The sequence below is a fragment of the Chlorocebus sabaeus genome, chromosome 15, assembly GCF_047675955.1.
Source record: "Chlorocebus sabaeus isolate Y175 chromosome 15, mChlSab1.0.hap1, whole genome shotgun sequence".
Taxonomy (NCBI): Eukaryota; Metazoa; Chordata; class Mammalia; order Primates; family Cercopithecidae; genus Chlorocebus; species Chlorocebus sabaeus.
The window spans coordinates 19834367-19899495 of NC_132918.1; the positions used below are offsets into that span (position 1 = coordinate 19834367).

Consider the following 65129-nt stretch of genomic DNA (forward strand, 5'->3'; position numbering starts at 1 on the left):
GATTTTCTCCCTGTCCACGTCTCTCTCTCAGCAAAGGGACCAAGAGAGTAAAGTAACAATTCACAAATATATGTGATGGTTTGATACAGTTTTTAATGTCAGAAGAAAAACCTGTTGTCTTAGTAATAATGAAAGAAATGGAAGCCTAACTAAATTAGGCTTGTAGGAGAACAATATTTCAAAAGTCCACCTTCCAAACCAAAAAGTGAAGGTGGGTAGCGTGCAATTTGTGTTTACTAAATGCAACTTAATTTGTTTGTTTTAGTACTCCATTATTGTGAAATAAATTACTTCAAAATGTACTGGCTGAAAACAACACATGCCCACCCTCAAATGGAGTAGATCACACAAGGGCTTGAAGACCAGGATGCAGGGATCCTTGTAGGCTACTTACCAGAATTTTTTCATTTTAAACGTAAATATTTTAAATAGAAAATACATTCTCATGGTTTAAAATTCAAAATGTACAAGAATGTATATAGTAAGAAGACTTCTTCATATCCCTGTCAGTCAGTCCCCTCCTTGAGCAAATTGTCAACATTTTCTTGTTTATCCTTTCAGAGACATTCTGTTAAACATCAAGTTGAATACATGGGATTCCACAGGGTGTGAGCAGAGAGCACTCCACCTTGCCAGCTCAAACCTGCTTTGCAGAGATAACTCTTCCCCACCCCTTGGATGAAATCTCAAGTGGGTACTATGACTTTTCACCGCCCTCTCAGATAATAAGCAGTCCTCCAGTCACTTTCAGTCATAACATAGTTTTATTTCATAAATAAAATACCTAGTCCTGAGTAATAGTCAGACTCGATTTTTTATTTTTTATTTTTTTGAGATGGAGTCCTGCTCTGTCGCCCAGGCTGGAGTGCAGTGGCACAATCTCAGCTTACTGTAGCCTCCGCTTCCTGGGTTCAAGCAATTCGCCTGCCTCAGCCTCCCGAGTAGCTGGAACTACATTCACGCACCACCATGCCTGGCTAATTTTTTTTTGTATTTTTAGTAGAGACGGATGGGGTTTCACCATGTTGGCCAAGCTGGTCTTGATCTTCTGACCTCATCATCTGCCCGCCTTGGCCTCCCAAAGTGATGGGACTACAGGTGTGAGCCACTACACCTGGCCAAAACTCGAAAATCTGAGGTGAAATCTTCTCCCCTTCCCTAGCTTGTACCTGCTTCAGGCTAGAAATCTGGATTGAGAAAAGTTGGAGCCGTGGTCAGCTTCTCCATTTCTGTTCTGTACTTCTCCCTGTTCTCTTCTGCCTCTTTGTGGTTGCCTTTATCTCTCTCAGGGTTTGGGAATGGAAAATGAGTGAAGAAAGGGAGGGAGCACTTTTTTCAGTTTCAGCTCTTTTGGTTTCTTCAGAGATTTCTTCAGGGAAACATCCATCTGCAGCTTTCTTGATGTTTGCAGATCTCCCCTTCATTAGCATTTGCTCCTAAGGATGCATCTCCAGTCATTTGGTGCTGGAGTCTTTCAGCCCTGACAGGGAGGCCCCTTGGGCAAGTCTCCTCCATGACAGCTCCAGAAAGGCTGAGTTTCTCTCCTCATTCTCCATCCAGTCCTGGGAAATCCTCACACATCCCTTGTAATATCCTAGGCTCGTTGGAAAACTGGCTAAGACTATTCTTCTTCCTTGAGAGCTTTTAGTTTCTCATACTATCTCGCCCAATTCCTTTAGGAATTATTGTATCCTGGGGACAAAAAATGCTCATTGTATCACTCCAGGAATTAGAATCCAAAAGAGGGGATGTATCTGCTGGTTGATCAAATGCTTGTCTTACAGGAAATGAAAGAGTTTTCTTGTAGAACATACTTCCCACATGCTGAGATACCTTTTAAGACAAAATAATTATAGTAATTAATTCTATGAATTTTTTTCATTAACTCAGCATTAAACACACATGTCAGAGAGGCTGAGGTAATTTCAGGCATGGAGCATCTATTAATAAATAGTTTGGGGGGGGTCACAATTGTAGGATGTGGTGGGCTTTTTCTTTCTCTCAGAATCATAGTATTACAGATGTAAAACAGGGTATCAAGGTGGCTCTAACTGGGGCAGCTGAGCAATAGTGGAATTACTGAGGGGGAGAAAAGTGGATGGCGAGGTCAGGATGGTAATAGTGGTGGCATGTGAGGAGGAGCACAAATGACATAGGTCGTTGGCTTTGGCTCTGAAGGCAATGGGGAGCTATTTTAGAATCTTGAGAAGAGTGACACGATCCATCTTATATATTAAAAGGACCACTTTTTATTGTTTTGTGAATCAACTCTGGGTGGGCAAGGGGAGAAGCAAGGAGAGCAGTTAGAAGAGAATGCACAATTTCTAAAAGATTTAGAACCAGAAATACCATTTGATCCAGCAGTCCCATTACTGGGTATTTACCCAAAGGAATATAAATCATTCTATTACAAAGATACATGCACACATATGTTCATTGCAGCACTATTCACAATAGCAAAGACATGGAACCAACTCAAATGCCCATCAGTGATAGACTGGATAAAGAAAATGTGGTACATATACACCATGGAATACTATGCAGCCATAAAAGGGAACAAGATCATGTCTTTTGCAGGGACATGGATGGAGCTGGAAGCCATTATCCTCAGCAAACTAATGCAGGAACAGAAAACCAAACACCGCAAGTTCTCACTTATAAGTGGGAGCTGAACAATGAGAACACATGGACACAGGGAGGGGAACAACACACACTGGGGCCTGTCAAGGGATGGGATGTGGGGAGGGAGAGCATCAGGATAAATAGCTAATGCATGCTGGGCTTAACACCTAGGTGATGAGTTGATAGGTGCAGCAAACCACCATAGCACACTTTTACCTATGGAACAAACCTGCACATGTACCCCCTAACTTAAAATTAAAATGAAAAAAAAGAAGGCCAATACAGTCATCCAATGAGAGATGGTGGTGCCTGAGACCAGGATGGAGTGGTGGAGGTGGTGAGAAGTGGTGTGCTGGGGTTGGCTAGCTCACAAGAGCCAATTATTAAATGTTTAGGAAGTTTGCAAGCCAATTGTGAAATACATCATTATTAAAAATTAAGTCAAAGCATCACATTAAATAAATTATGCTCAACAAAAGTAATACATGCTTAAGACTCATCACTTTTTAATTGTTTTTACCTAATTTTTACAATTATTATTACTTCTACTCCTAACGCTATTTACACCTATTACATCTGAGACTGTATTTGGTAGAAATACTCTAAAGTGGGGCACTGCTGTGCGTCTCTGCCCATTTCAGGATAGTCACCCCCAAGTGTCATGGGCCCGGAGCGAGGAGGGCAGCACTCCCAAGTGAGATGATGGTTCCTTGGAGGATGACAGTATTCAGTGACATTAGGAGTTTGTCAGCCATGGTGGGAGTAATTTACACCACAGAAATTGCAGATACTACAAATTGGGGCTCATTTGGTTTTTTAAGAGAACTACTTGTTAAACACTTACCAGTGCATCCTTGCTTATCATCTTCCCAGTTATATCTAGGAATGTGTCCCACCATCCCATCCAATGTTTTCAGGGTCCCTCACTTCTATTATGTCCTCAACCACAGAGGGGAAACAACTTAATAAAGAAGTTAAGTATTATTTATATAACAACGTGATAAAAGTAACATATTTGTATTAAGCTTCATGCCATTAATACATAGTTACATAAAATCACCATACCTGTGATTGAATTTTTAGTGCTGGCCCTAGCTTTAATCCCATAGTTCCTCGAAGATGCTCTTCTGTGAGTAATGGCAAAGTTTCTCCATCAATTGCATGATCCTTAAATACCTTCATAAATACAAAAGGTGTTAACTTTTTCTGAATGTCATTTTTTTAAAAAAGTTCTTTTGCTACCTAGGTATTGTAGTTTTGGAGAAAACATTAAGACTGCTTGAGGATGACAGAAAAATTTGTAAAACCTTTTTTTAGTTGCTCTCTTTTCTGTGCTCAGTAGCACATTGCTTGTGCTCTTTAATAACCCTTGGAATCAACTGTAATTATCTGTTTACAGAATTCAGTTCCAACCAGGAATAGTGATTATTTGAGGGCCAGGTCCATGTCTCATTGACCAATGTAACCCTAATACAGAGGCTGGCATATGGTAAGAAGATGTACAATAAATATTGCTGGATAAATGAACGAATGAGTAAATGCTCTAAGTAAAGGAATGTGGGTAAAACCTGTCACAGATAAATTTCATCTCTCACATTTATAGCTGTGGTATCTGCTGGCCATGCCTTAGATGCATGGTAAAGGCAGGAGAGGGAAATGCTGCTGAGAGCTTTCCCTGGCAGACTTTTCCAGCAGGTCTGTTCATCCTGACATTGCAGTGGACTTCGCATGCCGTCCTTCCTCCGAAAGCCAGGAAGGCTGCTGGTGAACAAAGATTCCAGGCAGATAGAGGGATACAAAATCTAGGCAGATTGATAGGACCGTAATTTCATGATCTTCAACTTCAACTTGCCTGGAAATCCTTCTATATTCACTATTGAGCTTTCTCTCCCTTCTACTTCAAGCTAGCTCCACCCTCCTCAAACTTTAGACTTTGTAGGCAGAGCCCTCCCTCATTTTCAGTAGATCATAGCGCTTCCTAACTAAAAACAAAACAAAACAAAAACAAAAACAAAGCAAAAAAAAACAGTAGATAAGAACTCCCTCTAATTCTGATCAATGAACCAAAAACCTTTATTTTCTCCCACTGTCATGATACAATGGAAGAGAGGTCTCTCCACCATTCAAAGGCGATCTCTCCACATATACTGTGGGTCCTCACCCCTCCCACTTCCAGAGGGGATAGATAATCCCCTTTTCTCTTCAGTCTCTCCTCTTCTGCTGGCTCTTTCTCACCGGCATGTAAATAAGTCTCTACCATCATTAAACAAACAAAAATAATGAAAATACTCAAACTCCATTTCCAAATACTGTCTCATGTCTCTTACTCCCTTCACAGCCAGATTTCTCCAAAGGGTTTCGATGCTCCCTGCTTTCACGTTCTCATTTTCTAGTCATTCTGCAGTCTCAGGGAATCTGAGCTCTGCCCCAGCCATTCCATTAAGCCTGCTTTCCTCAGGCTTCCTGGTGCCTCTGTCGTACCAAACATGCAGTCATTTTGCAGTTGTTCTATTTCTGAAGTTCCTGGCTGCATCTGACATTGTTGACTGTGCCTTCATGAACAGTGCTCTTCCTTTCTGTCATTAGGCTGCTCCCTCCTGGGTACCCCTGTTCTCTCCTTCAAGGTCACCTTTGCCAGCTCCTTTTTCTTTGTCCATTTTCATAGGTTAGGGTTTCTTAGCCTTCTGACTCAGGTCCCCTTTGGTCTTCCTGATTCATTTCAGCTTCACTCGGCTTCAGTAACAGGCTGTATATGCTGAAGGCTCCCTAACTTGTATCTTTAACTCAGAAGCTAAGTCGTGCCAATTTGGCCTCTTACATAGTTTTCGTTGTGCTGTGACAGGGCAGCATTGAGTTCCAATGCAGACTCCCACAATTACTCTGTTCCCCCACCCACAAAAGCACATATTCTCTCTCCATACCACGTGGCCACTTCTGGGGGATGGCAGAGGGGTGGTGTGGGCAATTCAAGACTATCTTTCTTACCCCCTTCAGTGCCTCTCTCAGTGACATGAAGTTAAAACCAGGTACTGTGGGCTGGGTGCAGTGGCTCATGCCTGTAATCCTAGCACTTTGGGAGTCCGAGGTCGGTAGATCACTTGAAGTCAGGAGTTCGAGACCAGCCTGGCCAACATGGTGAAATCCAGTCTCTACTAAATGTACAAAAATTAGCCGGGTGTGGTGGCAGGCATTTGTAGTCCCAACTACTTGGGAGGCTGAGGCAGGAGAATGGTGTGAACCCAGGAGGCGGAGCTTGCAGTGAGCCAAGATCGCACCATTGCACTCCAGCCTGGGCGACAGAGCGAGACTCTGTCTCAAAACAACAACAACAACAACAACAACAACAAAAAAAAAAACAGGTACTGTGATCGCTCACCTGATTTTTCGTTCTTATGAAGGTGTTTTGTGTGTGTGGATTTGGCCATCTTGCCCTGCCTCCTCAGGTTGTGTTCTTATCCGCCTGCCCCCACTGCTCTCACCCTGGATACAGCTCCATTATTGCTCATCTGAAGAGGCTTCCCCTCTGTCTTGTCCTCTTCAACTTGTTTTCATAAAAGCAACCTGAATGACCTTTCTGCAATATAAAGCTAATCATGCTGCTACCTACTTAAAACCTGACTACCTCCGGGATAAAGTCACAATCCTTCACTGGGTCTTCAGGGCTCTGTGACCTGGCCCTGTCTACCTCTCCAGTCTTGTCTTGCTGTCCTCACCTCTCCCACCTTGGCCCTGGCCCTCTGTAGCACGGAGAACTACTCTCAGAGTCCCAACCATATTAAAGTTTTCTCTGGCTTCTGGCCCTCACCTGGAAATTCCTCCTTTACCTCCCTCCCGCCTCAACTCTCCTCTTGACTTTCAGGTCTCACTTTAGAGCCTCTTCCTTTAGGAGGCCATGAGTCCCTCGTATGTGATCCCCCCATGCTCTGTACCTGCTTTTGACAACGCACTCGTATGGATGTGAGATCACTCACTGGTGCCCTCTTCTGGACTATGAGTGCCACAAGAAGAGGAACCCCATCGGCCTTGTTTCCACTGTGCTCCAAGCCTCAGAGGGCATGACTCAGGACCAACTGAAAAGCAGAATCTTCTTGGAAGGCTCCTGTACTGGGAACCTTGTGTTCTAATAGATTTTAGTCATTTACAAACTATATGTATGTATATAATTTTTTTCCACAAAATGCACCAGTGTGGAGAAAGGACTGAAACGTCCAACTCAAAACATACTCTCCAGAGCCAATCCCAGTATTCATCTATGCAAATGTCACACCTCTGATTGTCCTTTGGCCTGGGAATTAAGACTGACCAACTATGATGCCTATTGCTAGAATGGGCAACTGCTGAGGAATTCAGAAGGTGATTCAGCAGGAACATCTCCATGCTCTGAAACTTGTGGTCTTTGCTTTAGTTTGTATTACAGAAAACACCAAAGACATCTAAGGCCACCCTGTCCCCTGTCACCAGAACTTACTGCTGGCCATTTCCAATCCATCTCACACCATTTGGAATTGATTGTGCTACTTCTCTATCTTTGTAAAAAGAAGTTTCACTTATTTTGTGTTGAGAATTACAAGTGGGAGAAAGGCATTGTGTCTTCCACCGTACAGCGTCCATCCCAAACTGGTCAGTGCACTGCTCCACAGTGGCCAGGACACTCAGGAGCCACTGGTCCATGGTGTCCAGACGAGGATCAGAGAGCACTGGGGAGAGAGGGTCATGGGCCATGGCAGATTTTAAAGCAGACTTCAGCACACCATTCTTTAGGTAGTTCCTTCTGTTCCAGGTAGAAACCTGAGTGATGCCACACTGAGAGAGAGAGGCAAGAATGCTGCTTTCATTCAGCAAGGGGTTCCCAAAGCTTTTGTTGTTATCAAGAAGGATGAGCATACTAGCACCCTCATTATCTTGAAAGTTCTTACAGTAATGGCAGTCAGCATTGTCAATCAGGTAATCAAAGACAGCTGTGTTAATGGTGCCCAAGAGGCACAGGCCAGAGTCTAAAGGGACGTTTTCTTCACAGCCTCACAGTAGCTCTCATCATACTCCCATCTGGCTTGCCTTTTCGGTAAGTCCTGGCCCACGGATGTCAGTGTTTCTAGAGAGGGCACACATCTGGAAGCCAAAGTGTGACAGATTTTTCCATTGTGCCTCCATCAGCACAAGCTGGTTCTGTTTCTCAGCAGTAATAACACTTCCCATAAAAACAAGTATTGTTTCCTACAGTTCGCAAGGGGATCAACAGCTGCTCCATAGGAACAGGCTTCATCTCTGTCTGAAGATGAACAAATCTGCCCACCATCAACAGGGCTCTGGGACAACCACAATCCTGTCCAAGTGAAAGGCCGCTGCCTTCGCACTGTGTCTATCATAACCGGCATATAGTTCCCTTCCACTACATAGGCTTGGCTATACTACTTAGGTTTGAAAACAACTTTCTGTTCCCTTTCAAGGATCAGTAAGCCTTTCAACTGTGTCCCTTTATACCCACATCAGCTTTCATAATTTGCTTGGTGGCCATGGCATGCATGATTGCCCCCAGCTCTGGTGTCTCTTCACAGTACACTTCCTGGGGATCCACCCACCGGGCTGCAATCTCCCAGGAAGACTGCAAGGTGTGGTCCAACTTGGGTGACAGCTCCATCTGCAAGCCAGCCCTCATTCGGTGAAAAGTCCTCAGGTGATCAAGTGGTGAAACGCCCCTTGGCAGCTGATGTATCTAAGTTGTCAATCAGGAAAACTTTGGTGAAGATAAAGGTGACAAGGAGAATTGCTAACAGTGTGATTCGCTGCTTTAGCTTCATGTTGACCTCTTTTATTCTCCCCGACCCACTCTCTGACTCACTTGTCAAGGAGAGCCGGTGGTAATGGTTAGTAAGGAGATTCCATCATTATACACATTGGTCCATTTGTGGATGCACCTTCCACAGTTCCTGTTGGGCCCTAGGCTCGCTCGTGGCTGTCCATGCAGTGCAAAGCAGCATGGCCCCCAAGGAGGGGCAGCCCCAGGCTGCGCTGATCACCCCAGCCACTGCTGCCATCTCTGCAGGCCCCACCATTCCCTGGCCCCCTCTCTCAGCACTGAACCAGCCATCTCCCACAAACTGCATTAAGTAAGTATTTCTTTTCCTATTTTAATTAAGCAAATTATAGAAAATGGCTAATGTAAATTAAAGAGCCAAGTGCAGTGGCTCACACCTGTAATCTCAGTTACTTGGGAGGCTAAGGCTGGAGGATCACTTGAGCCCAGGAGTTTGAGACAAGCCTGGGCAACATAGTAGACCCCCATCTCTTTAAAAAAACATTAGTTGGGTGTGGTGGTATGCACCTGACAATTTGTGAGCATCCAAAGGAGGAACCACATGGGTAAATTTTCAAGCAGAGGTAGGTTGGCAGCCAGGGACTGAAATATGTGAGGACCTAACCCTCAGCCATGGTGGATGTACTCAGGGCCTGGGGCGAGGACACAGACATGTCCCTGTCACTCAGATGTACCCCTTTCTTTCTCACCAGAGCAGTTTGGGCCATGTGTATGATATAAATGTGCATATATTTTCAGTAATTTCAATTCTTTTTAGAGAGAGGATATTTTATCTGCTGAGTCCTCTGAACTAGACATTTACTTGGAACGAAATATGTTGCAGGGTCTCCTAAATGTTCCTTAACAGCTGAGCCACCAATCCTCTCTCTACACCTATTTAAAAGAGTTCATTTGCACTCAGGGCTTTGGGTTTTAGTTGTTATTTTTTTTTTCTGCTGAATTTCTTTTTCTGCTTACAGGAGGTGAGTGGTGAGAGCTTGCTGAGTAGGCATCTAAGGCAGAGGTGGGGAGTAAGAGGATAGCTGGGGGACAGTGGGTTTAATGCCAGCGAATCCCAGCACCTTGGTCCAACTCATTTAAAGAAAGGGGCTATGGGACTGGGCGTGGTGGTTCATGCCTGTAATCCCAGCACTTTGGGAGGCCGAGGTGGGTGGATCATGAGGTCAGGAGTTTGAGACCAGCCTGGCCAACATGATGAAACCCTGTCTCTACTAAAAATACAAAAAATCAGCCGGGCGTGGTGGTGGTGTGTGTCTGTAGTCCCAGCTACTCGGGAGGCTGAGGCGGGAGAATCGCTTGAACCCAGGAGGCGGAGGTTGCGGTGAGTGGAGATCACACCATTGCACTCCAGTCTGGGCGACAGCAAGACTCCGTCTCAAAAAAAAAAAAGGGGGGGGGCGGGGGGCATGAGTAACACCTGATGGGACATTTTAGGCAAGGGTCCTTGTGAGAGTGGGGTACAAGCAGTGCTGCTTCAGGGCTGTTGCATCCAGAGGGCATCCCCCCATTTCTGCATAAAATAACGTCACAGAGCATAGCCGGTGGGGGGAGGGGGAGGGCAGGCACAGCAGAGCAGTAACGTCTTTCAGTTGATGCCACCTGCTGTCACTTGGAGGGAGTATACTTTAATGGTGAAACTAAAGCAGAACTTGATCCTAAACAAATTTGAGACATATCTAGGGATAATTGGTACCACTTCTTGGGGTGGGGAAGAGGGTGCTGACATCCTGTCAGTGAGAGATAATGAGTCAGCAGCGCGAGTTTGGAGTACTCATGTTTATGTGACTTCCGTGTACCCACAGGGGACATTTGGGATTTTAAACTATGAAAAGCATGTAATATTATTTATTGCAAGAGCTATTATTATAAATTGCACTTTTCTGACTATGGATCACTAAGAATAATCAGCGTTCAAATTCAATGTGCCAGATCTCAGCAATCACATGCTTATTAAATAAGGGGTTGCTCTTCTGGTTGTTATCAGAATTTAACAACTTAACTGAACCTGCGGTTGACATGGCACTTGAAGTGGTATAGATAAATTTTAAAAGTGGCTTACCCATGACTAATGACTAATTAAAAAAAATAAGGTTATAACCACTGAACAGGGGAGAGTAGGCCAAAAACTTTTTATCAGGTTACACAAAAAACAAAAATGGGTGACTTGAAGAAGACAATTTGCCTCATAAGTAACTTGAAGTTTGGCCCTCCCTTCGTGTAATGAAGAAATTCGTGTTTATTGAGTACTTACAAGGTGCCATGCACTCTGATGCTCGCAAAAATCCTCTGAAAATGTATTATTACGATTATCTTCATTTTACAGATAAAACAACTGAGGCACAGAGAAGAGAGGCAACTTGTCCTAGGCCACACAGCCAGAAAACAGAAAAGCCAGGATTTGAATTTATACTTTCTGGCTTCAGAAGCTATACTCTTAGTAACTACTTTATATAGCTTTTCCATAAGTCCCATAAACGGAATTAAAACAATAATAATAGAAAAAGAGTTAACAGCATCTCACTGTAGACAAACATTTCACAAAACAGACCTGGAAAACAATCAGCTCTAGTATGAGTTAATTATGATGTAGTTAAACCTTAACGTCCTTTTCTTGCTTGCTTTTCCTTTAACATGCAAACCAAAGATAATGATACTAGATTTAGTAGGCATTTTATTGCTTCAAATTGTATTATTAAATAACTCAAAGAAGTAAACTATACACATGAAAATGTAGCATTGACATAAACGTCAAAATTTTATCAACCTATGACTTTTGTCATAAATTTTTCAATACTAGTGAGGCTACTTTTTTGTTTCTAACTGCCCTGATACTTCGTTATAGTTTTTTAAAATGGTATTTTACACCAGATTGAATATGTTGTATACATTTTTATTTATTGTCCCAGAATAAATACAGAATTTAAAATAATGAATTTCCTACTTTTCAGATATTGCCTTCTTGTTCTTTTTAGAATGAAGTATATATTCCTGTTACTTACAGTGAGTAACCTAAACTTCTCACCCAAAAGTCTGTGCTCAAAAAATGTTTGCTGTATAGATAAGTGGGAAATGCAGTCGTTATTTCCCCTTCTTTTTGGATGTTCAGCTTCTGAACCTTCTTCTAATTTTGGGACAATTCCTACTTCTTAGGAGTCTTGATAGGAAAGAAGCTAAAGACAGACGATGGCTTTCCCAGCCTCCCCTGATGCTGGGGTGTGGGTGTATGACCCAAGTTCCACCAATCTGAGACCTGTCCCAGGGTAGACAACTGGCACACAAAAGAGAGATTAGCAGGAATCCTTTCTGGAGGCACAGTGCAAGTTTGACCTAATTCATTATGCAGGAAAGATATTTTCAAACTGCTTTGCTTGTATGGAAATACTTAAACATTAAGTCACCTGAGCGTAGTCTGAACAACCTGGAAGGCTGCTAATGAAGCTGTGCACATCATCCACGGTCCACTTCTGAATATCTTCATCCAAAGAAAGATTTCCCCCAATTGTAACCAGTGCATGTGTTCCTTTAAAATGGAAAGAAATTGTGGCATAAAATACATACAGGTTTATGTATAGTTACATTAATTTCCTTGTATTCTATCACCCCAGAGTGGTCTCAATTTGCAAACTCCTTACAAGATATTAAGAGTTACTAGGAGATGTTTTCTAAAAGTTTCAGCTGCCTCCTTTCTTTTCTTTCTCTGAAAAGATCTTTACTGATAGCATTTATTGTAAGTAATACTTCAAATAGTTCCGGGTTTGTACCAGCTTCTCTCAGATTCCAACAGAAATGCCCCATGGATTCTATTCTCCAGATTAATGTTACTATGTTTTTGTGATAGGTGATTATCATGGTCTCAAGATGAGACGAGAATTTAGCTACATTTTCATCAAAATGGAAAATTAACACTTTGTAGGGAAGCAGTTGGTATGGTGGCTGTATTACATACCCTTCACAATCCCTGTGTCTTCAAATATTTTTTATCTAAAAGAGTTCTAGAAAACTATTCAGTGCGTGTTTCTGGCATGAAGTGCATTAGTATTTTTAAATTTGAAAGTATCAACAGTATTGGACACTGAAATGTAATATTTCTGCCTAATTGCCTGTTTTTTTCCTATACTTAAATACCGGGGAGGTAGAATTCACATTTCGAAGCAAGAAGCCTCTCTGCTTTGTGTTGAAGAAATGAACACTAAATTACATTGAAATCTTAAATTAAAATTCTATTATGTTTCCCAAGATATTTACCTTCCCAGCCTTTGTTGAAAATTCTCTATATAGCGAAATATAAACAGAGGCTAGTTTCATTGATATGGCTTATTAGCACTGATGGAATAAAATGATGCTAAGAAAAGGTAATTCCAAGCAGGATTAAGAAAAAGAAAGATAAAAAGAGGCAGGATGGTTACAGTTTATTATGTAGTAACCTACAGACTTGGCAACCTGTAGTTAATGAGGATCTGCCATTGGCCCCTGGACACCCACCTGGCAGAGACGGTCGAGGAACTGGAGGGCAAACCCCATTCTTTTCATCACAGGTTGCAAAAATCTGCTCTGAAGCCTCCTCTTTCCCATCGTCCCAGGTCTTTGCTTTCAGGGTAATGGTGTGAGACCCCCAGGGTTTCCTATGGGTGGGCTCGGGCTCTCCACAGGCGTTGTCAAGAGCTGTCGGTGTTTCATTCGCTTCACTTGACTTCTGGTTGCTGGATGCCTCCATTTCTGGGTCTTTTGCATAATGATCCTCTTCATAGGGAACTGCATGAGTCTGACCTAGGATTTTTTCCTCTGTTTGACTTTTGGAACTCTCAGCATCACTGTCTGGAGCTTTTTGATTCCCTGTACTTTTCCTGAGTCGACGACATCTCTGCCCCCAGCTCTCCTCAAAGTGTGGTGCAGTTGCCACTAGCATGGGGTTTCCCTGAAGGTTCCTGAGGGTGCTTCTGTGAAAATGCAGGTCACCGGCAGGGAGCATGCTCCTGCCATGGTAGGGAGTTGGGGCAGCTGGGACACCGGAGCCATACAGGAAGGGTATCCCTAGGCCTGCTAGTCCCTTGGGATTAATTTTTTCCATTCTCCTTTGCTGGTAAATAGCATACATTTCCATTTCTGTCCTAAAAACAAAACAATATATTTATACAGCCCAAGAACACCATTATAAATGTAATTTTAATGACCTCTTGCCTTCCCTAAAACAGTCCTCACACTGTTCATCTGAAGTTTGTTTGGTGGAAATATGAATCCCCCACAAGACCACTGGGAAGGAGAGTTTTGGGTAAGATCGGAAGCTTTGTCTGAGTCTCACAATGGAAGTCCAAAGGCCAGTCTTTAGAGTGTTACCTCTAATCAGATAAGGCAAATTTAGCAGGGATGGAGCTTACGCAGCACAGCTAGTTCCTTGGCAGAGATTAATCCTCAAAAAACCTAATGTACCGGGAAGAGGTTTTCAACCCCTGCAAAATAATCTTAGTGAGACTCAAGAAAGACAATTAGGCAATGCAAGTCTCAATATTAATAAATAAATGCAAGTGGCTGGGGAAGAGGGGAGGGAAAGGCTCGGTGGTTTTGCTTACTTCACTTTGCTTTTTGGTCCTCAACTGGACCCCTTTGGGTTCAGCGATGAGAAAGTTGACTCTCTGCTTTCTCTTACCCTGGGGCCATACCCTATTCATTGTTATACTTTTCTTTCTCCTGGGCACTACAGCTGAAGGCCACTGTTGGACTGACTTGGGGTTGTCTGAGCTCTGATGGCATAATCTGAAGTCAGGTTGGCAAACTTGGCTCCTATTTTTGTGCAAGATTGAAGTCATTTAAGACAGTAATGCCAATATGAATTTCAGAGGAGTTGTAGGCATTTTAATTATGGGACACTGAGAGTCTATTGCAATCTGTGTACTAATACTACTGTTAGCTTCACTATGCGACTTCTTTTTTTTCTTTTTTTGAGACGGAGTCTTGCTCTGTTGCTCAGGCTGGAGCGCAGTGGCGCAATCTCGGCCTACTGCTACCTCCGCCTCCCAGGTTCAAGGAATTCTCTGCCTCAGCCTCCTGAGTAGCTGGGATTACAGGCACCTGCTACCATGCCCGGCTAATTTTTTTGTATTTTTAGTAGAGATGGTGTTTCACCGTCTTGGCCAGGCTGGTCTTGAACTCCTGACCTCATGATCCACCCACCTTGGCCTCCCAAAGTTCTGGGATTACAGACCTGAGTTACTGTGCCCGGCCGTGATTTCTAATCTTGCTTTTATCCTTAACCAACCTGCATGCATGTTTGTATTCGTTTCTTTCTCTTTTTTTTTTTTTTTTTTTTTAAGTGAAAGCAAGTTTATTAAGAAGGTAAAGGAATAGATAATGGCTACTCCTTAGGCAGAGCAGACTATGTTTCTTTTTGTAATCTGCCTGAAATACTTCATGTAATTTGTGTATGTGTATTTATTTGTTATATATATCATCTATTCATTTGTTATATGACTATAACAAGTGAATAAATGAGCAAATGAATGAATAGAGAATAAATAAAACAACATTGCCAAATTACCTGGCAGTATGATGCCTCTGAATCATTTCATTCCTTCTGGCCACTGCTTTTATGGATTCAGGTGGTAATATGCCCCAACCTTAAAAAAGAAAACCACCATCCCACCCCACAAATAAATTAAAAACATGCATTTGAAAATAATAAAATAAAATATAACAATGTAAAACAGTATCTGAAACAAACAAACAAACCCGCAATTGCACAGAGTTTTGGAAATGGTATCAGATCATTGCTGTTCGGTATCTTAGTGTCATGTCGGTGATAGCACGATAAATACCAGATAATTTTTTGTTCTTTAATTGTTGGTCTCATGACTAGTGGTATTTTCCTGCCATACTTTAATAGGAAAAAGATGAAGTGATTTGTGAATCTCGTGATCTGTGCCTCTTTTGGTCTTTTAAAAGTATGTGTATTTTTTGGGTACAACGTGATGTTTTGATGTATGTATACATTGTGGAATGATTAAATAAAGCTAATTACCATATGCCTCACCTCAAATATTTATCACCTTTTGTGGTCAGAAGATTTACAATCTTTTTTTTTCTTTTTTTTTTTAAGACAGAGTCTTGCTCTGTTATCCAGGCTGAAGTGCAGTAGTGCAATCTCAGCTCACTAAAACCTCCACCTCCTAGGTTCAAGTGATTCTCCTGCCTCAGCCTCCCGAGTAGCTGGGATTACAGGCATGTGCCACCACACCCAGCTAATTTTTGTATTTTTAGTAGAAACGGAGTTTCACCATGTTGGCCAGGCTGGTCTTGATCTCCTGACCTCATGATCCGCCCACCTCGGCCTCCCAAAGTGCTGGGATTACAGGTGTGAGCCATCGCACCCAGCCAGAAACAAGTTTTTATACTCACTTTCCACCAAGCCAGTAGAGCTCATTAAATTTCTACTAATAATCTATCTTGAAAGAAATCATACTAGATCTTTTTTAAAAATGAGGTTCTTTGTTATCTGTAAAATCTAGGAGTTAGATGAAGTGATCACCAGGAATCCTTCGAACCATAAAGCTCTAGTTTTTTTTGCAGTTCAATGGCTTCGAGATACTGTCTTTTAGACAGCTGGCATGCATGAAGCTAACAATTCGTGGCATACTGCCCATGGACACAGAGAAAGTCTGTGCAAGAAGTCCAGTCTAGACAGCACAATACTAACTGCCTGGATTTTAGAACCCTCTGAGATCTGGTCTCAAGAAACCTTCTCTCTTTCCCAAATAGGCAACATCAAACTTAATGTTAGTTCAGTTGCATAATTACTGCTACCTAACATCCCTGTTTTGTAAACAGATCCCTGTCTTAGTTTCTATTTTGCTAACTCACTTAGTAGCTCAGTTTTTGTAGGACTGAGGCCTTATCTTGCCCTTGCTCTCTCTTACACTTCAGCCTTGAGGTGGGAGACCTGACCTAAGTCCAGGCTAGAGTGCAATGGCATGGCCTTGGCTCACTGCAACCTCCCCCTCGCGGGTTCAAGTGATTCTCCTGCCTCAGTCTCCCAAGTAGCTGGGATTACAGGCATGTGACACCTCACCTGGCTCATTTTCGTATTTTTAGTGCAGACGGGGTTTCACCATGTTGACCAGGCTGGTCTCAAACTTCTGACCTCGTGATCTGCCCGCCTTGGCCTCCCAAAGTGCTAGGATTATAGGCATGAGCCACCACGCCTGGCCTGCAGTGCAGCTGTTTTACTAGCCTATTGGCCTGCTGTCTGTAATCATGGGCCACAGATTACTGGGTGATTGCTGCCAGGTGGCTTCCATCCAGGATCTGCTGTTGGACTATCTCCTTTGGTCCTTGAACCAATTCACTGGGTGGGCCCAGTTCCAGATCTGGCCCTTGCTTCCATGCTTGCTCTCATTGCAGTTAAATGGATTTGTGACCTGTGGTAGAAACAAGCTCAAATCCAGGCAGGCCAGTCTCTTCACTGACCCAGGCATGAATCCTATTTCTTTTTGTGTCAGGCTTTCCCTTCACATTGCTCCCATCTGTTAAGAGGTGTTGGAATTGTGGAGCAGGGATAAGCATAAGCTTATGAATATAGTTTTGCAGGGAGAGAAGATACACCAGTTTGAGCTTCAACATTGTGAGGAAATTCTCACCTCCTAGTCTCTCCTGAGCCCTCACAAGTCATGTTTTCACCAACACGACTCTACTGAAATTGCTCATATCAAAATCTCTGATGACCTCCACATAGCACTAAATCTAATGATATATTCTCAGTTTTCATCTTACTTGCTCTGCAAATGGCACACTTGACACAGTTGCTCACTCTCTCCTTAAAATAGTCCAATGTAAAATGATTGTAAATCTTCTGACCACAAAAAGTGTTAAATATGGCCGGGCTTCGTGGCTCACACCTGTAACCCCAGCGCTTTGGGAGGTCAAGGCAGGTGGCTCACTTGAGGTCAGGAGTTCCAGACCAGCATGGCCAACAGGGTGAAACCCTGTCTCTACTAATAATACAAAAATTAGCTGGGCGTGGTGGCACACGCCCGTAATCCCAGCTACTTGGGAGGCTGAGGCAGGAGAATCGCTTGAACCGGGGAGGCGGAGGTTGCAGTGAGCCAAGATTGTGCCATTGCACTCCAGCCTAGGCAACAAGAGCAAAACTCCATCTCAAACAAACAATAACAACAAAAAAGGTGATAAATATGTGAGATAAGGCATATAGTAATTAGCTTGATGTAATCATTCCACACTTCCTTCCCGTGGCCTCCAGGCCACCATGCTCTCCTGGGTTTCTTGCTATCTCACTGGTTCCCCTCGCTTGTTTTACTTCTCCCATGCTTGCTCTTCGTCATCTCTGGACTCTGTTAGTGGGTCCAGAGATGCTCCTTTTGACTCTTCTATCTACACTCTCTCTGTAGGTGATCTTATCTAGCCTCACATATGCTGATTACTTCCAAAATTATATCCCCAAGTTGTCCTCAGAAGTTCTCCCTGCACTTCAGCTGCCTTCCTGACCTCTCCGCTTGAGTGTCTATTAGGCATCTCAGATGTAATATGAGCAGGCTGAGCCTCTGATATCTCTCTCTCCGCAACAACTCTGTTCTTTCCACAATCTTCCTCAACTCAATGAGTAGCAACTCCATCTTTCCAACTACTCACACCAAAATTTTTGATGTCATTCTTAGTATCTCTTTCTTCCACCTTCCACATACACACTGTGAGAAAATCCTGTTGTTTCTACAATCAAAATAATTACAGAATTTAACCACTTCTTCTTATTCCTACTGCCACCATCCATGACCAAGCCGTCATAATCTTTTAGCTATTCTAATAGCCTGCTAATTCCCATCAGTTTATTCCCAGAACTCTGATCCCATCAGGTTTGTCCCCATCTCAGAAGCCAGAATTATTCTGGTAACATTTCAGACAGACCGTGTTGCTCTTTTGCTCAAACCCCTTGACGGCTTCCGTTTTCACTCAGAATAAAAGCCAAATTCTCACTATTACAGTCAGGCCCATGTAAACTGCCTTAAGCCCCATTAATTCTCAGATCTAATCTCCTCATAACTTTATCAGTTCCTCAAGTGTAAGATAAGACAAATAGTAATACTGCAGTTCTTCATGTTATTCATGAATAAATTGACACTTAGAGGAGTTAAGCAGCTTACACTTGGTCACACAGTGGTAGCACCATGATCTGAACCTAGGTGGTGACTACAGAGACTACAGACACAACCACCACACAGTCCTGCCTCCAAAATTTAGCAGTAAAATGATGGCAAACTTAATGCATCCATCCAGTTCAAAATGACTCCACAGATGAGAGCCAAACTTCTGTTGCTCATACCTGGGTAGATCCGACTGGACAACACATTTGGCATATTTGTGTTTGGTAGAACAGAGGATCCAAATTGGGAAGGAATGCAAAACTGTCTTGGGTCAGTTGGAGCTACAGTGGAAGGCAGTACATCTCTGAGAACAAAAAGATATAAAATAAAATAGGTAAAATGAGGTCGGAGTACACAATTTCCATGGCTGAGACAATGAGATTTTGCTATTGCCGTATGGGATTCTATCATCTCATCCCAAAATGAAACACAAAAGTCCTGGAGTCTTTATGAGTTTATGGAGAAATATGGTGGAAAGATCGGGAAGTACTCTACTAACGCAAGATTGACCCAGCTGACAACAAAACGAGAAAGCAGGAAAGGAAAGTTTTAGGGATGTCTGGAAAAAAAGATTTAAGTAAGTCAACACTGCTCTCTGATTTTTCATGACCAACGATCTACTCTGACCCCAAATTCTTTTCTCATTTAATGGACATACTTTTGGTTGGGTTTACCATCTGGGATCAATGTTTGAGTACCTGGGTGGACAATTTATTTTTCTAAACTTCAGTGGTCTCTAGAAGTTCCACTTTATTGTTCACACTCCATAAACAAGAATAAATAATGAGTTCTGCTTTCTCTCCTGAATGTCAAAATATTCTTAAAAAAAAAAGGTGGGGGGAAGTTAGGTTATTTCTAGAATGTACAACCCAAATACTTATAATTTACTTTTTATTGAAAAGAAAGAATTGTTTCTTCACAGGAAATCCAGGGTACCCAGTTGTTATGGACTTGTTTCCCCTCCCCTCCAAAAAATTAGCATGTTGAAGCCTTAACCACTAATGTGACCGTACTTGGAATAGGGCCTTCAAGGAGGTCATTTTGATTAAAGGATACTATAAAGGTGGGGCCCTAATCCAACAGTACTAGTGTCCTTTTAAGAACAAGAGATACCAGGGATCCCTTTCTGCAAATGCACACTAGGAAGGGCTATGTGAGGATACAGTGAGCAGGTGTCTGCCTGTAAGCCAGAAAGAGAGACCTCAACAGACACCAACCCTGCAGCACCTTGATCTTGGACTCCCAGTTCCAGAACCAAGAAATAAAGTTCGGTTGTTTAGACCATCCAGTCTGTAGTATTTTATTATTTTTATTTATGTATGTATTTATTTATTTATTTTGAGAAGGAGTTTTGCTTTTGTTGCCCAGGCTGGAGTGCAATGGCATGATATCAGCTCACCACAACCTCCACCTCTTGGGTTCAAGTGATTCTCCTGCCTCAGCCTCCCAAGTAGCTGGAATTACAGGCCTGCGTCACCATGTCCGGCTAATTTTTTGTATTTTTAGTAGAGATGGGGTTTCTCCATGTTGGTCAGGCTGGTCTCGAACTCCTGATACCTAATCTGCCCACCTCGACCTCCCAAAGTGCTGTGATTACAGGCGTGAGCCACTGTGCCCGGCCGTCTGCAGTATTTTATTATGGCAGCCCTAGAAGACTAATACTCCAGGGTTTGCACAATGCCTGTCACATAGTGAGTGCTCATTAGTTATTTGCTGAGTGAGTAGGTCAAGCGGGCCTCAGAGGAGAAATGACAGCAGATGTCCTGAAGGTGAGGCCAGCAGGGTGTCTTGACTTGAATTACTGCACCACAGTTCACTCAAATAACATCAGGCAATAAAACAACACCGGACTTAACATCATTCCAAAACTTAATGATTGTCCAGGTTGTTCTTTGATCAAACTATGACATTGAAGAGAAATACCTGTCCACAGTTGGAGGCCCAAATGGTGAGGGAATCAGTGGGATCGTCTGCTGCCCTGTTGGTGTCAATAAAGGGTTCACAGCCATCACTGAGTTTGTCATCAATATCGCTCGCCACTGGTGGAGTTCTAAAAAGAACCAGATAGACACTTCAACAAATAACTCTACTTTTTGTGAACTATTTGAATTCTTCTTGAACACAACAAAAGCCTTTTGTATTTTCACAACACTTGGGAAGACTAGCTACACCAAGCTTTTAGTTACACAAAAACCCCACATATACTTGTAAAACTCAGTGTTTTATCAGTATGCCCTTGGAATTTGTTGCAGGGTTCACAGGTAATACCATACCAAACTGCAAGCAATAATAAAATTAAACCAGCCTTGCAAGATTCCAGAAATACCAATGTCCTTTCTTTTTTTTTTTTTGAGATAGAGTTTCAATTTTTGCCCAGGCTGGAGTGCAATGGTGCAATCTTGTCTCACTGCAACCTCCGCCTCTGGGGTTCAAGCGATTCTTCTTCCTCGGCCTCTGGAGTAGCTGGGATTACAGGCGTGTGCCACCATGTCCAGATAATTTTGTATTTTTAGTAGAGATGGGGTTTCACTATGTTGGCCAGGCTGGTCTTGAACTCCTGACTGCAGGTGATCCACCCGCCTCAGCCTCCCAAAGTGCTGGGATTATAGGTGTGAGCCACCGTGACTGGCCCCAACTTCCTTTCTTACTTTGATTCTTACTTTTCCAGAGATACAAATTGACTTTGATTCTTACATTTCCAGAGGTACAAATGCATAAATTCTCCCAATGTTCAATCTTTGGAAAAATATTCCTATTTAGTTGATAAGATTTAACACTAGAAAAGGAGGGAGGAGAATATTTTTAATGTCTAAAAATATATCTAATTAGAATGGATACAGAGTGCATGGTACTGTATTTAATTAGAACGAGTGACCAAATTATAGCCAAATCTACATAAATACAAATATTCATATGCTTTACCTTCAGAAACTAGTGATCAGAAAAAAGGACTACTTTTAAAGGGATAACATTTTTCCTGACATTTCTTGTTCTTTATATCTTTGAATGATTTTAAATATAAAAACAAGTACTAGTTAAACAGATCATTTAAGCTTCTCCTTCATTCTCAACTCCCACTTTTTAAAAAATCTGAGAGCTCTGAGACAGACAGTAGAACAATGATTACCTGGGAAAGGTAGTGGGGTGGGAGGAGGAAGGGAGGATGGTTAATGGGTACAAAAATATAGTTAGATAGAATGAATAAGATCTAACATTTGATAGCACAACAGGATGATTACAGTAAACAATAATGTATTGTACATTCAAAAATATTATAGGGCTGGGTGCGGTGGCTCAAGCCTGTAATCCCGGCATTTTGGGAGGCTGAGGTGGGTGGATCATTTGAGGTCAGGAGTTCAAGACCAGCCTGGCCAACATGGTGAGACCCTGTCTCTACTAAAAATACAAAAATTAGCCGGGCATGGTGGCAGGCACCTGTAATCCCAGCTACTTGGGAGGCGGAGGCAGGAGAATTGCTTGAATCTGGGAAATGGAGGTTGCAGTGAGCTGAGATCACACCACTGCACTCCAGCCTGAGTGACAGAGCAAGACTCCATTTCAAAAATAAACAAAGAAAAAATAAAAATAACTAAGTATAATTGGACTGTTTGTAACACAAAGAAATGATAAATACTTGAGGTGATGGATACACCATTTACCTTGATGTGGTTATTATGTACTGTATTCCCATATTAAAATATCTCATGTGTCCCCATAAATATATACACCTATGTACCTACGAAAATGAAAAATGAAAAATAAATAAATGTTTGTTGTTGTTGTTTTTTGAGACGGAGTCTCGCTCTGTCGCCCAGGCTGGAGTGCAGTGGCGAGATCTCCGCTCACTGCAAGCTCCATCTCCCAGGTTCAGGCCATTCTCCTGCCTCAGTCTCCTGAGTAGCTGGGACTACAGGCGCCCACCACCATGCCCGGCTCATTTTTTTGTATTTTTAGTAGAGATGGGGTTTCACCGTGTTAGCCAGGATGGTCCATCTCCTGACCTCGTGATCTGTCTGCCTCGGCCTCCCAAAGTGCTGTGATTACAGGAGTGAGCCACTGCGCCCGGCCAATAATTGGGTTTTCTTATTGTTTTTTTAAAATCTGAGATACCTGCAACTATGTTTGAAGAAAAAGATATTAGGAAGAAAATGTTCTGCTTTTCAAAGTAGTGACCTTTCTTTCCTTGTGTGTATTTGATTTAATTGTGTGTTTGATTTAATTTTTAAAATAGAGGTTAATTCATTCACATGGTTCAAATACTAAAAATATAATGGTATTTAAATATACAATCACTTTATTAGCTTCTTATTCAGACCTAACCCCACTGATCAAATTGGAAATCCAAGTCCAGGGACCACCTAACATCGGCTTTTGCCATTCATATATACATATTAAAGTTCTTTATCTCCATTTATTTTCACTGTATTTCTATGAGGTCAGTATACTTTCCTCTCTGATAGTGGTCTCAGAGAGTTTAGTTACCATGGCACAATCAGGATTAAAATAAAAATCTCTGCTAGGTGCCTGTAAGCCATGGAGGATGTCCGCAGAGAACACAGGCTGGGTCAGAGGTGGGCCGGGCTCACAACTCTGGCAAGGACCCTGGCCCGCAACTTGAAATCTCAGGTACTCCCCATGGGATTCGGTGCACAGCCACCTTCTTCCCTCTAGACCATTTACAACAGAACAACGGGGGACATCTCTTGGTGTTGCATTTTGAAAAATTATTGAACTTTGATTTGTGTCATGAATTGATGGTCTCTAGCAGAAGTTTGAGATAGAATTTTTGATGTTACAGGCTGTATTTTGTGTTTTGTGTTGTTTTTTGAGACGAAGTCGCGCTCTTTCGCCCAGACTGGAGTGCAATCACATGATCCTGTCTCACTGCAACCTCTGCCTCCCGGGTTCAAGCAATTCTCCTGACTTAGCCTCCCCAGTAGCTGAGATTACAGGCACGTACCACCACACTCGGCTAAATTTTTGTATTTTTAGTAGAAACGGGGTTTCGCCATGTTGGCCAGGCTGGTCTCAAACTCCTGACCTCAAGTGATCCACCCACCTCAGCCTCCCATAGCACTGGGATTAGAGGTGTGAGCCACCACGCCTGGCCTATAGGCTCTATTTTGTACAGCAGTTATCTAGAACTTACTTGTCTAGCATAAAAGAAACTTTACCCATTGGACAACAATTCTTCATTTCCATCACCCCCTAGCCTCTGGCAACCACTATAATATTTTCTGCTTCTATGAGTTGTACTATTTTAGACACCTCAGAGAAGAAGAATCATGCAGTATTGTCCTGCTGTGACTGGCTTTTTCACTTAGCATAATGTCCTTCAGGTTCATCCATTGTGCATGTCAAAATTTGTTAAGAGGGTAAATTTCATGTTGAGTGTTCTTACCACAAAATCAAACAAACAAAAACAAAGAGACACAAGAAAACTTTAGGAAGTGTTGGCTATGTCTGTTACGCTGATTAAGTGATGGCTTCATGGATTATGCATATGACAAAACTCATCAAATTGTACACATTAAATATGTGCAGTTCTTTTATACCAAATTTTCCTCAATAAGGCTATTTAAAAAAATATAGGCTCAGGCTGGGCGCAGTGGCTCACGCCTGTAATCCTAGCACTTTGGGAGGCCGAGGTGGGTGGATCATCTGAGATCAGGAGTTCGAGACCAGCCTGGCCAACATGGTAAAACCCTATCTCTACTAAAAATACAAAAATTAGCCAGGGGTGGGCGCCTGCAGTCCCAGCTACTCGGGAGGGTGAGGCAGGGGAATTACTTGAACTCAGGAGGCAGAGGTTGCGGTGAGCCAAGATCGCATCACTGCACCCTAGCCTAGGCGAGAGAGGGAGACTCTGTCTCAAAAAAAAAAAAAAATTACATATATGTATGGCTCAGCTTGTATCCTATGTGATGTCTGAGACAAGTCAGGAAGAAGGAGAAGGAAAAAGGAAGAAAGAGAGGAGCAAGAATTGCTTAGAGGTTCACCACCTCTCTTCCTCATACATGTTACCTTTGGGGAAAGCCGTGGAGATGAATCACCAAAAGGAGATGAGATTGTCTTACTTTGGAATCCCCAAAGGAGGTCCTAAGACATAACTTAAGTACAGTAGTTCATTTGGGAGGTAATCCCAGGAAGCCCGTGTGAGGGAGTAGAAAAGCAAGACCAGGAAGGGAAAAGTCAATAAAGGGTGAGTGAATTAATGTGTGGGTTTTCACTGTGGGCAACTGGTGCTCATCCTTGCTGGGAGCCCTCTAAGAAACCTATGGTACACATCTCAGAATTGTCCCCATGAAGGACAAAGAGTTGGCCCATCAACTTCTGCTGGCCACTGGTTGAAGGCACAGTTCTCCTTTGCATATGGGTTATGCTTGAGCTAGACACAACAAGCTCCTGTGGTGCAGGACAAAACCTTCAGACTGAGAAACAGGGAGATGCAGGTGCTTCAGATGGGAAATGACTTCCATGGTTGCAGGTGAACTCAGAAGGAGGCCAAGAAGATGTAAGGTAGGGCAGCAACAGTGACTAGTGCTATTGAGGCAATGTGGCAGCCTTCTAATGTCATTCCACTAGTTAATTGGCACAAATGCCTTTCTTCTGAAATACCAGGTTTGCCAGGCTTAGACATATCTATATGAGGCTCTGTAGGGTCCATTGTCTGCAACAAAACAGCAGGATTTTTTTTTTACCATTAGTCACAAATTATGTGAAATAAGTGGGAGAACTCACTGTTATTTGGCCAATGGGAAAGGACAAGTGTTATCTAATGTACCATCAAAGCTATCCTTGGTACCACATCTGTTCTTGATTCTATGGTTCTTGGGTCTGGCTTGCTTTCTTTTTACAATGCCATGGGGGTGGTTCATTGTTTTCTAATCAATCCACCAAATTTTAATCTAAAACATAAGCTATTCCGAGTGCCTGCAGAAATGTCCACATGTCATGGAAGTCCCTGGGCAGGACGATGAGTCATTGGCATCAGCAGCTCCTGTGTGTTACAGTTTTGGCCTCCGCTTGGCTTCCCTACTTTCTTTTAATCCTTGTACTTACGAACTAGTACTTATTTACTTATCACTATCATATAGATTGATGCCCGAATTTTCCTGAAAGAAAAGGATGGCCTAGTTTCTTTTGTGTCTGTTATCATGCACATACCTCAAATTACATAGTTTTAACTTTCATTTTTCAGAGAAGTTTTAGGTTCACAGCAAAATAGAGTGGACAGTACAGAGAGTTTTCATATCCTCCTCCAACATACACATGCACAGCTTCCCCACTATCAACATCCTGCATCAGAGTGTGCATTTGTTACAATCAGTTAAGCTACACTGACGCATCATTGCCACCCAAAATTCATAGTTTACGTGTGGATTCACTCTTGGTGTTGGACATTCTATGGTTCTGACAAACGTAGAATGGCATTTATCCATCATTATAGTATCATACAGAATAGTTGCACTGCCCAAAATATAATTTTGTAGCAAATAAAATCAGAATACTTTTAAGGCAACGTTCTAAGGTTGATCTGATCTTTCACTTCATCAGTCAGGTAGATACTTGAAACTCCAAACTTGTGTTGCCTTAAAACCATTGTTTTGAGGGTGCTGAGTCATATGATCAAGCATGAGTCTTTAAATGTGAACTTTCATATTTTCAGGGCACCCCTTTCTATTTTAAACACACATGGAAAAATTGTAAACTAAGGTCACTTTGCAGTAGCAGATGAAAGGCTCCAGTAAAAGTGCAGACTGGAATATAAATTTTCAGTGCAGAGCGTGTCTGGTAATCCCAAAGTGAGGGAGTGCAGTGGTGCTTAGGTCTGCACTCAGGCTGGATTTCTCTGACCCAGAGCTCTAATCCTGGATGCCCAGCACATTAGGAGGATGAGGACTCCTTAATCTCTGTCTTCAGACTCTTACCCTCAACAAACCCCTCCAGGCAGCACATAGGCGATTTACCTAGTGCTAATTCTGTCTCAACTGATTAGGGCAGTAGTAGTAAGACATGAACTTCATGAACTAAAGCCCTTGCCAAATCAGCAGATATTCACAGAATGATTTCCCAGTGCCCAGGAGCCAGGTGCCAATTTTATTATATTTGTCTGTTATTGGCTATACTGTGATCACTCATTAAAATCAGTGCAATGTGAGTTTAGAAAATCCTGGATTTGAGCAATTGTATGTAGAATATTTATGGTATATATGATGCATGCTTTCTGATTACATACACTAAAATGAAATAATTTTTCAGTAACTGCTACATCTGGTAAGTTTTTATGTGCGAAATATAGATCAGTAGAATTAAATGTTTCCACAGTTCTGGGATAAATAAATGTAAGACAAACACATGCAAATTCTCAAATTAAAATGAGAGCAATTTTTACAATTCAGGCGTGGCTTCTTCTGAGTTTTCTTGGCCTTCTCTTAGGCAGTACCCCAACAACTCCAAAGTAATTCCTCCTACTTATGTTTTGCAGAGGTCTTTGTAGCCCATCTCCTCCAACTCTGCTCTGAGCACAACCCAAATAGGCCTTCTCCTGGGTCTCTCCATATCTTGCTCCCCTACCCATTTCTGCCAAGGACAGAGGAGAACTTTAGAAAGACAGTTCATACTGAAGCATTGGGCAGTGCCACTAAAATGTATTTCACTTTTCCTAAAGGCATAAGCTTTAGTACTTTTCTAACTGCATTTCACCACAGCACATACCCTGGAAAGCACTGAAGACAGTGGGTTATGTGCTGGCTGCTCTCACTTCTTATTTCTTTTTACTCTGGAAGCTCATTTTCATTAGATCCATCCACGCCTTCTTGAAATGTCAGCTTCTAGGCACAATTACAAATATCGTAACGAAAAAGGTAAACCTTTGTCATCATTAAATAAGTCGAAATTATGTAATTTCTACTGGACTCAACATAATTTATGTGCAACTACAGTTTGTATAAATTATGTTCTCTTTCTTCAAAAGATTGTGAAGCAAAGTCCATTATATAAAAATCTGTAGAGACTAAAGTGAAATTCTAGCCGTACTCATATAACAGAACTGAATAGTAGGTATTTTAGGTAGTCTTAAAGAATGAATTAAGGAATATCAATACAGATTTTATTTCATGATTATCATTGATTGTTCCTCAATGTTTTTCTGAAATTTTCTACTCTGATATTTCATGGTTCATACATCATGACAATTTTTGGAATATAGATATTTGCAGCAATAGGGGGCCATTGAAATAATAATGTGTAGTAAATATACAGCAGTAACACATAGAAGTAGGTACTTAATCTATTTGAAGATAATAAAACAACAGTAAATTTACATACAACTTTGAACTGACTTTATCTTAAATACGCTTCATTTTACTTTCACTTAGAAAACTCCAAAAACTAAGACCAGGCAGTGTTTATTTGGCAGGAGTGGTATATCATCTGTACTCGTTAGGAACTTCAGTTAAGTAGGAATTTATTAGCTCACATATTGTTAGTAATAGAGCTAATAAAGTGTACACATAAACCTAAGCATTTCCTTTAAGATAAAGATGTCCTTTTATTTTGTATGTGTACATTTTACTCAGAGTAACTAGCCTCAATTGGACTAATCAATGCGTGGAGTTATATACTTACATCCTCTACGAAGACTTCTTGTCTTTGATATTACAGATGGAAGAACCATACAAAGACCTTCTGGCCTCCAACTTCAGAAGCTTCTCTGGCTGCAGGTTGAAAAATACATCTGACAACTCTTTCAAAAACGGTCTTAATGCAGTTTAACCTTGCTTTAAATACAAATTCAACTAAGTTGATTAGTCCTATTTCATGACAGAAACTTTGCCCTCTGATATCCTCTACAGATAGGCTAAAAGATGTTAAGCCTAAGGAAAGTGCCCTGCAAGGTACATAAACCTGTCTCAGGGCTTAGCCTTTAGTGTAATCCTTCCTTAGCCTTTAAGATGCTTTGTGGGCATTCACTTAATACCACCGTTCAACTTGACACAAAAGAAAAATACTATGCCAAGAAGTAATAAGCTTTTCTTTGATGGAGCAATATAGCCTATTCCTTATTTCCAACAGGTTTCAAGAGGAAACATTTCTTTTGCAAGTAGGAAAAAACCTAAGTTATTTTCCACAGAGCTGAAATATTTGACGAAAGATTGCAGTCTATTTTAAAAAGAAGCTTCTGTAATGGAAAACTGTACTTTAATTCTCACAGGCAGTGAGAAAACCCTTCATTGTCTGTGTGAGAGCTATGATTTATGAGAGAGGGAAAACACAGAATTTTGAAAATGTGACCTGTTATATTTGCTAGAGAAATATTTATAGCTTGAAAAAGAACAGCCATATTTTTTGATTCCTAGTAATTTACTAGTGGGAAGTACAAAATAAGAATTGAATATAAGAAATTTAAGTTGTGTTACAAGTAATGCTTTAGGCTTCCAGTTTGAAAGTAACCTGCTCCTTTGTTGACACACATTTTTATCATTGGCTGTTGAACTCATTAAAATAGCACATGGAACTGATTGTATTTATTCCAGCGTTATTGTTCATAAAGCAGTGGTCAACAGCAGGGACTTAGATGACCAACAGACTCAATAAGCCTCAGCACCACCCCTCGTTAGCTGTATGGCCTGGCCAAGTTACTGAACTTCTCTGAGCCTTACTTTCCTCATCTCAGAAGAGTCCTTCTTGGGAAAGGGAAGGCAACAAGGTAGACAAAATGTTTGAATAGTTCTTACTAAACCTCATCCATTATGTTAGGTACTGTATTGCACGGAGTCCTCAGTTGAAGATCCATGGGAGAAATTTTTCTCAGCCGGTAGTACCAGGTACAATTGTTTTGTCGTTGTCGTTGTTGTTGTTTTTCTGAAAAATAAGGCCAAAATAAAACCTCAGGAATCATGTAACTAGTGTGTTGCATTCTTTGTGTTGGTTAGTAGGAAGCTCAGGACCTGCCTTTAGGCATGCATTTTATTTTATTTTTATTTATTTACTTATTTTTGAGACAAGTCCTTGCTCTGTCACCCAGGCTAGAGTGTAGTGGCACAATCACGGCCCACTGTAGCCTCTACTACCCCAGACTCAAGCAATCCTCCCACCTCAGCCTCCAAGTAGCTGGGACCACTGGTGCACAACTGCACGCCTGGCTAATTTTTTTTCTGTATTTTTTTGTAGAGACAGGCTTTCGCCATGTTGCCTAGGCTGGTCTTGAACTCCTAATGACTCTAGCAATCCACCCACCTTAGCCTCCCAACGTGCTGGGATTATAGGCATGAGCCACCATGCCCAGCCTAGACATGCATTTTAAAACCATAAATTACCTATGGCTTCATCTTATTTTTCTTAACATTATTTTCCCTTTTCCCTAATTTTTGCTAAACTATTTTTCTTGTGTTGTATAAGCATTTTGAAGTCTCTCATAAATTTCTTAGCATTTATAATATTAATGCGTATAGTTTTTGTTTGTTTGTTTGTTTTCTGAGACAGAGTCTTGCTCTGTCGCCCAGGCTGGAGTGCAGAGGCGCGATCTCAGCTCACTGCAAGCTCCACTTCCCGGGTTCCCGCCATTCTCCTGCCTCAGCCTCCCAAGTGGCTGGGACTACAGGCGCCCGCCACCTCGCCTGGCTAATTTTTTTTTTTTTGGTATTTTTAGTAGAGATGGGGTTTCACCATGTTAGCCAGGATGGTCTCGATTTCCTGACCTCGTGATCCGCCCACCTCAGCCTCCCAAAGTGCTGGGATTACAGGCGTGAGCCACCGCGCCTGGCCCTAATGCATATAGTTTTTAAAAAATCACTCTGGTAGTCTCAAAGTAGAAGGGCTTGTATCTGAAAGACTTGCTTATACATTGTTCTACAGAAACTTGTAAATGTATTGTTTTCATACAAGCAACATCATAAAGAGTAATTAGGTTCGTGCCATAAACATCAATCTAACAGTGTAACAGCAGTACTCATTCCAATATAGAGCCACCATTTATATTCTGTTTCTCTGAAAAATGTGATCAGGGTATCAGTGGGGTTCACTAACAACATTTTCTCCTAACTCAGCCCTGGACAAGTTCCCAAGACCCTCACTTGCGGTTGTTACTCCTCTTACTCCCCACACCAGCTCCTGCTATGTGGGTGGGGCTGAGACTGTGTTAAGGAGGGAACTCTGGCAGGTGGAATGAGGGGAGTAAGAGGCTTCCAGAGTCTGAGGCTCTGACTGGAAGTGGGAGAGAAAAGGTAGGAACTTCCTTGGATTCAGTTAGTGCATACCAGTCTGGCTATGCCGATTGTTAAAATACTGACATTTTCCCACTCTGGTAGGAAAATAGCCACTGCCCTGAGCCCCTAACTGCTCACCCACCCCTGTTGCTACTGGACACTCTCTCCCCTCAGGGCAACATCCAAAGGGGTAGTTCCTAACGCAGTGGGCGCAGGCACCTCCTGCTTGGGCACCTCAGCCAGCCTCCAGTTAAACTGGTCAGTTCTGGAGGTGACTGCCCGCTGAATGAGAGAGATCACAGTGCAGGGGAGTGGGAGGCCCACGGGTCTCTGGCTATTTTGGAAATAGTTGGAAGAAGCTCCACCGGAAGAGAGGAACAGGTGACAATAAGCCACCAGCAATGGCCTTGGGGATTATTTGTTAGTCATTCTGGAGTGTTGGAATTTGCGCCCTACACTCAGGACAAAGAAAAGCCTTTACACTTTCCTGCAACTGATCTAGTATCCCTCCAAAATCCTACTCTCTGGGTAAGGGGTGAAGACTACATTTAGTCAAATCTGGTCAATTCAAACTTATCCAACAATATAAAGAGACAATGTTTCGCAGGTAACGTAGTCTCTTCCAAGATGAAATTGTCTCTTTTGGACTTTTAATTTATCTCCCTTTCTTCCCCAAGATGACACATGAGCTGACACATGTCCTGGTGATGGGAAAGTGGAGGATGGGGTATTGGAGAGTGTTGAGGGCCCACATACCGCCCTTTGAGTCTCCTGATGCTGCCCCAGGCTGGGGGCTCTGGCTTCAGATGTAGACATCATCATGGTCTGCTTGCCAGGAGGTCCTCCTGACTGACTAAGCATCATGTTGTCCCTCGCTGTGACAGGGACACAGTAGAGCTCTGGGGTCTGGTCCTGATGCCTGTTCATCCCCTGACTTGCATGGTCCTTGCTGTAGCCTTGGGGACAGGTTATTTTTGCCCTGACCTTGGTGACCCACCCTAGCAAGCTTCCCAGAAACAGCTTCTCCAGAATGACTAACGAATAATCCCCAAGGGCCTGCAGGCACTTCTACGTCCCTTCCACACCACGCAGAGTCACCCAGGGAAGGTAACTCAGCCTGTCTCTGCCTGGCCTTGGCAACCCTAGGTTGTACCAGGGCACATTGCTGAGAGGTTTTCTTCCAGGAAACCACACAAAACGTGGGGGCCAGAGCCCTTCTGCACTTAGCTTTTCCCTCCACTCATCTAACACAGCTCCCCTCTTCTGGACTCCAGAATGTTCCTGGATTCAAAGAATGGCCCACCTTCCTCCTGACTTGCTGAGATTACTTTATATACAGCTGTGGTCCTGTTTCTAGTCCCGGCTCTCGGTATGTTAACCAGTGGAGATGATCTGAAATTGTTACCCTCTCTCCACAAGGTTTAGTTTTGAAGACAAATGTCTCAACTAAGTAGGGGAAAAAAAGCAATGTGAGACTCAAAGCCAGGCCACCTCAGTCTCTTTGGTGACAGGAATTCTCACCTTCTCCCTCCCTGGGGAATGACCTCATGGTTCCATCTCTGAGTCATCTGAAGCAGCAGATGCCTTTGTATCTTCACATCCTTAAATTATCTCATCTTTTGGAAAAATGTAAAGTTAGCTTGCAAATTGTATTATGACTTCCATCAGTAACTTCTGTAAATAGAGTAAGGATATATTGACAAATAAAGATTGATTTAGAACTATTTTATATGACCATTTGTTTTGATATGGGCGCAATTCTGACCCACAACGTACTTGAAATGATTTTCTCCTACACTGTGGAGTGCTCATTTTCTAGGAGATAAACACGTAAATATACAAAAGGAACGTAATCGGATTCATTGCAAAGTAACTTTTTTCATGTAAACAAACGACTTCCAAAGAAAGAATAGGAAACATTTCCTCTTCATCTGTACTTCTCTTTCTTTGCCCAGATGTGCTTATTTCACAATCTAAGGAAACTGTGAAAAATTGAAATCTCTATCTCAATGAGATTGTGGTTCACTTTTTAAAAATAAAGTAGCATTAAATAAATTATTCTGATATTGTTGTATGTGTTTTGTAATGCTTCTAACAATTAACAGAAGGCTGTATTTGATATGTCATATGTGAATGAAAGTTTGCTTAAGGAAATAATTGACATAGAAATAGCAGTTTATAATCAATTGCATATAATCATCTCAATGAAGTATACTGTTGTTATAAAGGCAATTCTATTGAATCAGCTCTATCTCACATAGATTACACAAATGAACAACAATTTGGAAATGGTAAGGTAAGAAAGACAGTCAACAGAGAGGTTTTCATTATCATTTTCCTTAATTGCCTTAATTTAAAATGGTCTCACTTTCATTAACATTCCCTTTTAAAAAAATTGCTAAAATTTAAAAGCCACAGGCCCTGAGTTACAAAAATAATAGGTAAATTTTCTGCATGGTAAAGTGGTTTTAAAATTCATTTAATTTTAAATAATGCTTTCTAATGACCATAAAGTGCTGAGCACCATGAGCTCTGTATGCTGAAGACATAGTTCTTGCTTCTAGTTTATAATCTATGCCTTCTCTTTTTTTTTTGTCAAAGGACCCTTGTTTCTGCTATGTGATTCCCTTGTTCTTCCTTCTTCACTACTGAGATAGCACAAAAACTAAGCACGCAAAATAACTGATAAGGTATGGAAAAAGGAAGTTGGCTGGGAAACAGGAAGAAATGACATTTCATTCTCAAATGGGCAAATTTTAATCTAGACGGGTCATCTAAACAATTCCACTTGTAAACTGGCTGCTGTTGGGATTACTTCTTTTAGCATCAAGAATGCCAGATAAAAACTTCTCTGGGGAATCTGAATCTAGGCTTCTGGAATTAAACTTCCGGAATTGAATGCATTTTTATTATGTGGATATTAATTGTCATGGAATTTGTTTCCAAAAATGATTTGCATTTCTCCAAATAAAAACATTCCCCACAAAGCATGATTATGGAAAATGGGAACTGCAATTACCATGCTCTTGTGGCTCAATAAAATATTGAGCTCTTTTGCTGAGCGTCATTATGATTTATGGGTAACGTACTTTCACCGTCATAAGAACACTTGCAGAATTAGGCTAGAATTACCCCATTGACTGCTATTAACCAAAGCTCCAGGATCCAGTGCCAAAAATAAATCCTTGTAATAATAGACCTCGACAGTTGTACAAAGCAGGCTTTCGAACACCAGTTTCTGGAAACTAAATATTACTTGCTGTAACAAAGGGCCTATCATGCTTAGATATCTAGCCCAGACTAGTTATATAGACAGATTTCCTTTTAATAATATGATAATGTTTACAGAAGTAGCATAATAACACTACTGATCACATTTTTTTCTCTGTTTAAACTATTTGTTTTTTGGTAAAGAGACTCTAGTTTTATAAATATTATCCTATTCACACCCCAAATACCCAGATATTTTACAAAGCAGTAATAGTATTTGAACAAATCCTGAAAAGATACAATAATTGCATTTCATACACTCTGGATCACTGACAAAATCAGAAGTGAACCCTGGGATCTCTCTGACTCTTGATGTGAGCAGTTCTCTTTTTCAAACCAATCTCAGATGTCATTGTTTTATAACTAAATAATGAATCACTTTTATGAGTGTCACATGGCATGAAATATCTTTTCTTTTTTTTTTCTTTTTTTTTTTTTTGAGACGGTGTCTCGCTCTGTCTCCCAGGCTGGAGTGCAGCTGTGTGATCTCAGCTCACTACAACCTCCACCTTCCAGATTCAAGCAATTCTCCTGCTTCAGCCTCCCAAGTAGCTGGGATTACAGGCATGCGCCACCACACCCAGCTAATTTTTGTATTTTTAGTAGAGGTAGGGTTTCTCCATGTTGGCCAGGCTGGTCTCCAACTCCTGACCTTGGGTGATCTGCACATCTTGGCCTCCCAAACTGCTGGGGATTACAGGTGTGAACCACCGTGCCTAGCCATCCTTTTTAAAAGTTGTGATAAGTATATATAACATAAAATTTACCATCTTAATCATTTTTAAGTGTGCAGTTCAGTAGTAAACACATTCACATTTTACGCAGCAGATATCCAGAACTCTTTTTATCTTGCAAAACTGAAACTCTATGCTCATTGAACAACAACTCCCTTTTCCCTCTCCCCACCAGGCCCTGGCAACTGCCATTTTACTTTCTATAAGCTCCACAAATTTGACCACCGTAGGTACCCCCATATAAGTGAATCATACAAAATCTGTCCTTTTGTGCCTGACTTGTTTCAGTTAGCATAATGTCATCAAGGTTCATTCATGCAGTACCACGTGTCAGAATTCCTTTCCTTTTTAAGGCCAAGTAAAATTCTATTGTGTGTATATACCACATTTTATCCATTCATTAATCCATGGGTGGACATTTGTGTTGCTTCTACGTCTTGACTACTGTGAATAATGCTGCTATGAACGTGAGACATGAGTGCATAGATATCTCTTTGAGATCCTGCTTTTAATTCTTTAGGGTATATACTCAGGAGCAGAATTTCTGGATCATTTTTTAAAGTTTTAATTTTTTAAAATTCCATTTTTTCATTTTTGAGGAACTGCCATACTGTTTTCCACAGGAGTGGCATCATTTTTTTTTTTTACTTTTATTTTTATTTTTTTGCAGGGATGTTGCTAACATTTATTTTTCTGGATTATCTTTTTTTTTTGTATGTGTTTCTGTCACATATATTTTATAGATACATAAAAGGTAGCAATTACACATAGTAAGTAATAAGTAAATGTCTGTTGAACCAGGATTGGGGAAAATACCCCAAAAGCCCTCCTTTTAGTCCCTTGTCAATTTTCCAGTTTTTTTTTTTTTTTATACTTTAAGTTCTAGGGTACATGTGCACAACGTGCAGGTTTGTTACATAGGTATACTTGAGGAGTGGCATCATTTTATATTCCCGCCAGCAATGCACAAGTGTTCCAATTTCTCCACATCCTCACTAACACTTGTTATTTTCTGTTGTTGTTTTTAATGATAGCTATTGCGTTGCATATAAGGGGGTATCTTGTTGTGGTTTTGATTTACACTTCCCTAATGATTAGTGATGTGGGGCATCTTTTCACCTGCTCATTAGCCATTTGTATCTCTTCTTTGGAGAAACAGCTTTCAAGTCCTTTACCCATTTTAAGATCAGGTTGCATTGTTGGCAAAACCTGAGTCCTGTCCTCTTGCTCTCCTCCCGGACAGCATGAGCTTCACCACTCGTTCCACCTTCTCCACCAAATACGGGTCCCTGGGCTCCGCTCAGCCACTCAGCTATGGCGCCCAACCGATCAGAACAGCTGCCAGTGTCTATGCAGGCGCAGAGGGCTCTGGTTCCCGGATCTCCGTGTCCTGCTCCACCAGCTTCTGGGACGGCTTGGGGTCCGGTGGCCTGGCCACAGGGATGGGTGGGGGTCTGGCAGGAAAGGGGGGGGGGCATCCAGAATGAGAAGAAGACCATGCAAAGCCTGAACTACTGCCTGGCCTTCCTCATGGACAGGGTGAGGAGTGTGGAGACTAAGAATTGGAGGCTGGAGAACAAAATCTGGGAGTACCTGGAAAATAACGGACCCCAGGTCAGAGGCTGGGGACATTGCTTCAAGACATGTGGACCTGAGGGCTCAGATCTTTGCAAATACTGTGGACAATTCTTGCATCGTTCTGCAGATTGACAATGCTCATCTTCCTGCTGATGACCTTAGAGTCAGGTATTAGACAGAGCTGGCCATGTGCCAGTCTGTGCAAAGCAACATCCATGGGCTCTGCAAGGTCATAGATGACACCGATGTCACTAGGCTGCAGCTGGAGACAGAGATTGAGGCTTTCAAGGAGGAGTTGCTCTTCATGAAGAAGAACATGAAGAGAAAGTAAAAAGCCTACAAGCCCAGATTGCCAGCTCTGGGTTGACTGTGGAGGTAGATGTCCCCAAATCTCAGGACCTCAGCAAGATCATGGCAGACAACCAGGCCCAATACGATGAGCTGTCTCAAAAGAACCGAGAGGAACTAGACAAGTACTGGTCCCAGCAGATTGAGAAGAGCACCACAGTGGTCACTGCACAGTCCTCCAAGATCAGAGCTGCTGAGATGACGTTCACAGGGCTGAGATGTACAGTCCAGTCCTTGGAGATCGACCTGGACTCGATGAGAAATCTGAGGGTCAGCTTGAAGAACAGCCTGAGGGAGGTGGAGGCCCGCTACACTATGCAGCTCGACAGGGTCCTGCTACACCTGGAGGTGGTCCTGCTGCATCCCAGGCAGAGGGGCAGTATCAGGCCCAGGAGTATGAGATCGCCACCTACCATGGCCTGTTGGATGACGGGGAGGACTTCAATCTTGGTGATGCCCTGGACAACAGCAACTTCATGCAAACCATCCAAAAGATCACCACCTGCAAGACAGTGGACAGCAAAGTGGTGTCTGAGATCAATGACATGAAAGTTCTGAGACATTAAGCCAGCAGAAGCAAGGTACCTTTTGGGAGCTGGAGGCCAATAAAAAGTTCAGAGGTCAAAAATAAAAAATAAAATCAAGTTGCTTGCCTTTTTGTTGTTGTTGAATTGCAGAAGTTCTTTGTATATTCTGGATATTAACCATTTATCAGGTAAATGATTTGCAAATATTTTTTCTCATTCTATAGGCAGGATTGAAGCCTGGGTGAGAGAATGAGACCTTGGATATAAAAAAAAAAAAATAACTGGACATGGTGGCACATGCCTGTGGTCTCAGCTACTCAGGAGGCTGAGGTGGAAGACTGCCAAGGCCTGGGAGGTCAAGGCTGCAGTGAGTCATGATGGCACCACTGCATTCCATCCTGGGCAACAGAACAAGACCCTGTCTCACCAAAAAAAAAAAAAAAAAGTTTGGTCTTCCCCAAGACCAGAAAGAGTCCAAGTTTATCTTCAAGAAACTGAAAGCTACTTGAAAGCATCAATCATTGAGCCTTTTTCTAAGCTGGTTGCTTATATCTTTGAGGGATGACTTAGGATCAACAGTACTAAAGTTGGCAAAATAGAATTTGAGTTAGCTGCAAAATATCCTGCATCAGTCATCAGTGCTAAATTTATTGCTCCATCCATGTATAAAATGGTTCAATGCCTGAGGAGCTCCTTTAAGATCAAGGAGATATGTGTTGTCATCTTTAACCATGAAAACATTTCCAGTGCCCTTCATTCCTTTGAGCAGATCCAGATTCCTATGCGGTATCATTTTCTTTTGGTTGTAGGAATTTCTTGAATATTTCATGTAACACATGTCAGTCTGTGGGGAATTCTTTTAGTTTTTATCTGTCTGAAAAAAAAAAAAAACAATTTTTCCTTTATATTTTCACTTGGTGTAGAAGTCTAAATTGACAGGATTTTTCCCCAGTACTTTAAAGGTATTGTTTGGCTGGGCTTACACCTGTTATGCTAGCATTTTGGAAGGCTGAGGCAGGAGGATCACTTTGATTTCAAGAGTTCAAGACCAGCCTAGGCAACATAGCAAAACCCTGTATCTTAAAAAAATAAAAATAAAATTTAAAATTAGCTGAACGTGGTGGTGTGTGCCTGTTGTCTTAACTACTTGGGAGGCTGAGCTGGGAGGATCACTTGAGTCCAAAATGTCGAGGCTTCAGTGAACCATGATTGCATCACTGCACTCCAGCCTGGGCAATGGAGTGAGACCCTGTCTCAAAAATTAAAAAATAAAAAACAAAATAAACGTACAATTCCACTGTTTCTTGCTTCATTGTTTCTAGTAAGATGTCTGCTATCATTCTCATCTTTGGCTCACTGTATATAATGTGTCTTTTTATTCCTCTAGCTGCTTTTAAGATTTTAAAAATGTATCACTGGTGTTAGGCAATTTGATTATAATATGCACTGTTTAGTTTTTTTGTGTGTGCTTCTTGTGTCTGGGGCTCACTGAACTTCTTGGTTTTGTGGGTTTATGGTTCTCCTCGATTTAAAAAAAAAAAAATTTAGCCATTCCTCTATGAAGTAATTTTTATTCCTCCTTTTTCCTTTAGGGACTTCAGTTACACATATTTAGCTCAGTTGAAGTTATCTCACAGCTAGCTAATGTCGTCTTCTTTTTTTTTTTTTTTAATTTATTTATTATTATTATACTTTAAGTTGTAGGGTACATGTGCATAACGTGCAGGTTTGTTACATATGTATACTTGTGCCATGTTGGTGTGCTGCACCCATGTCGTCTTCTTTTTAAAAAAACTTTTGGCTGGACACAGTGGTTCATGCCTATAATCCCAGCACTCTGGGAGGCTGAGGGGGGCGGATCACCTGAGGTTGGGAGTTCGAGACTAGCCTGACCAAAATGGAGAAGAAACTCCGTCTCCACTAAAAATACAAAATTAGCTGAGTGTGGTGGCGCATGCCTGTAATCCCAGCTACTCCGGAGGCTGAGGCAGGAGAATAGCTTGAACCCAAGAGGCAGAGGTTGCAGTGAGCCAAGATCGCGCCACCACACTCCAGCTTGGGCAACAAGAGTGAAATTCCGTCTTGGGAAAACAAAACAAAACAAAACCAAAAACAACTTTTTTTCTCTCATATATATTTTTACATACTTTCCTTAAAAAAGCATTTCTATCTTAAATGTGGTACCAAATGTGCAAAACAGAACATCACCCTTACTTGCTCTGGTGATATGAAGAAAGCATTCAAACTACAGCATAGGTGTCTGTATATAAGGTGGAGCTGGGAAGGGTAATGGTTAAAAGCATGGGCTCTGGAGCCAGGCTAGATGGCTCACATCCTGGTTCTTTTACTTACTAGCTCTGCAGTCTTAGCCTCTTTCTGCTTAGGTACTCATCTCTAATATGAAGATGGTATTAGCACCTGCCTCTTAAAATTATGGCAAGGATCTCAGTTTATACCTATAAAGAACTTTGAATTGTGACTGATGCATGGTAGACACTCAATAATCATCAGCTATTATCACTGCATTTTACAACTGCCTTAGTAGGAAGCCCAGATAAACTGAACTAGACTCTCCAGAGAAGGGGTCTGGGATCTGTATTTTTAACAAGTATTCTAGCTAATTCTTATATTCATGCAACTTTAGAAATGCTGATCCAAATAATATTGCTAAAGATTGAATTAACCAAATTAAGGAGCTCTCCCTCTCTGTAGAAGTCTTTTCTCACCTGCACCACAAGAAAAGAAAAATCATCCGACTTTTCACTGTATGCAGTAGCTGTGCCACAGCCTTTGAGACATACAGGAAATCACTGTTACAAATACTTTCCTTTCTTTGAAAGCAACAAAATAAGTAACAAATTATCAACAAACACTAAGTTCAATAGGTAAGATAGAAAATCATGTGTTCATAAAGAACTTTCCTTAATCATCACCCCCTGAAAACAGCTGTTCTATGAATCCCAAATAATAAAAGGAAGGATAGAGAGCATTACTTCTAGAATCCTCTCCCCACCCTTCCCCACAGCCCTCAGCAGCCACCCAGTAAGTCTGGAGATATATATACAGTTGATATTCCTTGTCACCAACACTTAATCAGTAATCAAATTGTTACGACACACCAAACATTTCACATGCACCATCTTATATTATCTTTATAATAATCCTCTGAGGTAGCCACTATCATTTGCTTCATTCTAGAAATGGAAACTGAAGCTCAAGAGGTCAAGATCCTAGTAGAGGCACAGCCAGAATTTGAACCCAGGCCTATTTGTCTTGAAATTTAGGTGTGTAACCACTATTCTATTCTACCACTTCCAATGGTATGGTCCTCAGTCAACCACACTCATTTTACCCCACAAGGTAAGCAGTTTGCTTGGGTTTCTAAGACAGTGCATAGCTTGGCTTTTATTAAAACTTTTCAAATAATAAGTTTCAACTAATTGGTATTCCAGTCTCATCTAAATCTGGTCCAAATACCTCATCCCAACGTTTCCACTCCTCGTTACTGTGAACTCTGTTGCCCTATTCTGCACACAGACCTTGCACATTCTTGACTCTGGGCCCTGCTTCCTCTCAGTTTCTCTGGAAAGCTTTCCCTCTTTCTCACCCAAGTCCCAAGTTCCACCCTTCCTTCATGCCTTAGCTCCAATTCTACTCACTAGGAAAGCTTCTCTGAGTATCTCAGTAATTTCTCTTATCACTTTATTATACTTATAGCTTCAATCTACAAGATGCACCCCTTAATGAAATATTATTTTGTACTGATCTTTTATTGTCGTCACATGTTATTCTTAATTTCCCAATTAGAATGTATTGGAAATGTGGCAACATAGAATGTAAGGAAAAGGTTCGTGTCTTATACCGCTGGAATATCCTCCCCATAAAAATGCATACATCCAAAAGTACTTATTGGTGTTGGTCTGTGCTGGGCATTAGGGATAAGCCTGTAAAAGTCTTTGCAAAGGAAGAAGACACAAGGTTATTTTTGCTTCCTTCAATGATAAGGCACATAATAGGTATTACAAATAATTAATTAGATTAAGTTTGGGGATATAGTATATAAAAAGAACCACAGAATTTCAGAACTAGAAGAGATCTCAGACCAGGGATTTTCACTAGGGATGAGGTGCCTCCTCAGGTATTTTAGAAACCTAGGGAGGGCTGGGAGACAGAGGCAGGTGGATCACCCGGGATCACCGGTCGGGAGATGGAAACCATCCTGGCTAACATGGTGAAACCCAGTCTCTACTAAAAACACAAAAAATTAGCTGGGCGTGGTGTGTAGTCCCAGCTACTTGGGAGGCTGAGGCACGAGAATGGCTTGAACCCGGGAGGCGGAGCTTTCAGTGAGCCAAGATCATGCCACTGCACTCCAGTCTGGGCGACAGAGTGAAACTCTGTCTCAAAAAAAAAAAAAAAAAAAAAAAAAAAGAAAGAGAGAGAGAGAGAGAGAGACTTACGGAGGGTTTCTGGTTGGTTGGCTGTTTGGGGAATGTTATGGGATTTGATGTTTGATGGGTGGTCCTGGGATAAAGTATGCCTTGTAGTGTGTGGACTGCCCTGCTCAATGAAGCACTGTATTGCCTCACACAAAATTTTAAGACGATTTTCTGGGAATTCATGGAGATAAATTAGAATTAGCAGAGCTTAGAACGGAACTCCACTTTACATGAAACACAGAGCTTTCTCTTGTGTGATTTTATATACATTGAATTTTCCAGTTATTCAATTCTGATATAAGTTCAGGGGAAATTGTTTTTTTCTGTTTCAAACTTTATTAACAGTTACTCGTTGCAAAAACATCACATCAGGAAGAGCAATGCCATTTATGCTATTTGAGTCACCACATAAACACACCACATCATTGTATGTTCCTAGACATTCTATGACTGGCTCTCTCTATCTAAAACCTCACAGTATACTACTGTGAACAATATAATAACTTAATTCTGATTTCAAAATGTTAAATATTTTAAAAGTCAAAAATATTCATTTGGCCGGGCATTGTAGCTCATGCCTCTTATCTCAGCACTTTGGGAGGCTGAAGCTGAAGGAGTCCTTGAGCCCAGAAATTAGAGACAAGCCTGGGCAACATGGTGAGATCCCAGTCTCTATAAAAAATTTAAAAATTAGCCAGGTGTAGTGGTGCACACCTTAGTCCTAGCTACTCAGGAGGCTGAGGCAGGGCAATCACCTGAGCCCAGCAGGTGGAGGCTGCAGTGAGCCATGTGTATGCCACTGCATTCTAGCCTGGGTGACAGAGCAGGACTGTCTCAAAAAAATTGAAGAAAAATAAAACACACACATATATATATGTTCCATTGAATATAAATTAAAATATATTGTTATATTAAATATAATTTAGATATATTGAAATGTAATAAAATAGTAAAGTAATATACATAAATTAAATCAAACATTATAAATATAAACAGGCACAAGTGGCTGGCTTTTCTATGTCTTTCTGTGTAGTTGTGCTGGAATATTTGCATATTAAAATGCATGACTTTTTAAAGATTACTTTCATTGGTTTTCTCCTTCATATTACAGTTCAGGCACTATATTGATTTTCTTTTTCCACTCTGTCGCCCAGGTTGGAGTGCAGTGGCATGATCTTGGCTCACTGCAGCCTCTCCCTCCTGGGTTCAAGCGGTTCTCCTGCCTCAGCCTCCTAAGTACCTGGGATTACCAGCGTGTGCCATCACGCCCAGCTAATTTTTGTATTTTTAGTAGAGATGGGTTTTCACCAGGTTGGCCAGGCTGGTCTTGAATTCCTGACCTCCAGTGATCCGCCCGCCTCACCCTCCCAAAGTGCTGGAATTACAGGCTTGAGCCACCGCACCCGGCCTATATTGATCTTTTAAAGACTTTTTAAAAAAGTAGTTTTAGATCCAAAGCAACATTGAAAAAAGGGTACAGAGATTTCCTTCCCATATGCCCCCAGGTCCCCTACATACATAGCCTCTCTCATTATCAACACCGCCCCCTCACCACACACACGAGTAGTATGTTTGTCACAACTGATGAACCTAAATTGTCACATTGTAATCACCCAAACTCTATAGTTTGCATTAGGTGTACATTCTGTGGATTTAGACAAATGTATAATGACATGCATCCATCATTATAGTATCATACAGGGCATTTTTGCTGCCCTAAATGTACTCTGATTTTTTGGAGGTGTGCAGGCAAGTTATATTTTCTATGAATTGTTCTTCGGGATGTTAAGGAGATGCTGCCAAACATTTGTTATTAGAATAGGGCACTGGGTCCCACTTCGGTAAGAACCACTGCAGGAGGATCAAGCCTGACCTGAAGTCATCAGTGTATGCTTACCTCTGCTACAACCCTTGTTTCACTGCAGTGTTTTTTTGGTTTTTTTTTTTCTTACCTTACTGCCCTCCTTGAGAGTGTTCGTGCCCCTGCGCAGAGTCTGTGATCTCTTGAATCTCCAAGTGCCACCTGCAGTACTGGGCATGCTGAAGTGAAATGGCACCATGAATGATGAGATGCATGCTGAAGTGGTGACTACAAAGTGCAATAAAAATATTGGGCAAAGAAAGAGAGAGCTTGCCTTACCTGCAGCTTACAATGTAATTTTAAAGATACTCATAAGGATGTTATGAGTATAAGGATGTTATGTTATCTGGAAAGGATAATAATGACAAAAGAAATAATGCCTTTTGGGTGGGTTCAGTCCTAGGAAGTAGAGTTCAGGCTAAACTTTCATGCTTCCTGTCCTTTTCACGCATGTCAGAATTATATTCAGAAAGGAGGCTTTAAAACTCATCTCCTGAAGGGAGATTCTAATACTTTGTGGGTTTTGGTCAAGGTTTAGGACACAATGAGAGACGAAATGCTTGAAAATGTATCTGGGAAGTGTTGAGGGAAACACAGCCCGGCACTTACATTCAGCAAGCACACCACCAGTCCCATCCCCACCCCAGCACACACAGACACACACAGGAGTCACCATTTTGCACAAAAACTGTGTTTTCATTTCTTTGTAGTGTCCCCTCCTTAGGTCTCTGATCAAAAACGCAGCAGAGATTCACAAAAGTAATAACATGTTGTCAACTTTTAGCAGAACAAAATCTCCCTTTACGTAACAGAAACAAACCCTGATCAAAGTTATATGCTTCATGCTACACACTATGGCTAGAAACTCAGGTTCTCTTGACTGGAGAAAGAAACATGCTTCAGAGAGAAAGACAAGTTCCAGCTGGTCCAACATGCTTGAGAGAAAAAAATAAGAAGTGTGATTTCCTTCAGTTCACCCACGTAGGGAGAGCCCTGGGGAGACAAGCAACCAGGCTCCAGCCAATGAGCCAAAACCAGTTTGTGAAGAAGGTAAGTCAGACTGGGCATGGTGGCTCATGTCTGTAATCCCAGCACTTTGGGAGGCCAAAGCAGGCGGATCACCTGAGGTCGGGAGTTCCAGACCAGCCTGTACAACATGATGAAACCTGTCTCTACTAAAAATACAAAAATTAGCCAGGCATGGCGGCATGTGCCTGTAGTCCCAGCTACTCGGGAGGCTGAAGCAGAAGAATCACTTGAACCCGGGAGGCAGAGGTTGCAGTGAGCCAAGATCACACGACTGCACTCTAGCCTGGGTGACAGAGTAAGACTCCGTCTCAAAAAAAAAAAAAAAAAAAAAAAAAAAAAAGAAAGAAAAAGAAAAAGAAGATAAGTCAATAAAAAATACAATATGTCAATTGATTTTTGGGGTGAATTATGAATTCTTTTTTTTTTTTTTTTTTTTTTTTTTTTTTTGAGGCGGAGTGTAGCTCTGTCGCCCAGGCTGGAGTGCAGTGGCCGGATCTCAGCTCACTGCAAGCTCCGCCTCCCCGGGTTCACGCCATTCTCCGGCCTCAGCCTCCCGAGTAGCTGGGACTACAGGCGCCCGCCACCTCGCCCGGCTAGTTTTTTGTATTTTTTTTAGTAGAGACAGGGTTTCACCGTGTTAACCAGGATGGTCTCGATCTCTTGACCTCATGATCCGCCCGTCTCGGCCTCCCAAAGTGCTGGGATTACAGGCTTGAGCCACCGCGCCCGGCCGAATTATGAATTCTTATAGGTATAACAGAAAAAGAAGTTTAACTTTTCTGATCCTAGGATTAATTTTATTTATTTATTTATTTATTTATTTATTTATTTATTTACTTACTTACTTTAAGACAGAATCTCACTCTGTAACCCAGGCTGGAGTGCAGTGGTGCAGTCTCGGCTCACTGCAACTTCCACCTCCGGGGTTCAAGCCATTCTCCTACCTCCTACCTGAGTAGCTAGGATTACAAGCACCCGCCACCACACTCGACTAAATTTTGTATTTTCTTTTTAGTAGAGATGGGGTTTCACTGTGTTGGCCAGGCTGGTCTGAACCTCCTAACCTCAGGCAATCCACCCATCCTGGCCTCCCAAAGTGCTGAGATTACAGGTAGGAGCCAATGCACCTGGCCAATTCAGTAACTCTTAACACTAGTTTTTCCTACTTTCTATTCTCCTGCTGTTGCCTTTCTAAAGATGTGCTAAGAAAAACAAAAGTGAGGTCTTATCTTTTCCGTATATAAACGCAAAAAAATGGTATTTCTGACTCTACGCCTGCCTCAGAAACCATGGCAACAGCCTTTCTACCAGGAAGCTGCAGCTGGAGTTTCACCCTTTCTAGACACTGAGGAAAAGGTTGCCCATATCAAGGCCCTCGAACAGAGAAACTCCTCTGATTCGAATCCTTCTCACCACACCTCCTGAGACAACATTCTCATTTTGTGGATGTTTTATGTTTGTGAAACTGACAAGCTACCCATATTATATTGGATGTGGAGAGAGGGTGATTATGAAATGTGATACAGTGACCATTAGAACAACACGAGTTTGAACTGTGTGGGTACACTTATAGATCACCCTTGAGACAGCAAGACTAATCCCTCCTCCTTAGCCTATTCTTTTTTTAAATTATACTTTAAGTTCTAGGGTAACTGTGCACAACGTGCAGGTTTGTTACATATGCATACATGTGCCATGCTGGTTTGTTGCACCCAATAACTCATCATTTACATTAAGTATTTCTCCTAATGCTATCCCTCCCCCATTCCCCCAACCCACAACAGTGTGATGCTCCCTGCCCTGGGTCCAAGTGTTCTCATTGTTCAATTCCCACCTACGAGTGAGAACATGCTGTGTTTGGTTTTCTGTTCTTGCGATAGCTAGCTCAGAATGATGGTTTCCAGCTTCATCCATGTTCCTAGAAAGGACATGAACTCATCCTTTCTTTATGCTCCTTAGCTTATTCTCAATGTGAAGATGAAGAGGATGAAAACCTTCATGAAGATCCATTTTCCTGTAATGAATAGTAAATATATTTTCTCTTCCTTACGATATTCTTTTTCTTTTCTTTTTTTTTTTTTTTTTGAGATGGAGTCTTGCACTGTCACCCAGGTTGGAGTGCAGCAGAATGATCTCGGCTCACTGCAAGCTCCACCTTCCGGATTCACACCATTCTCCTGCCTCAGCCTCCCAAGTAGCTAGGACTACAGGCTTCTGCCACCACACCCGGCTAATTTTTTGCATTTTTAGTAGAGATGGGGTTTCACCGTGTTCGCCAGGATGGTCGATCTCCTGACCTCGTGATCTGCCCGCCTCAGCCTCCCACAGTGCTGGGATTACAGGTGTGAGCCACCGCGCCTGGCTGACACTATTTTTTTTTAGATGGAGTCTCACTCTGTCACCGAGGCTGGAATGCAGTGGCATGATCTCAGCTCACTGCAACCTCTGCCTTCCGGGTTCAAGCAATTCTCCTGTCTCAGCCTCCCAAGTAGCTGGGATTACAGAGGGATGCCATCACACCTGGCTAATTTTTGTATTTTCAGTTGAGATGGGGATTCACCATGTTGGCCAGGCTGGAATGCTTGACACTCTTTAGCTAAGGAATTGTCATTCCATCACTGTCATCATTCTAGCTCTAATACTGGAAGCATTGTGATTAAGGATGCAGCCGTTGTGGCTGGAAGTCTACTTTACATATTTGAAAGGGTAAGGCTTTTTCTTTGTATGCTTGCTCTGGGCCAGACTCCAAACAGCAGGGATGATGGTTATGTGAAGTTGTTTTTCACAGTCGGGGCTTGTGGACACCTGGTTTGCACATAAGTGACCCCCTCAAATTCTTGGAAAAATGGGGTAGTAAATTTTGGGAAATTACAAACTCTTGGAGCGTCAAGATGAAGAATTTTGGCTGGGCAAGGTGACTCACACCTGTAATCCCAGCACTTTGGGAGGCTGAGGTGGGTGGATCACCTGAGGTCAGAATTTGAGACCAGTCTGGCCAAAATGGTGAAACCCAGTCTCTACTAAAAATACAAAAATTAGCCAGGCGTGTAATTACAGACTCACGCCTGTAACCCCAACTATTTGGGAGGCTGAGGTAGGAGTCACTTAAACCCAGGAGGCAGAGGTTGTAGTGAACTGAGATCGCGCCAGGCTGGGCGACAAGAACAAGACATAGTTGCAAAAAAAAAAAATAAAAGAATTTCAGACAAAAATGTGATGAAGGCTACCCCCAATTTAGGGAGACTGGGGTACCTTGAAGCAGAGACATAACATGTCTTGAAAAATAAAAGAAAAATTAGTCTTGTCCTGGGAGAAGAGCTCCAGGGCAAGAAGGAAGAAATATTCTATTCCCTGACCATATTTTTCAAGATCCCATATCCCAACTTCCTCAAAAGAGCAAGCTATCTTTTGAAAGGGGCCCAAGGAATATAATAGCCAGTGTAAGGTTGGGCCACTGATGTTTGCTGGCAAGGGAAAATCTTTTCTTTGGGTTTAAGGACTATGCAGTGAAAAAGAAGAGAGCTAAGAACACTACTATAATGACAGGAAAGTAACAGCCACAAACCAGGCCACCAAGAGCCAAAAAGGCAACATTAATCACAGCAGTGTTGAGAAAGCTTCAGGAGCAAGAGTGGGAGGGTGATCTTGGTGCCAACAGGCAAAGAAAGGGAACTTGGGGCCTTGTAACCCAGTGCCTTCCTGGGAAGACAGGCGGTTCAAACAAATGCAATTGTCCCCAAGGATAGGGAGGTCTTGGGAAGGAAGGGTCACCCAGTGTTAGGGGTTGAATTGTACCTCCTTTCCCCATTCACATGGGGAAGTCCTAAGACCCAACACCTCAGGATGTGGCCTTATTTGGAGATGGAGTGTTCATAGAAGTAACTGAGTTAAGACGAGTTTATTAGAGTGAGCACTAATATGACTGATGTCCTTATAAAAAGGAGACAGTTGGAGGCAGATGTACACACAGGGAGAGCACTTGTGAAGATGAAGACAGAAAGATCAGGGTGATGCACCTACATGTGGAACATGAAAGATGGTCAGCAACCATGACATTTCCACCACAGCCATCAGAAGGAACCAACCCCAACACAACCTTGATCTCACACTTCTAGCCCAGAATGTGAGATAACAGACTTCTGTTGTTCAAGTCATTCTACTTTATGGTTATGGCAGCCCCAGAAAATGAATACATCTGGAAAAGCCCTCAGAGCTCGAGGTATTAGAATGTTTTAGTTGCAATGTTGGGGGACCAAAGCGATGGTAGCCGTCATGATCCCAATGAGATTATGCCCTTTAAATTGTGAGCCAGGTGCAGTAGCTCACTCCTGTAATCCCAGCACTTTGGGAGGCCGAGGCAGGCAGGTCATGATGTCAGGAGATTAAGACCATCTTGGCCAACATGGTAAAACCCCGTCTCTACTAAAAATACAAAAAATTAGCTGGGCGTGGTGGTGTATCCCTGTAATCCCAGCTACTCAGGAGGCTGAGGCAGGAGAATCGCTTGAACCAGGGAGGCAGAGGTTGCAGTGAGCTGAGATCGTGCCACTGGACTCCAGCCTGGCAACAGAGCAAGACTCTGTCTCAAAAATAAATAAATAAAAATAAATAAAAAATTGTGTTCACTCCCCAGGCTGTGTTCTGATGAACAGCTCGGATGGCCTCCCCACTGAATCCTATGAAATACTATATGCACAAGTATTCATTCAGTGGACACTTAAAGACAACTACTACGTGCCCAGCAACTTTTAAGATTTAAAAAAACAGGACAAGGGCCAGGCGCGGTGGCTCACGCCCGTAATCCCAGCACTTTGGGAGGCCGAGGCAGGTGGATCGTCTGAGTTCAGGAGTTCAAGACCAGCCTGGCCAACGTCGTGAAACCCTGTCTCTACTAAAAATACAAAAAAAATTTAGCTGGGCGTGGCGGCAGGCACCTGTAATCCCAGCTACTCGGGAGGCTGAGACACAAGAATCACTTAAACCCGGGAGGCGGAGGCTGCAGTGGGCCAAGATTGCGCCACTGCACTCCAGCCTGGGCAACAAGAGTGAAACTGTCTCAAAAAACAAATAATTAGGAAAAAAAAAAAAGATAAAATTTTCTTTAAAAATTCAGTCACGGCTGGGCACAGTGGCTCACGCCTGTAATCCCAGCACTTTGGGAGGCCGAGATGGGTGCATCACGTGAGGTCAGGAGTTTGAGACCAGCCAGGCCAACATGGTGAAACCCCATCTCTACTAAAAATAAAAATTAGCTGGGCGTGGTGGCACATGCCTGTAATCCCAGCTACTCAGGAGGCTGAGGAAGGAGAATCGCTTGAACCTGGGAGGCAGAGGTTGCAGTGAGCCGAGGTCACGCCACTGCACTCCAGCCTGGGCGACACAGTGAGACTCAATCTCAAAAAACAAACAAAAAAACTTAAAAACAACAAAAACTCAGTCACCTCCTTTTGTATATATATTTCAACGAAAAGATTCATTGAACCTGATCTCCGGTATTGCTGCCCTGGCCCATCCTCCAGATGTAAGGTGAGGTCCAGAGGAGGATGTGCCTTAGCAGATGTCAGGAAACTGGGCACACAAGGTTTCATTTCTTTCAACACCACCTTATGGCACCTGCATGAAATATTTAATTGAGAGCACTAAATGCTATAGAATTTCTCTTTCAACACTGGAAATCCTGCATAAGACAATCATGAAGGTCATTAAGGCTGCCTTTCCCTTTTTCTTGACTTTTCCTCAGAGGCGAGACTGCAGCAGTGATTCATGGGTCCCTTCAAACTAGTTTTGTTACTGGATTCCACTACAGCATTTGGAATTCTTGATTCTGAGAAGGATTTTCTCTAGTGTGTGCTTTAGAAATACAGAGGAGGATGGCTGTTGGACATAAGCCTTTAGAAAAACCTTGAAAAATTCCAGACGTATATGAAGGGAGACAGAATGGAACAATAACCCTGAATATACAAATTATGTAGCTACAACCATCAGAAAATTGTGCCCACTCTTGTTTCACCCATACCTTCTAAGACTACAGAAGGTACACCTTTCACCTTCCCCACACCGGAGTATACAGAAGCCAGTGCCAGCTATGGTAATTATTTCATCCACAAATACTTTAGTGTTTCTAAAAGAGAAAGACATAAAAAAATTACCATAAAATTATAACCTAAAACTTTTAACAACGTTTAATATTACCTGTTATCTGTAATCCCAGTACTTTGGGAGGCGAGGCAGGTGGATCACCTGAGATCAGGAGTTCAAGACCCAGCCTGGCCTACGTGGTGTAATTCCATCTCCACTAAAAATATAAAAATCAGCTGGGTGTGGTGGCACACGCCTGTAATCCCAGCCACTCAGGAGGCTGAGGCATGAGAATTGCTTGAGCCCAGGAGGCAGAGGTTGCAGTGAGCCGAGACTGCGCCACTTCACTTCAGCCTGGGGGACAGAGACTCGGTCTCAAAAAATAATAATTACCTGTTATCCAGTGTTCAAACTTCCCCGATTGCCTTATAATTTTTCAAAAATTTGGTTTGAATGAGAATCCAAAAAAGGTCCACAAGTTGCATTTGGCTTATGTGTCCTGAGTTTCTTTTAAGCTACAGGTTTTCTTCTCGCTGCTTTTGTCTTGAAGTATATTTGCTTAATAAACAGGTTATCTTTCCAGTTGAGTCTGCCACAGTCTGGTTTGGCTTATCCTACTCCATGGTGTTCCGCAGGGCTCTGTATTTCCTAAAACTTGCTTATTAGATTTAGATGCTTGATCTGATTCGGGTTTGAGTTTTTGGCAGAACAGTCTCGCAGGTAGTGTTGGATCTTCCATCAGGATGCACGTCATCTTCGGTTATTTCTCTTCCTGTGATGTTAGTGGCTACTGAAAGTCATACCTGTATCTTATTTGAGATTTGCCAAATGATGATATTCTATTATTCTTTGTGTATGTTTGTGTGTGGAGAGGGAGTGAGGGAGAGGGAATGAAATTTCCCTCATTAAATATTTGGTAACCTAGGGTACAGCTCACACAAGAAAAGTTCAATGTTTGATTCTTTTCAGAATAATTAATTGGTTTATTAACATCCTTTAAAGATGACCAAGGTGTTTATTTTAAAAATACTATGAATGTATCAATTTTAAATTTATTTAATATGTTTCAATCCATTGTATTAGCGTTCAAATTATCCTATCTTTGGCTACCTGGAGCTGTTTCAAGCTGGTTCTTGTGTCTCAGAAATAAGCTTTTTAATTGCTTCTGGGAAAAGGGCATAGAAACCTTTTCTAGAACTTTTGCTCATAGAACAGTGGTATCCATACTTTTTTGATTGGGAACTCTCTTCAGAAAATATTTTTATACATGAATTCCTTTACATATTTATAAACGTTATGTATTTATGCACATGAACTGTGATTAAATATGCTATGTATGTGATAAAACACTCCCAAATAGAAATTTTAAATGATGAAATAAACAATGTTTTAGAAATGGTAGCCATGTACGAGATCACTGGATACAGCTCTCTCAACCAACACAAGAGAGCGGGGACAAAAACTCAGCAATGGAAGAGAGCACCCCCTTGCCTGCCCCCGCAACTTTGCCTGGTGAGGAGCCAGGCATCACAGAAGGATCCGGTCTTTTGGCCTCTAGCACTGGGGCCTGGAGCACTCAACCTGGTTTCCTGCCAAGTTTGGCATGAGCACAGCAGAGATTCCTAAAGTGTCCTGGCCCCAGACCAGGTCCTTTCAACATCCAACAATCTGGTGAGCAGGCCCAAGTCGGGTAATGATCGTTCAGGAGAGGAGGCACCCAGGCTGACCTCATAGGTGGGGAAACAGAATCATAGACTTCTTTTCTCTGAGAAGGAAACACCTGAAGTTACAAAAGCGCAGCTTTTTAAAGAAGGAAGTCAGCTTTAATTTAGAATAATAAGGCAAATTTCTGAAAGTGCTTTTCCATGTGTTAATAAACTAAGCTAAGGGATAAACATGTTTATGACTTAGGGACTAAAGGACCTGAGTGATCTGGTTGAAACAAACTCTCAAAGACTCAAGAAAAGATTTTTCTCCATCACAAGTGGCAGATATCCTCTGTTGTGTTTCTGTGACTTTCAGTTTAAAACATGAGGAAAATTGTCAAATTGTTGTGATAATCCATTTAAATTGCAAAGTTTTGTTCTTGCCAATAACTGAAATATGTTTCGAAAATTATGAAACATCAGAAAGGCTGGTGTGAGATGTAATGGTGATTTATGCAAGAAACCTGTCATTATCTCTCTAATGTATGCAAACATAAAAATCAACTCTGATGTTTCCAACAAAAAAGTCTTTTGTTCTTGAAAACAAAAAAACAGCATTTGGTTTTGCAACTGGTGATCCCAATTCCCTGCTTCTCTTTTCTAAATGTTTAAAAAGCAAATTTGAATAAAACAAAAATTTCTCTTCTGGCAATTTCTAAGTTTAAACATGCAAACTTTCATCATTTGAATTTGCAATTGTATTAAAGAAAGTTAAGAGCTGGAGGAAACTTAGAGAGTGGATAATTTTTAAGAGAAAGTAGAAAAGCCTAAATGGTTCATCATCTGAAATTCTATCCTCAGGTAGTCTTTTATTTGAATCAAACATTGTTGACCCTGTAAGAATGCAAATAGGCCTGGGAAGCAGAACATCTTGTTGGTGACATTTTGTGTGAATCAGTAGTGTCTTCCCCTTGATTGGAAGGACACAGGCAGTGATACTTTGCAACTTTTGGGTGACAGCCTCTTCAACTGATGGGAAATCATCTCAACTATCGATTTTCTTTCTATGCTAGCATTTAAGCCCTGTTTTTGTGATGCCAAGTACCTTTTACTAAGTACAAAATTTGAGCCAGGGGCTGTGGCATGTGCCAATAGTCACAGCTACTCAGGAGGCTGAGGTTGGAGGATCCCTTGAGCCCGGGAGTTCAAGCCCAGCCTAGGCAACACACCAAGACTCTGCCTGTCTCTAAAAAAAAATACTAAATAAATAAAAATGGACACATTTTAGGATCTATATTAGAGATCTATTCCAAAAGTTTAGTTCTCAAAATTGGAAACAAAAGGCCCAAGCTGAAACCGAAAGCCCCTTTATGTTATCACAGTCATCCTCACCTGAAAGGAAGGCCAAACAGATCTTCAATCATGTGACGTTGATCCATTACTGCTACTGTTTCAGGTATACAACACCTTGGAATTCTAAATGATTGTTCTGCAAACACTCAGCATCACCAATGTACCCAAGGAAAGAGACATAGGAATTACATTATTACGGAAAATCCCCCAATTCATTTGATTTCCAACTGGATGGGGTTCTTAGAGGCTCCCGTGTTGGAAAGATCACCATGCTCCCTCTATTATGTAAATAAGTAAAAATGGTTCCAAACTATAAAATACTTGTAGGGAGTCCAGCAAGAATTTACCTTTCCTGTGATGACTGCTTCTGTGTTTTTTTTCAAATATAAAGTATCAAACATTTTAAAAAGAGGTTTTTGTGCGTGTACTTCTCCTCTGCTCATCAGAATGTGCTGGGTTTTCCCCTTGGCTGACCCAGTCCCATGTATTTTCATCACAAAAAGCAACTTGCTATGGAAAGTTGGCACAGTACTAGAATTTCAGTCCCTTGGGAGCAAGCTCTTACCAGTTAATAAATACATTTTATTGAACATTTGCTTTATGCCCAGTACTGTGTTAAGTAAAACAGGGAACTCTAAGACTTACAAGTATGCAGGTGGTCATTTCATTCAAAGAACTTCTGATGTGGTAGAGAAAGATGAGTTCCATGAAAAAGGACACAACAATCAAACGTCAGTTGGACCATGTGGATCTGGATGAGTGTCTGGGGATACTTTGGAAAGAAGACAGATTTGTGCTGGCTTTTTAAAATTTGTACTTTATGTTTTGAGTATATAATATATTCACATGGTTCAAAATTCTAAGATCTTCCTTCCTTTCTGTCCTTCAACTCCAACTTCTGTCCTCAAAGGCAATCAGTGTTACTGCTTTCTTGTATATTTTTAGAGATATTTTATGCATATATAAATAAATGTGAATACATATAACCTACCACCCTTTAGAGTTACAAATGGTAGTTATTCTGTGTCTTTAAACATAGGAAAGAAATTAGCAACCTCTCTGAGACTTATTTTATAATGTCTTCCTATTAATGAAGACAACGACCTTATTTTCAAATACCATTGCCTTAGGAGTTAGGATTTCTACATATGAACATTGGGGGGATATAAACATTCAGTCCACTGTAATTACTCAGTTGGGGAATTTTTTCTTTTAATCGCTTTGTTGAGTCAATAGATATTCATTTGTTAAACTAAATTGTTTATGTTTTGCTTAAGTAGGGGATGAGAAAGAGCTTGATTGGTGCGAGTATGTGTATGTTTACAGTGTGTGCATATTGGGATGGGGTATGTAGAGAGATGGCTAGTTAAGTGGTGGGACTGTCTCAATTCAAAGTCACTGCTATTTTCCTTATACCAGTGATTCTTGAACTTTTTGATCTCAGGATCCATTTTTGCTCTTAAAATATACTGAGTGCCAAGAAACAAACAAACAAATGAAACGCTTTGTTTAAAAAGGTATGTTGGCCAGGTGCAGTGGCTCATACCTGTAGTCCCAGCACTTAGAGAGGCCAAGGAAAGTGGATCACTTGAGCTCAGGGGTTCAAGACCAGCTTGGGCAACACAGTGAGACCACATCTCTAAAAAAATTAAAAACATTAGCTGGGCATGGTGGTGTGTGCCTGTAGCCCCAGCTACATGGGAAGGCTGGCGTGGGAGGATAGCTTGAGCCCAAGAGGTAGAGGCTGCAAATGATCATGCCACTGCACTGCAGCCTGGGTGACAGAGTAGGACCCTGTCTCAAAAAAAAAAAAAAAAAAAAAAAAAGTATGTCCGTCAATATCTACTACATTAGAAATTAAAACAAATTTTAAAAATATCAACTCATAATAAATCCATTACATGTTGACATAAGTAATTTTTTTTTTTTTTTTTTTGAGACAGAGTCTTACTCTGTTGCCCAGGATAGAGTGCAGTGGCATGATCTCGGCTCACTGCAAGCTCTGCCTCCCGGGTTCATGCCATTCTTCTGCCTCAGCCTCCCGAGTAGCTGGGACTACAGGTACCCACCACCACACTCGGCTAATTTTTTTGTATTTTTAGTAGAGACAGGGTTTCACTATGTTGGCCAGGATGGTCTCTATCTCCTGATCTCGTGATCCGCCTGCCTCAGCCTCCCAAAGTGCTGGGATTACAGGCGTGAGCCACTGCGCCCAGCCGTAAGTAGCATTTTTTTAAATAAAAAATAACTATTTAAAAAATTAGTTGAGAGGGCCAGGCGCATGGCTCACACCTGTAATCCCAGCACTTTGGGAGGCTGAGGCGGGTGGATCACGAGGTCAGAGATCAAGACCATCCTGGCCAACATAGTGAAACCCTGTCTCTACTAAAAACACAAAAATTAGCTGGGTATGGTGGCGCATGCCTGTAGTCCCAGCTACTCTGGAGGCTAAAGCAGAATCACTTGAACCTGGGAGGCAGAGGTTGCAGTGAGCCAAGACTGTGCCACTGCACTCCAGCCTGGCGACAGAGTGAGACTCCACCTCAAAAAAAAAAAAAAAAAAAAAAAAACAAAGTAAAATAAAATAAAATAAAATGGATATGTGCCAAAGATGATAAGGATCATTTGTATATTTAATTGATATTTGTCCCCAAGCCTTAAAGAATACTAGATGTTAAAAATCTTTATTACGACACAGACTACTCTGAAAATCAACCTACTAAATGACACTTAGAATTGCCTTAGCAATAAATGAAACAGTCCCCTGTCGACACATTTCTTGAATGGCAACACAGTTTCCACTGTTTTCCTGGATGAAAACAGTCATTAAGAGCCCTTTCAGGGCAGAACATGGTTTTCCCTCATGCCCAAGCTACTGGATTAATTTAATCGAATTAAGTAGCAGAAACCTCACTATTGTGCATAAGTGATACTGCTGCTAGCCAGAATTTGGGAGTGACTGCATTGCTAGAAAAGTTCTAGCTTCATTTAATGTACAAACTATATAAAGCCTAGTTAAGAAACAAAAAAGTCAGTAGGTTTTTTTTGTTTGCTTGCTTTTTTGAGACAGACTCTTGCTCTGTCACCCAGGTTGGAGTGCAGTGGCATAATCTTGGCTCATCGCAAGCTCTGTCGCCCGGGTTCACACCACTCTCCTGCCTCAGCCTCCCTAGTAGCTGGGACTACAGATGCCCGCCACCACACCTGGCTAATTTTTTGTATTTTTAGTAGAGATGGGGTTTCACCGTGTTACCCAGGATGGTCTTGATCTCCTGACCTCGTGATCCACCCGCCTTGGCCTCCAAAAGTCAGCAGTCTTTGATTGTGCATTGACTCTTGAGATTAACTGTATGTTTTCCTAGTGAGAAAAAATAAAATAAATATATTGAAAGCCAGAGTAAAATCTCTCCTTGCCCACACTCCAGGAGTTATTTTGAATTCCTTCTGTTTCCACTCAATCACGGTTAATTTCATCCCATTAGTTTAGTGCAGAAGTTACATGACTAATAGGTATAGAACTAGAATTAACCTTTTTTCCATCAATAACCCTGAAACAAAGGGGTAAGTGCTTTAATGAAGAAAGTAAAAGAAAAAAAAAGTTTAAACAGTTTTCTTTGGGGAGATATGTCTTAATTTGGGCTTGAAGACTTGCAGTTGATTTGGGGACAGGGAAGAATGAAACAGAAAGAGGAAAAGCCAGTCCTGGATATGTGTCAGAGAGGTGGTTACTCCTAATGGGCAGTGGTGGTTCACTTTCTCTGGGAGCCCCATGAGGAAATATGTAAAAAGCTCTCAAAAGTCGCTCCTGGTGGCTCACGCCTGTAATCCCAGCACTTTGGGAGGCCGAGGCAGGTGGATCACGAGGTCAAGAAATGGAGACCACCCTGGCCAACATGGTGAAACCCCGTCTCTACTAAAAATGCAAAAAGTAGCTGGGCATTGTGTGCACACAGAGGAAAGGCCATGTGAAGACACAGCGAGAAGGCAGTCGCTGCAAGCTGAGGAGAGAAGCCTTACCTGAAACAAACCCCACCTTGGTCAACAGGCCTTCGATTTTCAGTATTTTATGAGTCCTGATCACACAAATAGCAAGTCGTTGCTTGAGGAAATCCATGCTCAAATTTGCCCTTATAATACTTACCACTTAACTAGCAATTAACTCCACAATTGTGGAGAATGTGAGTCTAAGATCTTACGTTTTCCACAACTGTGATGAATACATTTGTTGTTTAAGCCACCCAGTCAGCAATATTTTGTTACAGCAGCCTGAGCCAGCTAACATACTACCTAAATGAGTTCTGAAAAACGCTCAGGCCTTATCCACATTGATTCTATTCCCCTGTCAGAGAGACATCTCCTCTTCTACAGGTGGCCAAGGAATTCCAAATCCTCCACTTTAGGGAGACCTGAACAAAGGTTTTGTTCATATCCAGGTGCCGCTTCAAGGCATGATTCTGCCTTTTAAAATTAATCTCCCTGAGGCAGAAACAATTGGCAGAAATGATTACCCTTTCTTGACTCCCTAATCTACCCTGGGACCAATTCAATGACCTGGAAGCTCCTTCTCAGGTCTTTACTAACCTGTTAAGGAGAAGACTAAGTGGAATATATCTCACAGGAGTTTCACAATTGTTTAATTTGTTGTAATATATTATCTTTCTGGGATAGATATTGGTGAACTTGTGTAATTTTCATAGACAAGAGTTACAATTTTCAAATCTCACATTTTCCACAAGAGGAAAAATAGTTAAGTAGGAAGTGTCATGGGGCGAATTTGAGCATGGATTTCCTCAAGCAACAACTTGCTATTTGTGGGATCCTCAGTATCTATGGGCTGTATGCCTCAATATCTTCTTATATAACATGGAATAACATAATGCGATGATTAAATGAGATGGTGTATGTCAACTGCTCATTATAATGTCTGGTATATACAAATGTTGGATTTTTATATCATCATCATATTCATCATCACCACCACCACAACTATTAGGTAGCTGGCATTTGCTCTAATATTCTCAATCATTAGGGTTATTTATTTATTTATTTATTTTGGAGATAGAATCTTGCTCTGTCACCCAGGCTGGAATGCAGTGGCACCATCTCGGCTCACTGCAACCTCTGCCTCCTGGGTTCAAGCAATTCTCCTGCTTCAGCCTTCCAAGTAGCTGAGATTACAGGTGCCTGCCACCACACTGAGCTAATTTTTTTTTTTGTATTTTTAGTCGAGATGGGGGTCTGCCCATGTTGGCTAGGCTGGTCTCAAACTCCTGACCTCAGGTGATCTGCCTGCCATGCCCTCTCAAAGTGCTGGGATTACAGGTGTGAGCCACCACACTCCACCAGGGCTATTTGAATGCCCATGAGAAGTTCTAGAAATAAGTGCCAGCCGGGCAGGAATAATGGTTTCTCTTTGCTATGGGGCCCTCTCCCTTTTGTACTTCAAGTCCTCTCTGAGGTCCCAAGGTAATACAGGGCAAAGACCAGTCTTCGGTGCAGAATCTTAACTGCAGCCAATGCCATAGCTTCAGTCCTTCCTGGCCGTGTCCACCACCCTTAACAGTTAGTCTCCTCTAGTCCTCATGCAGCCGTGCATGCTTTTTTACACAGTGAGTTATTACAGAAGATAGAATAAGCAGCCTGCCTGTGTGGTATGCAACTCCCATTTCGGAGATGTTCATCCTCAGTTGCCTCTTCTATTGAACTTGTCTCCTTATCGGCAGATTGTAACAAAGTGAGCACATTCGAGTTTAAAAAACCTCCATATACGTCCGGGTGCGGTGGCTCACGCCTGTAACCCCACCACTTTGGCAGGCCGAGGCAAGTGGATCATGAGGTCAGGAGACCATCCTGGCCAACATGGTAAAACCCTCTCTCTGCTAAAACTACACAAACTAGCTGGGCGTGGTGGCGCAGCTGGTGTAATCCCAGCTACTCAGGAGGCTGAGGCCAGACAATAGTTTGAACCAGGGAGTTGAGAAGTTGCAGTCAGTCAAGATCACGCCATTGCACTCCAGCCTGGCAACAGAGGAAGATTGACTTTTAAAAAAAAAAAAAGAAAAAAAAGAAAAAAGAAAAGAAAAGAAAAAGCCTTGATAGGGGTTTAGATGGTCACATTTTCCTCACCTGGATATAACCTCCCATATGCCCTATGCCAAAACATCAGGACTCACAAAATCCTGAAAATCAAAGGCCTAGCTAAACACATCCTCAAGGTAGAGTAAAGGCAGAGGAAATCAGAGTTTTAAGGGTACTGTACCTTTTAACTGTAATCACAGAAAAAGATATGAACCCAGAGAACTATGAAGTCTGTGTCCGGAATTGGTGAGTTCTTGGTCTCGCTGACTTCAAGAATGAAGCCACGGATCCTCGCGGTGAGTGTTACAGTTCTTAAAGATGATGTGTCTGGAGTTTCCTCCTCCTGGTGGGTTCGTGGTCTCGCTGATTTCAGGAGTGAAGCTACAGACCTTGGCAGTGAGAGTTACAGTTCATAAAGGTGGCACGTCCGGAGTTGTTCGTCCCTCCCTGTGGGTTCGTGGCCTCACTGGCTTTAAGAGTGAAGCTACAGACCTTCGTGGGGCGATGTGGACCCAAAAAGTGAGCAGCAGCGAGATTTATTCTGAAGACTGAAAGAACGAAGCTACAAACGGCAGGAAAATCACCCAACTCCGTTGCCGCTGTGGGAGCTGGCAGCCTGCTTTTATTCCCTTATCTGACCACACCCACATCCTGCTGATTGGTCCATTTTACAGAGAGCTGATTGATGCGTTTTGATAGGGAGCTGATTGGTGTGTTTACAAACCTTTAGCTAGATACAGAGTGCTGATTGGTGTGTTTACAATCCTTTAGCTAGACACGAAAGTTCTCCAAGTTCCCACCAGTCCCAGAAGTCCAGACAGCTTTACCTCTCCCTGGCACTCCCTGGGGGATTTTGCGGCATCTAGCCTGAAGGAGCTCGTCCCAGACCAAGAGGAAAAGAGGGAAAGCGAGAAAGAGAGGGAGAACCGCCATCTTGGCGAATGACCTGGCCAAGAGGGAACGGCAGTCCACACACGGGATCCAGCCCTGATCAAGGCGCCGGCTGCCTCGAACGTGGGGCCCTCCGAGTCCGCGCCCACCGGGAACCCCCGCTGCCCCGCGCACATCCCCGGTTCCCGCCTGCGCCTCTCCCTCCACGCCTCCCTGCGGGCAGAGGGAGTGGGCTCCACCCTCGGCGAGCCCCAGAGAGCAGCCCCCATAGCGCAGCGGTGAGATGAAGGGTTCCTCGAGGGCGGCCAGAGTGGACACTGAGGCCGAGGAGGCGCCGAGAGCGAGCGAGGGCTGCTAGCACGTTGTCACTTCTCATATCTACCCTCCTCTGGCCTTTAAGCAAGATTCAACATAGCTTATTCCTATTGCATTACCTAGCTGCCTTTTAAACCTTCTCACAACAGTCTAGAACAACTGCATTATACAGGAACTCAGTGAGACGAGTAATATTTGTATAAGAATGTATATGAATATTACACAGTGCTGGGTTCCAACAGAGCTCATCTGTGATGAAGAAGTCACCCTTTTAAGAGTTTCTAATGTTCCCAAAGCAAGGCATAGAAAAACAGAAAGGCACATGCTTTAATCAAATGCTAAAGAGGTGGAGAAATACATGCTTCACAGTGGTTTTATTTTTGATAGGGAAAAATACGATAGGAAGATAAGGAGAGTGTCACTAGGTTAGCATAGGACTTTGAAGAGCTAAAGTGAAGGAAGACCTTCCAAGTGGGGATCACACTTGTCAACCTTGATTCCTCTGATATGTGGTGTGATGAACACAATAAATTATACACTGAATTTCAATCCCCTTCTAGCAGGTTTTCCCTACTGCAGAGACAACAAAGTTAAAATGACTTTTCCCAGCCTCACTTGAAGCTAGGTTCAGGAAGTGATTTAGATTCTCCTGATCCTTCACATTTATGCAAGCCTTGAATTTGCAACTGAGGTACATAGGGTGACAAGCAGGTCACATGACATCCAATTTCCTGATGTCTGTGATTTGAGCCAGCAGCTGTGACACTACTTCTAGTTTCAATAGGCAGTGTCTTCACTATGACAGGGCCACAGCTTTCTGGGTAGCACAGTTATGTGGGGTGGCTTTGGGAGTTCTTCCTGGAAAGACAACTTAGAATCCATTTCTCCATGATTCCACAGCTATTTAATACATGTGGCAATTCTCTTTTACTAAGCTAGCCAGTGATTCCTGGTCTCTGCCAAAGATTGCTGCCAATACCATGGTGTTATGGGATATTTGGGGTATTGATTTTCTGGCCAGAAACCTCTGTGGCTGGTGGCACCTTGACCTGAGTTCTTGTCCTGCCTCCAGGAAGAATGAGGTATGCAGACAAGTGAAGGGTGAAGAAGATGAAGAGGAGTTTTATTTAGTGTTGGAGACCCACAGTGGGTAGCTCCTCTCTGTAGGCAGGTCATCCTGTTGAATGTTCGGCTCTCAGCAGAGAGGAGGAGCTGGAGAAGGTGGCTCCTCTTGGCAGGCCGGTCATCTCTGCAGCTCTCCGCAGAGAGGGTAACTCCTTTCTGCAGCTGGTTGTTGTGTCTGTCTCTCTGCCCTCTTCACCTTCTGGCCCTCCTCTGCCCTGCTCTGGCTGAGCCTAGGGCTTTTACAGACCTTGGAGGGGAGGAAGTGCATGCTGATTGGTCCAGGGGCAGCCATGGGTGGGTCCAGAAGAGGCACTCCAAGTCTCCACTCTAGTCCACAGGACTGGCAGCCCAAGCCCCCAGCCTTCAGGCCCTCCCTGGCCTGAACATGGAGCCTTACTGGGGACCTGCCCCCTTCTGCCCAGGAATCAATCTGCCTCCCACTGCCATTCATGGCCCCAACCCCACTCTGAGATCAGAGTAGGTGCTGGGACCACAGAGGCACCAGGCAGTGGGAGCCTGGTGCCTGCAGGCTGCAAAGATGCCCAGGTCCTGCACCTGGGAGGGTAGCTGCTCCTGCGAACTCGGAAGGGGTAGGGTTCCTGCTTGTCCCTGGCTCCTGCCTGCTCTGTGGAGCAGGAGGCCCAGCTCTGTAGCCGCAGGTCGGGCAGTTGCTGCTGCACCCGGGCAGGCAGATCCTGCCTACTCCTAGCCCCCTCCAAGAGCACAGGGAGGCTCGGATACACAACTGCAGTTTGGGTGGCTGTAGCCCCACTCAGGAGGGCAGGGCTCCCACCAGCTCCATGGAGTGTGCAGTCCCAGCCATGCTTCCCTGCTGTAGCCGGCATCACTGGGATGGTAGAAGGTCCTGGTTGCTACAGGAGGAATGGGATAGACCCCTGGCTGACCTCATCGCAAGGGTATATGCTCAACCTCTCAACTTGCTTAACTCTTTCCCAACTGGGAAGAGCTCTGTGCTCACAAGGGCTGTGTCCACAAGGGCTGCTGGGATAAAGGAAACTATAACAGGAGGGTGGTAAGTGACCATTCATTGTTTCAAGAATACCCAAGTCAGTTTTGGAAAAAAAGATTGAACTCTTTAACAGAGCCCACAGGCCCCACACAATCTGGCTTCTACATGTTTCACAAGTCTCATGAACTGTTTCCCCACTTTCTCTTGTCCAGCCACATTGGCCTTTTCTTTTTCAGATTTGCTGTACCCCTCCCTGATGCAGAACCTCAGCCTGGAATAGTCTTTAACTGGCCCCTCCTATTTGTTCTTAAATCAACCTTCCCATTGAACCTGAGGCCTTGGGATGCCTGCATTATGTGCTCTCTGGACAAGTTCTACTGTCTTCATAACATGAATCACAGCCAGAATTAAATAATGACTTATGTTTAAGTTGAAAATAGATGTCTGCCATGGCAGACAGGAACGTCCATGAGGTCAGAGACCTTGCCTTGCGCACTAGTATATCCCCAGTATCTAACAATGCTTCGCCCATGGTTGGTGCTCAGTAAGTATACTTTGAGTGAATGCACTCCGTCTCCCTGCTCCAACGTTGCGGCATCTCTAACTGAACATCTGCTCCCATGATTGCTGCAGCAAGGGAAGACAGCTGCAAAAACTGGGTACTGGCTCTTAAATGCTTCTGCCTAGGAGTGTCACACCTCAATTCCACATTTTGATGGCCAAACATTTTGATGGCCAAAGCAAGTCACAAGGCCACCTAAATTCAAAAAGATAATCCAGGGAGAGGAGGAGAATGGCAGGTACTGGTGTGTAACAGTAATGTCTATCGCAGCCTCCTACCCAAGAAACTGACCTAAACATTAAGGTTGGGATAGGACGAAGGGTTGATTGTTCTGTAACTGGTGCCTTGAGTTTTACCCCCTAAAATAAGTGCATTGCATTCTTTGCTCTAAGGAATATTTTTTCCATTTCACTCTCACTGTCATATTTTCATGTTCTTTACTGCTAATGTGCATTCTTCTTTTTCTTTTTTCTTTTTTTTTTTTTTTGAGACAGAGTTGTGCTCTTGTTACCAGGCTGGAGTGTGATGGCGCGATCTCGGCTCACTGCAACCTCCACCTCCCGGGTTCAAGCAATTCTCCTGCCTCAGCCTCCCGAGTAGCTGGGATTACCGGCGTGTGCCACCATGCCCAGCTAATTTTGTATTTTTAGTAGAGATGGGGTTTCACCATATTGGTCAGGCTGGTTTCAAACTCCCGCCCACCTGGGCCTCCCAAAGTGCTGGGATTACAGGCGTGAGCCACAGCACCTGGCCGAATGCGCATTCTTATTTTGGCAGTCCTAAGCTCAGGGCTTTACCAGAAACGCCCCTGTGACAATGAACTTTAGGTCAATAACAGAATCTGCTTACCTGGGCAGGCTCTTCGAGTATTCATTTCCTTCACAGGACAAGCAGATTTAGTCCCTTTGTTACATGTGAACCGTGAATGTTTTGCTGTTGCTCTCCCTCATTTGCCTTGAAATACAGTTGCTCTTGGAGCTTTGCAGAATGGGCCTGCCTCAGCATCAGTCACACATTTATGAACATCTGTGACCTATAATGACAGTACTGGGTATTAATAGGTGCAAAGAAATACAACTCATGGCTATTGTCCTTAAGGAACTAACTGCCCAGTTGAGGAAACAAGATGTTAATACCTTAAATATTACTTAAATTCATGGCTATGTGTGTTTAAATACAGGTCAGGCAATACAAGAATTTCAGAGGTGAGAAAGCTCCATACAGCCAGTTACATAGTCAAAGTCTATGGGGATGTGGGAGGTGAGCTGGCTTGGGGGTGGTAGGACTCAGGTTTTGGAGGCTGGATGGCTCTCCTGAGCCTGGGCTTCTTCCGGGAGAGCCTGGGAGAAGATCAGGGAGGAACAAGAGCACAACACAGACAGTGGAGCGAGAGCCCCTACCATCAGCAGCTGGGTGGAGGATGCCATAGAGCAGCAGGGTAGAAATGCTGAGAGCAGAGCACTTCACCCAACAGTGGCCTTCCCTTTGTCTTTGTCAGGTTATCTCAGTTCTGACCTCAGGCTTTCCCCAGCTC

At 42.5% G+C, this 65129-nt stretch overlaps 1 protein-coding gene and 2 pseudogenes across 2 annotated transcripts; 1 reads left to right on the forward strand and 2 right to left on the reverse strand.

The window, feature by feature from the left end:
* Positions 1-555: 555 nt before the first annotated feature.
* On the reverse strand, positions 556-28461 carry SAMD7 (sterile alpha motif domain containing 7). 2 transcript variants are annotated; one of them, XM_037988578.2, is made up of 9 exons: positions 28213-28461; positions 24607-24681; positions 20506-20632; positions 18762-18886; positions 14970-15048; positions 12920-13545; positions 11836-11957; positions 3688-3798; positions 556-1833 (listed from the first exon to the last, which is right to left on the reverse strand). In XM_037988578.2, exons 3-9 carry the CDS (start codon positions 20604-20606, stop codon positions 1645-1647), a joined length of 1353 nt encoding a protein of 450 aa, XP_037844506.2. In that variant the 5' UTR covers positions 20607-20632; positions 24607-24681; positions 28213-28461; the 3' UTR covers positions 556-1644. The 2 variants fall into 2 exon arrangements, with proteins under 2 accessions (XP_037844506.2, XP_007970341.3); XM_007972150.3 differs by having other exon boundaries at positions 24582-24681.
* On the reverse strand, positions 7187-8420 carry LOC103221280 (glycosaminoglycan xylosylkinase pseudogene; annotated as a pseudogene).
* A 7578-nt stretch (positions 28462-36039) lies between the features above and the next one.
* Positions 36040-37327, forward strand: LOC140713533 (keratin, type I cytoskeletal 18 pseudogene; annotated as a pseudogene).
* The last annotated feature ends 27802 nt before the right edge of the window (positions 37328-65129 follow it).

Bases quoted from the DNA above. Each gene is read 5' to 3' on its own strand.
- SAMD7 (XM_007972150.3), bottom strand. The intron at 15,049-18,761 runs GTATGAGCAACA...TTCTTTTTTAAG, and splicing joins GTCCAGTCGGATCTACCCAG to GTTGGGGCATATTACCACCT. The intron at 3,799-11,835 runs GTGACTTAATGT...GTATTTATGAAG, and splicing joins GTTGTTCAGACTACGCTCAG to GTATTTAAGGATCATGCAAT.